Source organism: Hyaena hyaena, unplaced genomic scaffold, assembly GCF_003009895.1.
Source record: "Hyaena hyaena isolate Hyena2069 unplaced genomic scaffold, ASM300989v1 scaffold_76, whole genome shotgun sequence".
In the NCBI taxonomy this organism is placed as follows: Eukaryota; Metazoa; Chordata; class Mammalia; order Carnivora; family Hyaenidae; genus Hyaena; species Hyaena hyaena.
In genome coordinates, this window is record NW_024080709.1 from 3,549,697 (window position 1) to 3,619,735 (window position 70,039).

The 70,039-nt window shown below is 46.5% G+C and overlaps 2 protein-coding genes across 4 annotated transcripts; both read left to right on the top strand.

Annotated features, from left to right (window-relative positions):
* Window positions 1-5,023: 5,023 nt before the first annotated feature.
* GSPT1 (G1 to S phase transition 1) lies at window positions 5,024-42,295 on the top strand. Of its 3 annotated transcripts, none has more exons than XM_039233577.1 (15): window positions 5,024-5,044; window positions 18,380-18,424; window positions 18,533-18,574; window positions 19,277-19,504; window positions 20,497-20,530; window positions 23,454-23,531; window positions 25,892-26,072; window positions 26,949-27,103; window positions 27,472-27,612; window positions 28,668-28,761; window positions 29,779-29,859; window positions 33,665-33,838; window positions 34,684-34,773; window positions 34,959-35,127; window positions 37,913-42,295. In XM_039233577.1, the coding sequence occupies exons 3-15, from the start codon at window positions 18,553-18,555 to the stop codon at window positions 37,963-37,965; spliced, it is 1,500 nt and encodes a 499-aa protein (XP_039089508.1). In that variant the 5' UTR covers window positions 5,024-5,044; window positions 18,380-18,424; window positions 18,533-18,552; the 3' UTR covers window positions 37,966-42,295. The 3 variants fall into 3 exon arrangements, with proteins under 3 accessions (XP_039089508.1, XP_039089506.1, XP_039089507.1); XM_039233575.1 differs by lacking the exon at window positions 5,024-5,044 and adding an exon at window positions 5,095-5,729; XM_039233576.1 differs by lacking the exon at window positions 5,024-5,044 and adding an exon at window positions 5,095-5,705.
* A 5,914-nt stretch (window positions 42,296-48,209) lies between these two features.
* RSL1D1 (ribosomal L1 domain containing 1) lies at window positions 48,210-59,533 on the top strand. The gene is made up of 9 exons (XM_039233619.1): window positions 48,210-48,378; window positions 49,076-49,215; window positions 51,822-51,960; window positions 53,091-53,239; window positions 53,329-53,430; window positions 54,545-54,638; window positions 54,725-54,850; window positions 56,799-57,092; window positions 59,007-59,533. The coding sequence occupies exons 1-9, from the start codon at window positions 48,280-48,282 to the stop codon at window positions 59,331-59,333; spliced, it is 1,470 nt and encodes a 489-aa protein (XP_039089550.1). The 5' UTR covers window positions 48,210-48,279; the 3' UTR covers window positions 59,334-59,533.
* The last annotated feature ends 10,506 nt before the right edge of the window (window positions 59,534-70,039 follow it).

Here is a 70,039-nt window from a genome sequence, read left to right on the forward strand (position 1 = left end):
CTTTAAAAACTCTTATAATATATAAAGAGATACATATGTCTCTTTCTCAAATGTCTGCTGATTACTCTATCCATGCCAGGCATAGTTGTAGGTGATGGGAAGGCAATAGCAAATAAGACAGAGTCATGGAATTAGTTTTCCAGAAGGAGGACATGGGCAGGAAGCATGGGAACCAATAAAGAATTTCAGATTGTGCTAAGGCATCTGAAAAAAAGAAAGCGGGGTAAGAGGGTAGAGAGTGATGTGGGTTGGTGGAGTGCCAGGGTAGGTAGGAGAGGGCACATCGGAGCTGAACGACAATGAGCTGGAGAGGTGAAGGTCTAGGGAAAGAGCATTCCAGTCAGAGTACCATCACTCATTTAGTCATAATTTCCCCGTTGGAGGACAGTTAGGTTGTCTCTGCTTTGGAGCTACTGCAAAAATCGCAGAAAGGACAGGTTTTTACACTCGTGTTTGTATTTCTGCAAAAAGCATTTCTGGGAGTGCCCACATCCCCTCAAGTGTCCGTCTGTGTGCACACATTTTCTTTTTTAATTTTTTTAATTTTTTAATTTTAATTTTAATTTTTTAATTTATTTACAAATAGTTTATTGTCAAGTTGATTTCCATATAACACCCAGTGCTCATCTCCACAAGTGCCGTCCTCCATGCCCATTTCCCCCTCCCCCCCTGCACCCATGAGCCCTCAGTTTGTTCTCTGCATTCGAGTCTCTCATGGTTTGCCTCTCTCCCCTTCCCCCACTATTTCCCCCCTTCTTCTCCCCCACGGTCCTCCGTTAAGTTCCTCCTAATCCTCCTATACATGCAAACATATGTTATTTGTCCTTCTCTGCCTGACTTATGTCGCTCAGCATAACACCCTCAAGGTCCATCCACGTTGCTACACGAGGGCCAGATTTCATTCATTCTCATTGCCATGAGAATGGCATTCCATTGCATTGTATAGATAAACCACATCTTCTTGATCCATTCGTCCGTTGATGGACACTTAGGCTCTTTCCACGTTTTAGCTATTGTTGAGAGTGCTGCTATGAACATTGGGGTACATGTGCTCCTATGCCTCAGCATTTCTGTATCCCTTGGGTATGTGTGCACATATTTTCATCCGTTAAACCCTGGGATGGCCGTGAGTTTCCATATCAGCCCTGTGTCTGGAACCATAAAAAGATAAACTTTCAGATTAAAGAAACAAAGTGCCGTGTGGAAATCTAAAAGGTACAGGTGCTGAGATCCTGATTCGTTTCATTTGTTTTTATTTTTAAGTTTGTTTGTTTGTTTGTTTATTTATTTATTTATTTATTTATTTATAGAGTGAGGGAGAGGGACAGAGAGAGAGACGGAGAGAGGGAATCCTAAGCAGGCTCAATGCTTGAGGCAGAGCCCAAGGGGGTCTTGGTCTCACAACTGTGAGATCATGACCTCAGAGGAAATCAAGAGTCTGATGCTTAATGCACTGAGCCACCCAGGCGCCCCATTTTACTTTTTATTTTAGAGAAAGAGTGCGACCAGGGGAGTGGGGAAGGAGAAGAAGAAGAAAAAGAAGAAGAAGAAGAAGAAGAAGGNTTTATTTATTTATTTATTTATTTATAGAGTGAGGGAGAGGGACAGAGAGAGAGACGGAGAGAGGGAATCCTAAGCAGGCTCAATGCTTGAGGCAGAGCCCAAGGGGGTCTTGGTCTCACAACTGTGAGATCATGACCTCAGAGGAAATCAAGAGTCTGATGCTTAATGCACTGAGCCACCCAGGCGCCCCATTTTACTTTTTATTTTAGAGAAAGAGTGCGACCAGGGGAGTGGGGAAGGAGAAGCCATTTTACTTTTTATTTTAGAGAAAGAGTGCGACCAGGGGAGTGGGGAAGGAGAAGAAGAAGAAAAAGAAGAAGAAGAAGAAGAAGAAGAAGAAGGAGAAGGAGAAGGAGAAGGAGAAGGAGAAGGAGAAGGAGAAGGAGGAGAAGGAGAAGGAGAAGAAAGAAGAAGAAGAAGAAGAAGAAGAAGAAGAAGAAGAAGAAGAAGAAGAAGAAGAAAGAGAGAGAGAGAGGGAGAGGGAGAGAGAGGGAGAGAGAAGGAGAGAGAGGGAGAGAGAATCCCAAGCAGGCCCCATGCTCAGCTCCATCCCACATCCCTGGGATCATGATTGGAGCTGAGATCAAGAGTCAGATGCTTGACCAACCCTGATTCATTTTAAAGGCAGAATAACTAAAGGCGGAGAGGAAGAGAGCAGAGAACGAAAGAGCGAGAACACTTAGAAGTGCCAGCTGGTGGTGCTAGCTTTGGAAGATGAGAATTCTCCGTCCTGGAATGGCTCACACCTTGAACGAGCATGGCGTGAAGCAAAGGGCTTGTCAGGCTAACCCTGTGTGTGCATCACAGCAAAAAGCAGGAGGTTCTTGGGAAAACTTTCTCTTAAAGCTGAGAGTCGGTCTCAATAGCCCTAAATGAGCATAAAAAGGGCAGTATTGTCTGAAACTCCTCAGTGATGCACTGATTCGTTTATGAAACATTTGTTAAGCACGTTTTCTATGCCAGGCATCATACTGAGCATTGGGAATATAAAGAAAATGAAGACACTGACCTGAACTCGTTCAATCTTAGCACAAAAGCAATTCTCAAGAAAAGCCTCTCACTTTCCTTTTGGAGCCGTGCCTCAACCCTGGCGGGTCAAGGCTTCTGAAAACCAATGGAGTGGATTCTTTCCTGAATTTCCCATAATTGTCTTCTTCAGGGACTTGGCAGTTAATGAAATCAACTACTTTTATAAGCTGCGGTCTCAGCAGTTTTGTCTTTGTCTCTAGAAAAAGCCACAGGCACAAAGACAGCGCTAATTTAATTAGTGTGAAGGACTACCTAAGAGGGATCCATCCCCTGATGCCCTATGGTTGATCCATATTGAAGTATGGCATCCAGTGACAAAGCAGTTGAAAGTCAATTGGGTTCACTCTTTGAGTCAGATGCTTGTGCTGACATTTTTTAAGGAGTAGGTTAGGGAGTGCCAATCTCCAATGAGAAGGCACTTTATTTTGGACACACGGTATTTTCGTCTTGTTGTGAATAGAAAATAAAAATATTTATCTCACTCAATAGCAATGCAGGTCTCCCTTGTATGAAGGAAGGTCTGAGTTTTTATATCAGTTGTTAATAACGTCTTAGTAAACCTGAGGGCAAGCACTTAATAGCAACTTTAAAGTGGGACACTCCCTGTTTTTAAAGTTTATTCTGAGAGAGAGAGAAAGAGAGGGGGTAGAAAAGTGTGTGTATGAACCGGTGAGGGGCAGAGAGAGAGAGAGGGAGAAAGAGAATCCCAAACAGGCTCAGTGCTGTCAGTGCAAAGCCTGAGGTGGGGCTTGGTCTCAGGAACCAATTGTGAGATCAAGACCTGAGCGGAGATCAAGACACCTACACTTAACTGAATGAGCCACCTAGGAATCCCTAAAGTGGGACGCTCTTAAGAAAGATTCAAATAGGTCTTCAGAGAACTATATTTAGGCTGTAACCTGAACTTTGTATTAATCAGGGGAATATATCATCTGTCATGGAAAAAAATCAATGTCCCGAAGATTTCAGGGAGTATGGACCACATATCTAAAGATAAACTTAAAGCCAGCCTGGCTATCATGGAGGTCTCTGTTTTTTTGACATTTACAGTACTTTATATCCCGAGTGTTCTGAGTTAAAGAAAAAAACATTGATGAAAATTGCTAGTTTAATATTAAACACAATTTCAAACCACTTTAGCATAGGATTTGTTTTGAAAGGTACCTGACAGCTTTGTTTTCGAGCTGACTCATTAGGCGGGATTCTCTTTTATCTTTAAAGTACAGATATTTTAAAATTTCAATTCATACCTGGATCTAGATTTTGGACTTTAACATAAGGTTGTTAGGAAACATCTCTTCTCTGTGTGTCTGTGCCTTTACTCTGTAATTTTTGGCAGGTTAGTTGCATGCTGTCTAGACTCCTTGGAGAAAAATATCAGCAATAGGTGAATTACAGGAAATTAACAGGTACTCCGAAGAACGTTATTTTCCTACTTCATGTAATTGGGTCTAAGTATTTATTTTTTGCCTCCCCCCACCCCCATGTTTACCTCAACGCTCACAGTCAGCGTTGAGTGCGAGTCAGTTAATAAAGCACTACGGGAATACTTGAGCAAATCCCATCATTCAGAAGAAAACCACTTCACCTAACGGTGCATAAAGAAGCTGGACGCACCCCCCCCCCCACGCAAAAAAAAAAAAAAAAAAAAAACTCAAAACAAAAAACAACAACAAAAGAACCTTACTAGGTGACTACAGCTGGATACATCTTGGGATACAGGAATCCTCTGTCTGATTTTCAAAGCCCTTGGCCGGGAGGAGGGAGGGATGGAAAAGTTTGGGTGAAGGCTTTAAATGACTAGTCAAACAGACGGTGAGTCATTCCAAGTTTCCACTTAATAATCCCCTCTGCCCGGGCAGAGCCTGGGCCCGAGCGCTTTACGAGGCACACTGCAGTTTACGTTGGCCTGTCTCACGGTTTTATCCTCTTCCACCAAATGAAGACATAAAACGCAAGACGCGCTTGGAAATGTAGGGCAAATTCTGGCTGGGGGCGGGGAGGAGGAAGGTGGGAAGGAAGAGAAGTTAGGGGCCCTAGGGAGGCGGAGAACGCAGAAACTGGTGACACGCGAAGGAAGGAATTCCAGGAGCTGAGAGCCTTGTTTGGCGCGTTAGAACTGCTCTCCGTTTCTCCGCACCCTGTGCCCCACGGGGCGGCGTGGACCAAACCCGCGCCTGAAGAGTCACGCAAGGACTCGCCCTCATCCCTACCCCCACCCGGTGACAGGTGGGGCCGCCGAGCAGCTATCGGACCGCCGCCTCCCCGCGCTGCCTGCCGGGAGCCGGAGTCGCTTCCGGTTGCTCTGGAGCCCCGAACTCCCACTCCCGTCGGCCCATGGGAAAACCGCAGCGGGGTCGCGCGGGGGCTGCCGGAACTCGTAGTTCCGTCTGCCGCCGTGGTTCATAGCCAGAAACGGGGACGGACAGGGCGGAGAACTACCGAGGCGAAGGTACGGGTGGCGGGGAGGGGTCAATCCGCGCCGGCGTGGGGCTGGCGCTGAGGCGGTCCGAGGTGGTTGGGGTTGGGTGGGAGGAGATCCGCTCGCACACACGAGGAGGGTTGAGCTGGTGCCGCCGTTGTCGTCGCGAGTGCGGAGTTGGGACTGGAGCCTTCGCCGCGACGACCCCGGGGATTGTGTCGCTAGCCCCCGGTCCCCCTGCCTCGCCGCTTCGTCGGGTCAGCGCGGCCTGCTCCTGCCCGGCCCGTCGCCCCCGCCTCCATTTCCCGCCCTCTCTTCACCACACACACGGCCCCCCCGATCATGGATCCGGGCAGTGGCGGCGGCGGCGGCGGCGGCGGCGGCGGCGGGAGCAGCAGCAGCAGCGACTCGGCGCCCGACTGCTGGGACCAAGCGGACATGGAAGCCCCCGGGCCGGGCCCTTGCGGTGGCGCCGGCGGCCCGGCGGCGGCGGCGACCGAGGCCCAGCGTGAGCACCTCAGCGCGGCCTTCAGCCGGCAACTCAACGTCAACGCCAAGCCCTTCGTGCCCAACGTCCACGCTGCCGAGTTCGTGCCGTCCTTCCTGCGGGGCCCGGCCCAGCAGCCGCCGCCCCCAGCTGGCGCCGCCGCCCCCAACCACGGAGCCGGCAGCGGCGCTGGAGGTCCTCCGGGTAAAGGGCCGGGACGCGGGGCAGGTGCGGGGTGCAGCCGGGCTGCGGGGACGGGAGCGGCCGGCCTGAGTCCGGAGGCCTTCCCTCCCGCCCCCCGCCTCGGGGAAGGGGCCGGGTCCGGGTGGGGTGGGCTCGGGCGGCGCGCCCCGCTGGGCCCCGCGGCACGTGGGGCGCTGACAGCGACGCCGGGCGCGGGCAGCCCTGGGTGGGGCGACCCGGGGCCGGGGAGGCGGCCTGCGCGGGGAGGCCGCGGCGGAGGGCCGGGCGGGGCGGGGGCGGCGTGCGGGGGGACCCCCGCGGGGGGGGGCCGCTCCTCCCCCGGGGGGAGGGGACCGCGGCTCCCCGCTGGGACTGAGGAGCGTATGGGACGCAGAGGGGGCCGCGCGGCCGGTCAGTGCCACGAGGCCTAGAAGTGGGGACAGATGGAGCCCGGAGTGGGTCGGGGCGGCGCTGAGACCGCCGAGGAGCTGGGGAGGGCGAATGCTCGAGTTTCCCCTTCACCTTAGGGCGAGGCGAGAGCGCGTCTCTTGCTGCAATTTCTAGTATTGAGACTGTAATTACGTTTTAAGTATCTGTGACACGGAACCGTCCTGAAGGAATCCCAAGATGCATTGCAGGCGTGTGATCCGGCAGAAACTGTTGGCTATCAATACAAAGATCTTTTTCACCCGTAGCGTTTGTAAGCCTGTGAAGTTCACAGAGTGTCACAAAGTTAGAGTTCCTCACTTAGCATTCGTGTGTCGGGAAACCAGGATGACTCGTGTGGCCTTTTTCTCAAACCGGGGCTCGGGCTTTTCTCCTTAGTGACACGTTTCGAATTTTCGTTGTGTTACAATCGTTTGCCTTTATTCGGGTTGCTTGGTACAGAAGTCGCGCTTTCCCTCTGTTCCCGTGTCAGTAGTGAATCTCTTCATACACTTGAGCTTTTGTTAGAACGTGATAGTCGTCATGTGCCATTTTCGTCGTCGCCAGTAGGCATTCTTCCTGTGGTTTCAAGTTGAGTCGGGTCTTTACAATCTTCCTGTATATTCTGCGCCAGCGGTGGCATGCTTTCAGGAGCTGATTTAGAAGAACGTGGACTTTGTACGTCCCATATAAAGGCGCTTACTTTAGGAACCGTCAGTATCTAAAGAAAAAAAAAAAAAAAGGGAAAAGGTGCAGCGTCCTTCCCATTACTTAACCAGGACTGGGTCCTGGATGTTCCCGGCAATTTGCGAGTGACAGCAGATCGTTGACTTCTCTTTAAAGTTCTGTGTTGTGGCATGTCTAAGTGGACATCGTAAAAGTGCTCTGCGAGGTTAGTTTCTTCAGAAACTTTTACTGTATTTTCTCTTTGGAAGCAAAAAGAGAGTTTGGGGAAATACTTCTGCAAAGTATGTGTGTGAGCACAGAGTTTGGATTTGGGTGGCTTCATTGGCTGGTGTTTATTTGTATGAGTGGTTGATGTTTTCCTTTTGAGTAAGGAAATTCAACCATTATTACTTATTTAGTTAGTAAGGTAGGTAGGTAGGTAGCTTAGATCAAGCCATTTTGGCTGCTGAAACTAGGTCATTATTTCCCCATACTTCAGCATGCAGATTGCTTTTATCCAGCCATTTTCTCTTTTGAGCCTCCCTCCTCCCTCTGAAGCCGCCAGCACCACTTGGGCTACACCTAGCGCTCCTTTTCCAGCCTCTGAGGCCGGCAGCCATCAGCGGACAGCCATCCTTAGGCAATGGTCAGTAATGATGGTCATTGTGAGTGACCCCGTATGCTGGGGGACTGGCTCTTCTCTTCCTGATATTTGCCAGTTTCAGCCTTACTCTTGACCCTTTCTCTGTGGCACCGCCAGGAGTTGGAGATGTAAAAGACTGCGGGGAAGTTGTTGGTAAGAAAATCCCTACATTGTGGTCGGTTTTTTCTTTCTTTTTTTGTAAATCAGAAACCTATTTTGAAGTTATTGACCTTACCAGCTGCTTCTAGAAAACGCCTGTTACTGTTAAGGCATAACCCTCCATAGGATATCTATTTAGACAAAAATGGATTTTCTAAGCTGAGGTCTAGAGTTATGTGGGACTGTTGGATCACATGCTCCAGCCCATTCAGGTCCATAAAATAACCACCATCAGAGCAGGGAACAGGGCTTGGAAGAAGCAGGAGAAAAGTTGAAAATAGCACTTGGATTGAAATTTACAAAGTGGGACCCATAAAATTTGCACGTTTTTTCATAGTGAGGAAATAAGTCAGTAGGGCTAGCCTGTTTTCTTTTGTTGTTAAGCCGTAGCTGAAATTTGTGGTGGGTGTGTTTTTAAACTAAATACCAGGAGAGCTGTTGAAGGAGTCTAGGGGTAGAGCACTCGAATGAATGACTTATAAAATATATCTGTTATTTCTCCCCCCAAAACAGGCTAGATCACTTTTTTCTTCCTTTCTTTCTCTCTCTCTCTCTTTTTTTTTTTTGAAAATACTTTCAATGGTGCCTTGAGCAAGAGGAGGAAGATGCTTTTGCCCCAAGTGTCATTCACCTTTCTGGAAGGCTGCTACTTAGGCCTGTTTCTGACCATCACAAGGACCAGAACTTGGGATTCAGTGTTGACCTCAGATCTTTTTGAAAATTTAATACAGGTTTCCAAAGGAACGATTAAGTAGAACCCATTTAAGTGTAATTAAGTATAATTCATGTAAGTGTAATTCCCTACATATCCAAGTGCATTGGCTAAGCGATGCCCCTTAAAGTGGAGTCCCTGAAATGAATCAAAATGTATACGACAGGGGTTACTTGTATTAAAACTAATGTTTTCTCCCATTGAACGAACATATAGTTCCAGTTTGCATCTAGTTCAGTTTTTTCTTTGTGAAATGAGAAATCGATTTAGTGGCGGTGATCAGGGTTACTTGGTGTCTTGGGGCTGCTATGACAAAGCAATGCAGACTGGGTGGCTTTTAAACCACAGAAATTTGTTACTCGCAGGTCTGCAGGCTTGGAGTTTGAGGTCAGGGTTCCGGCCTAGACAGAGAGCCCTCTTCTGGGTCACCAACCGCGGACTTTTGTGGACGCAGCCCCAAGGGGCAAGAGAGCTCTCTGGGACTTCTTTTTTTCCCCCTTTAATGAAAGCATTAATCCCATTGTGAGGGCCCCACCTTCCTGACTTCGGGCATCCCAAAGACCACATAATTTTATCACATTGGGCATTAGGATTTCAACATAGGAGTGCAGGGGGTGGGGGGGAGGACACAGATATTCAGACCATACATAGCGCTTGGACTTTTAGAACGGAGAGAGCTTCTAAAATAGGGGTGTATCTAGCCCACCCTCAGCACCTCTCAAAACTCTGCCAGTAACAGCAGCCCGGAATAAAGCCAGCAGCCCTCAGTAGGCCCTCAGGAGGAGGAATTATCTCCCAGATGTTGTACTTTGTCTTGTGGAACTTGAATTTTAAAGAGAAATGTTCTGTTTTGTAGTGTTTGCATTTCACTGAGTATATTTTCGTAGGGGAAGGATTTTCTTTTTTTTAATGATTGAGCTCTAACTCATCATAAAATTTACCTTTTAATTTTTCCCAATGTTTATTTCTTTTTGAGAGGGAGAGGGTGTCTGAGCAGGGGAGGGGCACAGAGAGAGGGAGACACAGAATCCAAAGCAGGCTTCAGGCTCTTAGCTGTCCACACAGAGCCTGATGGGGATTCTCGAACCCATGAACCTTTAGGTCATGACCTGAGCCGAAGTCAGATGCTTAACTGACTGAGCCACCCAGTGGCCTAAAATTCACCACTTGGTGGATGCTTGTTAATCACTAGTCTCTCACAGGTGACCTGTTCTGAGCCACCAGCGTGAAGATGGAGAATCAAAGTAATAGTTGTTTTATCCAGAAGAGCTCTTACACTTTATTTACTAAACAATACCTGTTGAAACTGATAGATACGTTTCTATAGAAGATAGATAAGGTTCTTATGATGTATTTTTTCATTTTCTTTAAGACTGAAATGCCTGCAATAACAATTCTAATGTAAAGGGTTTTTCAGCTTTGATGGGCTAGTAAATGGAATAGAGTAAGCAGAGGAAATCAGGGAAGAATATTGTTAGGGGAGTGTGACTTCTTTTGCTACTGAGTTTTCTACCTGGATGTTACTCTTCTTACCTTGACTTACTGATTACTAGACTACTAGATTTGGACTCTTCTTTTATGATTTTACATGCTGGATTGGCTGGTGCGTGGGGATTAACGGAACAAGCAAGGCATCAACTAGTGCTGTGCCGTGCTGAGCAGCTTTTGAAACTGTTGAATGTTTGGGAAGAAACCTGCCTTCTTTGGGCAGGTTTTATTTAGTGTAGATAATACGTAACTTACTGCATTCTTCTGTCCTTTGCTTATTTTTCACCTTTTCTGGAAATGTACTCCATGAAAAGACAGCAGTTAAAATCTATCATGCGGGTTAGGGAAATGGAGAGGACAGATTTTTAAGCCTTAGTTTTGCTTGCTTTTGTTTACTGGGGAGGAAAATGGCTTAAAGTGTTAAAATAGTATTGTCTTTCTGGTTGAAAAAGAAAGGAATGAAAAAGAGATTTGATAACCTTTTGGGGTGAGTTAGCAGAATTAGAATGGAATGTTTGGAGCCAGGAATCTGGTTTTGCTTAGATATACAGCAGTTAAGGAACAAACGTTTGCCTGCCTGCAGAACACAGGATGCTCGACGAGGCACTTGAAGGGTTGTCACCAAGATGACTAAGTTGTGATTCCTTAAGGAGCCTAGAAAGTGATCAAATACCCATTTTACGCTCATGGGAGACACAAGGAAGTAAGAGGGCCCTTGCCACCTTGGAGGGCTTGGAGGGCTTTCAAGGCTCAGAGGGGGAGTTGTGCATAGATTTCCCTACGTAAGTGATTGCAGCCTTGTCATCCTAATCATAAAACTAAAGCTCTCTTTTCCGCCAAGTGTTTTTTTTGTGTGTGTGTATGTGAATACTTGGGTTATTTTTTTTTTTTTTTTAATGTTTTATTTCTGAGAGAGAGAGAGAGAGACAGCGTGAGCAGGGGAGGGGCAGAGAGAGAGGGAGTCACAGAATCTGAAGCAGGCTCTAGGCTCTGAGCTGAGCTGTCAGCACAGAGCCCCACACGGGGCTTGAACTCACGAACCGTGAGATCATGACCTGAGCTGAAGTCAGACGCTTAACAGACTGAGCCACCCAGGTGCCCCAACCTGGGGATTTTTTGGATTGAGATATAGTTCACATGTACAGTTCCCCTTGTGTTTCTGTATTTTGTTAAGTTTGTTAGGAATTTGCTAGAGTAGAGCATTGGTTATCTTTTATTAATTGAAGGATAGTTGATGCACCACGTTACACTAGTTTCAGGTGCACAGTGTGGTGGGCCCCTCAGCAGTCACCACACTGCCGTACCGTTGACTACGGTCCCGTGCTATGCCTGGCGTCCCCGTGAGCATCACTTTCCTTTTCACACCACTCGCTGTGGCTTTCGTATCAAGCAGCAGTGAGTCCGGCAGCTCTGGTGGCGTGTCTGTCGGGCCTGTTGATGTCGGATTGCGCCGTTCCGTGCACAGTTCTTAACAAATCCTTGGGAAGCAAGAATTTGGCTACTAGTTGAAGGTTCTTGATCGTTCTGAGGTCCTTAGCCTCCTTTTTTAACTGCAGTCATTGATTGGTACCAAAGCTGCTTACAAGTTGTGTCTTTGTTTTCAGTAGATTTTAACAAAGCATGGCTGGGCTGTAGATGTATTTGTTTTTTTCATAGATGGCTTTGTTTGTCTCGGTGCTCCCACTTGAACCAGATCCCCACCGTAATTCTACTTTCAAAGTGAGCAGAACACTTAGTAAGGATTTTCTGAGCGTCTTTCGCTAGCCTGGCCCAAGAGTGGTGACAACAAATTTCGAACCACACGCTGACTTGGTAAAGGTATGTCCCTTCACTTGAAACAAAGTGCATACCTTAAATGTCAGTGGGGTGTTTCCTGCTTGACTATTTCTGGAGAGGTCCAGCAGGTTGCCGTGCTAGTGGTCTGTGGCCATTGCCTTTGGGTAGTTGATTTGGGTTGCATCTAGGTGCTTTCCTCTTATCTTTGTACCTTATTGGGGCTGTCTGAAATGGTTTTACTGTATGTATTTTAAGTATACCTCAAGTTGTTTTTGAAGTAGGTGGGATACAACTCATAGGTGTGTGTTTGAGGGTTGTTTGAAAACCATAGTGGGATTTTACTCTCAGAGAGAGCCTGGTCTGGCCTTGCTTTAGGGACTAAATAAATAGGACCTTGGGATGTTAGGGCTGGACATGACCCGAGCAATAATACGGTTGCCTTTTGGGTAAAGTACTAAACTGTTGATGGATAAAGAAATGAAGCCTAGAGATGCTAAGTGAATGTAAAAGGTCTCTCACAGCTTTAATGATTGGTTGATTCTGGAATCCACATTTGCTAACTGCTAGTTCAGTGCTCTCTGCACACACCCCACTGTTTAATAATGGGGTAGAGGCTGTTCCTACAGGTGATAGTACAGCCAGCATGGGTCTGTCTTCTTACTTGGGAATTTGCCTTCTGTTTCATTGTTAAGTTTTTGTAATTATTATGGGGCTCTGAAATGATTGTTGTAATAGTAAATTTACTGAGCGGTTACCATTTGCTTAATGTGCCCTTACCTTCACTCTACTCTCTTGAGGTATAGGTACTGTTAAAGCATCTTACTGGTAAAAAAGGCTCAGAGAAGCTAAATAAATTAGCAAAGTGACATCCATGAATAAATGGAGGAACTAGGATTAGAATCTAGGTCTGATTTCAAAGTTTATTCTAGGGGCACCTGGGTGGGTGGCCCTGTCGGTTAAGCGTCAGGCTTTGGCTCAGATCATGATCTCACCGTTCGTGGGTTTGAACCCCACGTCAGGCTCTGTGCTGACAGCTTGGATCCTGGAGCCTGCTTTGGATTCTGTGTCTCCCTGTCTCTCTGCTCCTCCCCGCTCATGTGAGCGCACGCTCGCTCTCTCTCTCTCTCAAAAATAAACAAACCTTAAAAAAAAAGAAATAATACTTTGAAATTGCTTCTTTATACATTTTAAGAAATGATGACGTAACAGGATTTAATCAGCTCTGGTCACTGCTGTCTGGGACATCGTGGCTTGTCCAGAGTGCTCGATATCAAGGCAAAACCATGGACCTGTGCGTGTGTCCTGCGGGCTCTTGTGTCTGATGTCTGCCTTTCCTGGTTTCTGGCGCCTTCTCTGGGAGACCGTTTCCTCAGTGTGCAGTTTGGGTTAGACTGTGGTCGCCCGGGTGCTGGGGAATTTTGAGTTCCTTACTCAGACCGTACTTCAGCATCTCTTGAATATTGTTTCTCTGAGCCCCCGTTCAAAAGTGGACACAGAGAAGATGGGCTGTACCCGGGGCCTTCCTGGGAATGTGGGACCTCTGCGCAGACTGAGGTGACAGGGCACAGGAAACCGGCCCCGTGGAGACCAAAGGGAAGCTGAGGTTAACTCGGTAGGATCAGCTGTATCTGGTCCGTTCAGGACGTGTGCTGTCCAGCCTGCGGGGACTGCAGGGGCAGAGAACGGATGCTCCATGTTGCGGAACCGTCACTCCTGAAGTCTGCCCTGTCCTTGGGAACCAGATGGACACGTGCACGCACCTGCACTTGAAGGCAGGGTCCTAGCCTGGAAGGGCTTCACCAGGGATCATTAGCCTTCAGGTGGTGGGCTGGCCAGGGAGTGTGATAAAAGTGGGAGATCGGGGTGCCTGCGGGGCTCAGTCGGTTAAGCGTCCACTCTTGATCGTGGCTCAGGTCATGATCTCATGGTGCTGTGATCGAGCCCCACGTCGGGCTCTGCGCTGAGCTTGTGGAGCCCGCTCGGCATATTCTGTCTCTCTCCCCTCTCTCTGCCCCTCCCCTGCTCCCTCCCTTTCTCTCAAAAGTAAATATAAAAAAAATTTTTTTTAAAGAAAAAGAAAACACGTAGCTTGAGTTAAAACATGGCTTTCAATCTACCATCTATCTGGCCTTGACTGACTTGTGCTGTACGATGAGCTAGCAAAGTAGAAGTCTATGTGTCAAAGTCCTTTGATCCATGATCATAGCTTAGTTAGTTATTCAGTTATATTATTCTATTTATTTTATTGATTGATTGATGATTGATGAGTTCCATGCCCAATGTGGGCCTTGAACTCATGACCCTGAGAACAGAGTTTCACACTCTATTGACCAGGCCACCCAGGCTCCCTCCATGATCAGATCTTTTAAAAATATTTATATTCTCTTTAAAAATTAAGGCGAAATCTATGTAACATAAAATTAACCATTTTTTAAAAAAATGTTTATTGTTTTGAGAGAGAATGAGCAGGGGAGGGGCAGAGAGGGAGAGAGAATCCCAAGCAGGTTCCATGCTGTCAGTGAAGAGCCAGATGCAGGGTTTGAACTCAAAAGCTGTGGGATCATGACCTTAACTGAAATCAACAGTCAGACACTTAACCAACTGAGCCACCCAGGTGCCCGGAAATTAACCATTTTAGAATGAATAGTTCAGCCAGTGTTATACAGCCATCTTTTCTGTCTAGTTCCAAGGCATTTGTGCTACCCCGGAAGGAGACCTGTACCCATTAAGCAGTCACTTCCTGGTCCCCTCCCTTCCTCCCAGCTTCTGACAACCACTGGCCTGCTTTCTGTCTCTATGCATTTACCTATTCTGAACATTTTACGTAAGTGAAATTGTACAACAGGTGATGATCTGTGTCTGACTTATTTCCCCAAGGTCAAATTTTCTCTAGTGATTTTAAGATTCAGATTATCATCTGTGTTAAACTATAGGCAGTACTCTTGTGTGACAATATTCTGGTGAAATCTTTCATTTGTTTTCAAATTTGTGATAATATACCTAGTATCACAGCCAGTTCACTAATCTTCCTTTATCATAAATTATAGTATTACTTTTCCTTTTGATTTGGGGCATCGCAGTTTTACTCACTGATGCACTCTGATAACTTTCCCCCTTTGTTAGAATTGTTCCTCTTTCGAACACTTGACCAGGGTATATTTCTGAACATGGAAACACCATTGGAAAATCTGAAACCGTGATTTTACTCCTCACTCCTTGGGAGGTTTACTGTTCTTTCACTAGCAGATATGAAGTGTGCTGGACTTGAGAAATCACGGTCATGTTTGCTAACCGTGAACAAATGACTTTGGGCCCAGAAGTAGTCTAAGCCCAGGCTCCTTAGTAGCCAGTAATGTCAGGAGGTGATATGCAGTATGAACATGATCTGAGTAGAATGAGCTGGAAAAGGTTGCCTGTAAGTGTGTGTGCGTGAGAAGACTGGGTACAAGTATATTGAGAAGTTAAAGTGGTTTTTTATTTATTTGTTTATTTATTTATTTTTATTTTTGAGAATGAGAGAGAGAACGAGTTGGGGAGGGGCAGAGAAAGAGGGAAATAGGATCCGAAGCAGGATCATGACATGAGCCGCAGTTGGACACCAACCGACTGAGCCACCCAGGCGCCCCGAGAAGTTTAAATTTAAAAGAACATCTTGCTATATCTGATTATTCTGGTTCATTTTTCCAAAAATAATAGTTCACAAATGTCACTAGCATTGCCGTTATAATGTGATCCATATCTGAATGTGTGGAAAGCTTTTTTCCACCTTGGGAAAGTTGGGTCAACTTACATTGGGGGCCCTTTGATATCATCAGTGTACGTGTGAAGCACTGCATTGTTTTTGGTATGTGACTCTGTGCCCCGTAAGCTGTACAGACTTAAGGCACACATATGGCGAATGGAGGATGTAGTGAAAAGTAAAAGCAGGAGCACATTTTCAGGGTGCCGTGAGCTGCAGCCACGGAGGCCGTCCCGTGACTGGGCTCGCTGCCCCGAGACGCGCCTCACCCTCTTCTGCAGTGCTGTGGATGCGTTAGCCTGGGAGCCAGTGCGGGCCCGGGAAGTCAGGGGTGCGAAGTGTGTGATGTTGTAAAGGTCAGCCACAGTTGGGGTGTCTTATTGCCTGACAGCAGATCCCACCGTCCCTTTCCTGCCTTGCTGACTCAGTTTACTTGCACTGAGTGATTTTTCAGCAGGGGCTCTTTGACGAAGGCAAGTTGGTACTCGCCTAACTTGGAAAAGCCTAGTGGGATTTGTCTGAGTGTCAGACCGGAGTGATGGCAGTTGTCTGTTTCATGGCACTTGGGGCGGGGCGGGGTGGGGGGGGAGGGTCTGATGAGTCAGCACACGAGGGCTTGTTAGAAATCAGGCGGAGGTAATGTGGCCCCATCTCCAGCTGCCTGTGGATGCGTGAGCCTTTATGTCCAGTCTGGCCCACGTTTGATACTCAGTCACGCTGGCTGATAGGGTTGAGTTTGTTCTCGTGCATGTTCGGGGGTAGAGACTCACACGTTGAGTATCTGCTTGGTGCCAGGAGTTATTTAATAGACACCGGACAAATGTATTCCCTTGTTTATTCCTGTCAGGTGGGTGGCATGTCCTGTCCCTAATTCCAATGAAATAACTGCATCACACAGCTTCAGGTGACAAGCCAGCACAGGAAGCTGGGGTCGGCTCAGTGCTCGCCTCTCTGTCCCCTCCAGCGCTCGGGGGGCATAAGGATGTGATTCCCTTAGCACTGCCTGGCTTTCTCTCAAAATGGAGCAATTTGTCCTTTACCCTACCCATAAACTTTTCTTTGAAATGGGAAATGAAGAAAGGTCAATCTGTATTATATCTGAAGTATAATTCTTGTTCCCTTCAAATGATTTTTTTTTCTTATTTTCTGTTAATATGTTGCTAATCACGTAGGCTGGGGTCCCCGTAGACCTTTCACTCTTCCTCCTTCTGTTAGATGAAGCCTCTGTTATCTTTGCACTCACCCCTCCTCCCCAGTCGTACTCTCACTTGTTCACGTGACGTGCTTTCCTGAGGTGGTGGTGGTGGTCCTCCTGGCAGGGGTGTTCTTTCCCTCCCTTATCATCTCTTTGCTACCCTGATCTTCCCAGGTGACACTCAGCATGTCACTTCCTCCTCGGAAAAGGTTGGTTGCCCTTTACCTTTCAGGAACAGGAAATTACTTCCTTAAACACTTCATGTTACTGAAGATTGGGCCCAAAACTTTTTTTTTTTTAATTTTTTTAATGTTTTATTTATTTCCGAGAGAGAGAGAGACATTGTGAGCAGGGGAGAGTCAGAGAGAGAGGGAGACACAGAATCTGAAGCAGGCTCCAGGCTCTGAGCTAGCTGTCAGCACAGAGCCCGATGTGGGGCTCGAACCCACGGACCGTGAGATCATGACCTGAGCCGAAGTCGGATGCTTAGTCGACTGAGCCACCCAGGCGCCCCGGGCCCGAAATTTTCTTGGCTTATAGGTGTTCTGGCGGTGATTTTAACTATGAGCTTTGCAGTTTATGAACACCTTACTCTTTATTGATTGGTGTGCAGAATTCGGGTGGCTTCAAATTCTCTGATACCTTTGGTATCTTGGAGATTTTTTGAAGCAAGGGCACTTTGATACTAGGGTATCATTTAGATATAAAAAATAAACTTACAGATTTGGGTGTCAGTGTAGATTTCTCCTCCACCTCTTCCGCTGATGTCATAAGTAGATTTGTAGTGTGACAGCTGTAGAAACGGGATTGTGGTTTGATCTCAGAATTCTAATACAGGACAAAACTGGCATTGTAATCACCTTTTCTGAGGCGTTGTAAGGGATCATTTGCATTTCAAGGACTTTATGTTACTGTCCTTTTTATTTTATTGATATCAAATAGAATTGATTCAAAGACCTTGAGGAGAACACAGGTGATTATAGAATCTTAAATAGAGCTAATCATAGACTTCTTGGGCTGCAGCTTCCAGGAGAGTCTAGAGAAATAATGGATATTGGTTAGGCAAAATCTGATTAATTTGATCAGCACTGGGTTGCACATTGCTTTTATAATACCTTTGAAGGAAAAGTTGTATGAAACAAATTGAGAGAATAATTACGCCTTTAAGAATATGTTTCAGTTAATGAAAATGTTTTTAAATTGTCCACAATCAGATTTTTATTTTATTTTATTCTATTTATTTTTAAAAATTTTTTAATGTTTTATTTATTTTGAGAGAGAGAGAGAGAGACAGCGTGAGCAGGGGAGGGTCAGAGAGAGAGGGAGGTACAGAATCCGAAACAGGCTCCAGGCTCTGAGCTGGCTGTCAGCACAGAGCCCGACATGGGGCTCAAACCCACAAATCGTGAGATCATGACCTGAGCTGAAGTCAGACGCTTAACCTACTGAGCCACCCAGGCACCCCAATCAGTAGAAAAAGATTATTTATTTATTACTATTTGTTGTTTTATTTTTGTGAGAGAGACAGAGACAGAGACAGAGCACCAGCGGGGGAGGAGCAGAGAAAGAGGGAGACGCAGAATTCAAAGCAGACTCCAGGCTCTGAGCTGTCAGCACAGAGCCCGACGTGGGGCTCAAACTCATGAACGATGAGATCATGACCTGAGCTGATGTGATGTTGGCCGCTTAACAGACTGAGCCACCCAGGTGCCCCTTAAAGATTTTTTTTAAAAAGAGACTTCTAGTTTGAACACCTGAGATGGTGGCTGTTGGTTTACGTTATTGAGGTTTTTGTTGGGAACTGAAATTCTGTTTTTACTGTGTCTTGAAAGATAAACACAAATGGATGCATAGGGCTTAATTTTTAATAGAACTTGTTTCTATTAAACAGCACCCGCGGAACCTTTTCAAGAGGAACAGTCGTTGCTATGTGAAGGTAATTTTCTACGCTCGAGGCTTTGAATGTTTAACTGAGAAAACGTTAAGTTGTCTATGATGTGTACAATTGTTTTGTAAATGTGTTATATCTCAATTTCTTGTCTAGGTTCAAATTCAGCTGTTAGCATGGAACTTTCAGAACCTGTTGGTAAGAAAATTTTTGACTGTATTAATACAGCAATATGAAACCCTCTCACTCTCAAGATAGAAAGTACAAATGTAAGCGTTAGGGTTATTGCAATGCCTCCATTTAAACCTGACATTGAGTCTCTGCTGTTGGGATTTAGAGAGCCGGGCTAGCTGGACGGCAGCTGCCTGCAGACAGGCGCCTAAGAGCGGAGGGCAAGAGCGCACAAGTCAGGTTAAGGACTTGGGCTTGTTGCATTTCCTTTGTGAAGTTTCCTTCCCTTATGTAACTTTCTTACTGTTAAGGGTGTCCTGTTCCCAAGGAGATCAACCAAGTTGATGCTAAAGTTCTTGTGGAGGAAAAGGCAGAGCCCTCGTAAATCCTGTGTTCTGATTTTAAACTCTACTCCTTGCCCTCTGTCAGGGTCCTCTGACCCTGGGATGACATCTCCAGTTTGTGTCTTGTGTGTCCTTATTGAAATGAAGCTTCGTGAAGATCGCAGTCGCTCGTAGTCTCTGATGTCAGCTTTGGTGTCAGCAGTGGGACCAGGCTTGAAAGCCGTCATCCCTTTCTTTTGTGAAAGATTTCCTTCCTTACGTTTCACTAGGAATTAGGAAATGGAACTAAATATGCAAAGATCCTTTAGCTGTTTGAAGACATCTGTGTTTTAGAGTACAGGCTGTATGTCTTTTTCAGAGTACTAAGTTAACTGTCTCATTTCAGTAGAAAATGGGGAGACAGAGATGTCCCCAGAAGAATCATGGGAGCACAAAGAAGAAATCAGCGAAGCGGAGCCGGGGGATGGTTCCTTGGGAGATGGAAGACCCCCAGAGGAGACCACCCAAGAAATGATGGAGGAAGAGGAGGAAATACCCAAACCTAAATCTGTGGTTGCGCCCCCAGGGGCTCCCAAAAAAGAGCATGTGAACGTCGTGTTCATTGGGCACGTAGGTAAGTTGCCCTCGTAGCAGTGAAAGAAATGACTGGCCATTGGGTGCATCCAACAGCTACTTGGAGATGCTTAGTGAATCTGAACTGAGTTCATCTGAAACAGTTTTTAGTTTTAACTCATTAGGGTTTTGCTTTTTTTTTTAGCTGGCAACAAACTGCCGGCACTTTGTTTTTGAAGGTTGGGCAGAGAAATAATGTTGTAATTATGGAAGCAGGACGAAAATCAGCCTCCGTATATTTGTGTGTGATTCACACTGATGGCGGCCAAGTGTGCTGTGACACTTACACATTACTATACCCCAGAAAACTTGCTTACGGGTTTGGGCAACTTCGGTTAGTTTGTTTATTTTATGGGCTTCATCTAACCTCGATAGTTTAATTTTGTCTGACTAGGAAATTAATTTGAAGTGACTTCGAGATGCTTGTCAGGTTGCTGGTTTAGCACAAAACGAAACCCTGTTTAATTGGCTCAGACATTTCCTGACCGTCTGACTTGATCCCTCGAATTGTGAGAAAACACAGAACTATGTGTTTTTTGTTTCCCTTTATTTTTGCTTCCTCCTGAATATAATGCTACCCCATGCTATTTTCGTAGCAAGAACTCCTCTGAAATTTGTAAAGGAACACCTGTATTTGCTAAAATAAGCAAAAGGCAGGCTACCGAAATGTAGTGCACAACTCCTTGGCTACTTCTGCTCTCTCCTGAGGGTCCCTTGGGTAATTTATATTCTGTTGCTGCTGTGCTCTGAGCTGAAGGTCATAGAGCAGCCTGTTCAAATTCTTCTTTATCAGTAAAGTCGTTATACATTCTTTACCAGCAGTACATCGTTGTTGAGCTGGGAGGGGTCTTAGCTTCATTCGCAACTGAGATTATGTACATAGATGTGCTAAGTGGTACCCTTAGTTGTGTTAGTGTATATAGTAGGCTTCGTTTTATTTTATTTTTTTTTACACCGTGGTTTGCATATTATTCATGATATTGTTACTTTCAGATGCTGGCAAGTCCACCATTGGAGGACAGATAATGTAAGTCTACATTTGTTGTTAAATAATAGGGTTAACTTGATTGAAGGAATTTTGGGCATTGCGAACATACCAGTCAAGTGAGGGAGATCAAACAGGCCACCTGAAAAAGTTCGAAAGACATTACCTGTAAGGAAAGCTAATGTTAATTAAGATGAAATTTCTGCAATGTGATCATTGTTAGTATTTTCTACATTTTTTAAAATGTTTATATTTGAGATAGGCATATAAATATAAATAAATTTATATTTATATATGCTTGAGCAGGGGAGGGGCAGAGAGACGGAGACAGAATCTGAAGCAGGCTCCAGGTTCTGAGCTGCGAGCTGTCAGCACAGAGCCCCACACAGGACCCGAACCCACGAGCAGCAAGATCAAGACCTGAGCTGAAGTCAGACACTTAACTGACTGAGCCACTCAGGCGCCCCATTGTTAGGGATTTTAGGCCTTCCCTAGAATTCTTTTGTTATCACTGTCAGATTCTCATGGAACTTTAACTAAACGTATTTCTGAAAGCTGCGTTTTAGATTTTTTTAAAAATCAAAACTAAAATATACTCCTGGATTATAGGAAATCTTAGTTTGCTTTGAATATAATTTTCTTGGGAATAATCAAAACCAGCAATTGAATCTGGTATGTGGGGGGAACCCGTTTTTCCCATCAGCTCTTAAATCCAACGTGCATCACTCAGACATGTGTTCTGGGTAACATGCTAAGGTAACTTGTTATATATAGAAGCTATGTAAGGATGAGTGCACTGTGCTTGACCTTCACAATATATTCTAGTATCAACAGTTTTCTAAAGTTTATTTTGAGAGAGAGTGAGTGAGCATGAGTCGGGAGGGGCCAGACAGAAGGAGAGAGAGAATCCCAAGAAGGTTCTGTGCTGTCAGTGCTGAGCCTGACCTGGGGCTCTCTCTTACGAACCAGGGTATCATGACTGGGGCCGAAACCAAGAGTCAGACACTTAACTGATTGAGGCACCCAGGCACCCCTGAAAACATTTTTTTTTATTAAAAGGTCTTACAGTTTTGGGGGACCTGGCTGGTTCTGTTCGTGGAGCATGTGACTCCTTTTTTCTTTTCTTTTTCTTCCTTTTTGTTTTTAAATTTCTTAAGAGCATTCAACTCTTGCTCTCAGGGTCTGGAGATCGAGATTATTATTATCTTTTTAATCCCTTCTAAATTAGACCCCTTTTCTTTAAACTGTACCATCCATCAGAGGATCTTGGGGGCATATCTTCACTGTTAAGTAATCGTGTTGGTAGTCTTAGCCAACTACCAAAAATTTCTGCAGCAGACCTTGGAATAGGGTATTCAATAGAGATCCTTAAGGCTATCAGTAGATGGAAGTGTTGGGCCCATTTGATTTTGTGTTTTTGTTTTTAAAAATTTTTTTTAACGTTTATTTATTTTTGAAAGAGAGACAGAACATGAGCGGGGCGTGGGGGGCAGAGAGAGAGGGAGACACAGAACCTGAAGCAGGCTCCAGGCTCCAAGCTATCAGCACAGAGCCCCATGCGCGGCTCTAACTCACAAACTGCAGGATCATGACCGGAGCCGAAATTGTCCGCTTAGCCAACTGAGCCACCCAGGCACCCCTGATTTTGTGTTTTAGGAGAATGTATATTTTTTGCTTATGGGCTATCATTTTCACGGATAGGATTCTGTGCTCAACTGGTTAGGAGCGTGCACCATAGATGACTGCAGAGGACACAGAGATGAGAGAGCTCGAACAAGAAGCCTTGTTTGGATTGGGTCAAGGGAAGCAGTCCAGTGTTACTAAGGAATCGCTTAAAAATTATAATCTTACTTTGACAATATTAAGTATTAAATATTGACGTGGTTAATAAGACTGAACTGCCTGAGCAACACTGTTGGAATTATTTTCCTTTATGTAGTATTTCTGTTTGCCCTTTAGAAATTTATTCGGAAATAATTTTAGACTTAAAGAAAGGTTACAGGAACAGCATCGAGTTCCCATACCCCTTTCCTGCCGCCTACCCTATAGCGTTACCGTGTTCAGTAACCATAGTACAGTCATTAAACTGGGATGTTCACATTGGTTCAGTACTATAAACCGTGGCTCTTGAATTTTACCAGTTTCTCCACACGTGGCGTTTTTTGGTTCTAGAATTCTGCGCTGCATTTAGATGTCCCATCCTCCGGTTTTCCATCTTGGTCTTCTCCAGCTTGTGACATTGCCTCATTCTGGTCTTCCCTGACTTCCTCATTTGAAGGGTGCTACTTACGACCTTCTTCAGTTTGGGTTCAACTGATACTTTTTCACCTTTAGATCGCGGCTATGTATTTGGGCAAGACTATCACACGAGGATGTGTGTTTGCTCTTTTAAGAGCATCCTGTCCGGGGTACCTCATGTCAGTGTTCAATGGGTTTTCTTTTTTTTTTTTTTATTTTATTTATTTTTTGTTTTGCTTTTGTTTATTTTAGAGAGAGCATGAGCAGGGGGCGGGGGAAGGGCAGAGAGAGGGAGAAAATCCCAAGCGTACTCCTTCCTCAGTGTGGAGCCTGATGTGGGGCTGGATCCCACATCCCTGGGATTATGACCTGAGTGGAAAACACGAGGGGGACACTTAACCGACTGAGCCACCCAGGCACCTGTCAGTGTGTTTTCTTTACTACTGGTGGTATCAGCCAGGATTACAGGCTCTCGTGCTGTCTGTCTGGATTCTCTGCTGTGAAGTTATTATTTTTCCCCTTTATCTGTGGGGAGATAACTTGAGACTCTGTAAATACCTTTTCCTCTGAAACGTTCCAGGAGTTGAGCATCCATCAGTGGCTCCTTTATTTTAAAATAGCTGTTTTCTGGAGTCAAAATTCCCCTAAAGAGCTTCAGAGTTTCCCTAAAGTGCACCGAGTAGTTGGTGAGTGGTGAAGTGTTTACTTCTTGTTTCTCTGATTTCAGGTATTTGACTGGAATGGTTGACAAGAGGACACTTGAGAAATATGAAAGAGAAGCTAAAGAAAAGAACAGAGAAACCTGGTATAGTAAACTTTGACGGCACTATAAATTACTTCTAAGGAAACGCTGCCTACTCAGTGCCTCTGTCGTCTACTATGATACAAGCGCATGGGGTCTGAGCTGGTGTCCTGACAAAGGAGAGGTGTCCTGTCCCCTCGCACTGCACAGTAGATCAGCCCCTGACGACTCTGGCGCCGCACAGGGAATCTGGGAACACCCAAGTGTCAGTCACAGATGCAGGATAAATTCCAAGCCATCCATCTGGCGGGTCGTTACCTAACCGCCAAAACATTGCATTTATCAAATCTGTAATAACTCGAAGTAGAGCTTAGGTTACAGTGGGATTTGGGAGAAAAGCAGGTGACATGATAGTGGTTAGGATGTGATCAGTAACGATGTAAATAAACCCTGGAAAGAAAAAAGCGGACACAGTTATTGACAGTGGTTGCCTTTGAGAGATGAGAGAAAAGGTCAGGTTTTTTTTCCTAATCTTACCTTTCTTGTAAAAGTTCAGATTTATCTGGGACATTCATGGTTTTTGTTCTGTTTTTTTTTTTTTTTTTAATTGTTTTGCTCTGTATTAAGGGGAAAGATCCTTACCAATGTTTTTTTTTTTTTTTTTTTTAATTTTTTTTAATGTTTTATTTATTTCTAGGAGAGAGAGAGAGAGAGACAGCGTGAGCAGGGGAGGGTCAGAGAGAGAGGGAGTCACAGACTCTGAAACAGGCTCCAGGCTCTGAGCTGGCAGTCAGCACAGAGCCCGACGCGGGGCTCGAACCCATGAACCGCGAGATCATGACCTAAGCGAAAGTCGGACGCTTAACTGACTAAGCCACCCCAATGTTATACTAAAGCCCCAACTAAGCCCCAACCAATGTTATACTAAAAAATGGATGATATACTACAAAATATAGATGATGAGTTCATCTAAATTAACACCTATTACAAATGCTTTGAATTTACATAAATCGTTTTCACATGGCAAAGAGGTACCGAAATGATTTTTAGCAGGTAATCATTGCTCCCAGATGGTAGTTAGTGGCTTCTGCTTTTGAAAAATGTCCCTCAATAGCGTTTTTTTGTGTTATTCTTCGTGCCAGCTGATTGTAGAAACCCACAGTGATACTGGCATTGATCCTAAGTAGTCTTTCTGTGTAGTCAGCTTGTGTTCATAAATACTGTTTGCTTATAGAATATATATACTGGTTTTCCCCTGTATATCCAAGAGTAGAATGTTCCATTCAAATCTTTTGTAAGCCAATGGCCTAAAGCAAAGAAGCAGTTGTCATCAGTTTCCCTGGAAAACATTTGTTGAGCCTTCCCAGACCCAAAGAGGAACCTCTCTGGCTTTTCTGATACCTCGGGACAAAATAAATGGAGCCCCTGCGCAGATGCGCAGGCACAGGTCAAAGCTGTGACCGCCTGCCGCAGAGACGCCTGGGGAAGGAGCGTATGGCGCCGCGCCGCCTCCATCACAGTTCGCTGCAGAACGAACGCTGAACGCTGTTTTTGCCTTTCACCTTTTTTTGTAAAAAAAATTTTTTTAAATCCTCTTCGAATATCTTTCAGTTTGTAAACACAGGTACTAAATGTAGGTCTTTTGTGAAAGCGAAGTGGCCTAACAGGAACTTTCAAAAATCAGGGAATACCTGTAATTGACTAGATATTTGTAAAAGCTCAAAGTGTTTGAATCACAATAATACAAGTTTTAGTCTATTACTTTTCATTTCTACCCAGTCTTATTCATGTGGTTTTTTTTTTTTTTTTTTTTTTTTTTTTTTTCCAGTTTTTTTTTTTTTTTTTTTTTTTTTTTTTTTTTTTTTTTTTTTTTTTTTTTTTTTTTTTTTTTTTTTTTTTTTTTTTTTTTTTTTTTTTTTTNTTTTTTTTTTTTTTTTTTTTTTTTTTTTTTTCCAGAGCGGGGATGGGGGTACAAGTGAGCAAGGGGCAGAGAGAGAGAGAGAGAATCCCAGGAGGGGCAGAAGGAGAGACTGGGAGGAGAGCAGGAGGGAGAGGGAGAGAGAAGGGGAGCTCGAGCTCACCCTGTGTGGGACTCAGACTTAGAAACCAGGAGATTGTGACCTGAGCTGAAGTAGATGCGAGTGACTGAGCCACCCAGGCGCCCCATGAATTTTTCTCTAAGATTTTTAAAAAAGTTTTAAGTAATCTCAACACCCAGCCGTGGGGCTCCAACTCACAACCCCGAGATCAAGAATTGCACGACCCACCAGCCAAGCCAGCCGGACGCCCCTGCGCTGTTCACGATTCAAACGTTGTGTGCTGGACGTGAGGCGGATGTCCTTGTCACACCTTTAGCAGTAGGAGAATATTGTAGAAACTCCTACGTTCTTAGCAGTATTTCTCTTCTTGTAAAATTATTTCAGGTACTTGTCTTGGGCCTTAGACACAAATCAGGAAGAACGAGACAAGGGTAAAACAGTCGAAGTGGGCCGTGCCTATTTTGAAACGGAAAAGAAGCATTTCACGATTCTGGACGCCCCTGGCCACAAGAGTTTTGTCCCAAATATGATTGGTGGTGCTTCTCAAGCTGATTTGGCTGTTCTGGTAAGAAAGACCTTTCTGGTTCACCTGTGTATTTGTTGGTTTTGTTTTGTTTTGTTTTCTGATGGAAAGAAACTTTTTTAAAAATTTTAATGTTTATTTATTTTTGAGAGAAAGACACAGAGTGAGAGACAGATGTGTGAGCAGGGGAGGGGCAGAGAGAGGGAGACACAGAATCCGAAGCAGGTTCCAGGAGAGCCCATTGCGGGGCTCGAACCCACGAATCCCGGGATCATGACCTGAGCTGAAGTCAGACGCTTAACTGACTGAGCTGCCCAGGCGCCCCTCGCCTGTGTATTTGCTAGCAGCCCCACTGCAGTGCGAAGTGCTTGATTTTACCCTCTAACAGCTAGAACGCAGGTTGCAGCGAGCTGTAGCATACGGTGACAGGTGTCACTCTCCCGCTCTCAAGCAGTCTTTGTCATTGGGTTCACTTAGGCAAACACATTCCATCTTGTCTCTGCCGTCGCTGTTATCCATGACCGTGTCAGAACCTAGTGTCGGTTCAACGCCACGCCCGATCCGTTCTGTACATTCCCTGTGTGTGGCGGGTCTGCAACTCAGGAAGAAATGATCTGTTTCTTCAAGGCCTTCAGGCATTTTGCAGGGTTGTCCGCTTTGTCAGCGTGCTGGCCCGAAGTCACATGCAGGTGACTTTGCAAATTACAATGGCATGTGAGATTTTGGAAAATTGGAGGATCGGAAGAAACTTTAAGCCATTTAGATGTGCTGTTCAAAAGCACCCATGTTATATAGCTCATTCACTGTGATTTTCTTGCAAAAATCTTCTATAAAACTGAGAGGAAAGACTTTTCCGCTGCTCGGAGGGTACACCTGAATGGGAAAGGTAAGCGTAAACTATTGGATTTCTTGGAATAGGTCATCTCTGCTAGGAAAGGAGAGTTTGAAACTGGATTTGAAAAAGGCGGACAGACGAGAGAACACGCGATGTTGGCAAAGACGGCGGGTGTGAAACACTTGATCGTGCTTATTAACAAGATGGATGACCCCACGGTGAACTGGAGCAGCGAGAGGTGAGCTTCGCTGTTTTGCTGCTACGTGCTGTGTCCCCCTGCGGTTTTTCCAAAACCTTAATTTGTTGGGGGCTCCTGGGGGGCCCAGTTGGTTAAATGTCCAACTTCGGCTGAGGTCATGATCTCATGGTTTGTGAGTTCGAGCCCCGTATCGGGCTCTGTGCTGACAGCTCAGAGCCTGGAGCCAATTTTGGATTCTGTGTCCCCTCTCTCTGTTCCTCCCCTGCTCGTGTGCGCTCGCTCGCTTGCTCTCTTTCTCTCAAAACTATAAATAAAAATTGAAAATTTTTAAACCTTAATTTGTTTCATAATGAAACTAGAGTTCACTTGTTTTATATTATAATGGGGTTATTTATAAATGTTCACAGGTATGAAGAATGTAAAGAGAAGCTAGTGCCATTTTTGAAAAAAGTTGGCTTCAATCCCAAAAAGGACATTCACTTCATGCCCTGCTCAGGACTCACTGGAGCAAATCTTAAAGAGCAATCAGATTTCTGCCCTTGGTACATGTAAGTAACCTTTCCTTCTTTTCAGAAAAAGTTTATATCTTCATAAGTAATTTCAGAAAATACTTTCTCTAACTGTGGCTTTAAAAATACTATGACCTTCGCTGAATTTGTCATCGTGTTGTCTTCTTCTAAGTGAGTTGGGAGGGTTCCTTCCGTACTGGGTAGAAGTCCTTTATCAGGTAAATGATGTGCACATATTTTCTCCTCTGTCTTGTCTTTTCACTTTCCTGATGGTGTCCTTTGAAGCAAAAATATTTGAATTTTTATGAAATCCAGTCTGTTTTCTCTTCTGGTTGTGCTTTTGGGGACACCCTTAGGACACCCTTGCCTCACAGGCACGGACACTGCGCCCCTCTTTTCTTCGAAGCCTGCCTCAGTTTTTGCTATTTCAGTTACACGTCTGTCTGCTGCGTTTTGGGTTAATTTTTTCGTTACGTAAAGTCTTGATTACTGAGCTTTTGTAAGTTTTCAAATTGGGAAGTGTGATTCTTTGAATTTTATTATTTTTTTTTTCCCCCAAGATGGTTTTGACTATTCTGGGTCCCTTGAATTTCTATATGAACATTAAGATCAGATTGTCATCTTATCCCAGAAGGCAGCTGGGATGTTCAGGGGGAATTGCACTGAATCTGTAGATCAGTCTGGGGACCATTGCTATCTTGGCAGTATTAAGCCTCCCAGTTGATACACTGTAGTGTTAAAGGGGAAATGATTTTATGGAATCCTAATTTCAGAGCTGGAGAAGTCCATAAAAATTAAGTAGCAGAAAGAAAGCCAATTATTACAAAATGTAGGCCATTTGCTATAAAATATTTTCTAAGTCTTAAGTTTATGATGAAGCTTTTTTTATTATATCTCTAGAGCTATTTGTTATATTTTTATTTTTCTGAGGAATGGAGGAGATGGACTAGATAATAAATTGGTTGAATGAGAGAGTACGTGGGTAGAATGGAAGTATTATTAGAACTGTTTTGTAGAAGGTTACAGTCTTGTAACTTCTTAAAATTCTTGGTACTTATGTTGATTCTTTTTACTGGATGTTACTCTGTTTTCAGTGGTTTGCCATTTATTCCGTATCTGGATAATTTGCCAAACTTCAATAGATCAGTTGATGGACCAATCAGGCTGCCAATTGTGGATAAGTACAAGGTACCCCGAATGTTCAAGAAATTGGGTTTTATGGGAGGTGAAGTCATCGTTTTGTGTTTTAAGTTACAAAATAACCATGATAATAAAAAACATAGCATAGTTGTCTCTTTTTTTAGTTTTTTAACATTTGTTTATTTTTTGAGAGAGCGAGTGAGTGCGCATGAGTGGGGGAGGGGCAGAGAGCGGGAGACAACAGAATCCGAAGCAGGCTCCAGGCTCTGAGCTGTCAGCACAGAGCCCGATGTGGGGCTCAAACCCACGAGCTGTGAGATCATGACCTGAGCCGAAGTCGGGGGCTTAACCATCTGAGCCACCCAGGCACCCCTAGGTGTCTTCCTTAATGGCCATATGTTGTTCAGTGATCTAGATGGGTCGCAGTTTAATCAGCCAGCCTAGTTTATTTAAGCAGTTCCCCAGTGAGCCAGTAATCATTTTGTAGAGAGAAAGTCATACAAGTAAAACCTGCTGGAGCCAGAGGACTTACACATTACCGTTGATGGACACGGGCCAGTAGCCTTCAGAACGCCAGCAGCAGTATGGGAATGCGGGTCGCACCGCAGCCTCACCAACACGCTCTTCACCATTTCTCAGTATGTGATGCTTTGCCCTCCTCAAATACTTGATTCTTCCACTAGCTCCATGCTATGTTTTTTGAACGAGTATTTTTCTAATTTTACACACGAGGGAGCAGGCTCAAGAGTTGTGAGAGAATCTGAATGAATTTCAGCAAAATAATTCATATCTTCAGATGTATAATTCGGTGCTGTTTCCATTACCACGCTTTTTTTAGCTGGCAGGCGTACTTACTAGTATTCTGATCGTACATGTGCCGATGACAAACAATATGGAGTATTTGTTACATGTGCTGTGTTTAAGGTTAATCCTAAGCCTTCTGCCACTTGAGCTGAAGGTTTCTTGTATGAGTAAGCCCCATAAGATTTCACTTTGGGTTGTTGAATTGTCGTAGAGTAGTAATAAAAGTTTGCATCTCAATTTTCTGATTTCAAATCGAAACAGGACATGGGCACCGTGGTCCTGGGAAAGCTGGAATCAGGGTCTATCTGTAAAGGCCAGCAGCTTGTGATGATGCCGAACAAGGTAAGAATTAGTAATGCTCTTACTTGCGTTTTGTCCTGAAAATGTTAGCAAGGCGCTAGAACTTTTAAAAACAATGTAGGGATTTCTGTTAACAGAAAACTTTTAAAATCCAGGATTACATTTTATTAATGTCAAGTACACAATTTACTCCAGGGTAAGTGGTGTGTGTCACAGGGACGCAGTGACAAATGGGGAGGGCCAGCATTAGCCCCGTGTTAGAGCCGAAAGGTGTATCAAGAGAGTGTTGCCTTCTATCTTTCACAAGAGCCACGTAGAGGCCTGCAGTGGATAAGTGACCTGTTGCTGTTACCATGTGACCTCAGCGAGCGGGCCAGGGATGAAAAGTCAAGTTTAATCGTGGTTTCATTGGCCTTTTTTTTTTCTTGTATGTAGTTATGTTGGATACTGTAAAATAACGTGTCCAATCTGTGCTCCTCACCTATTTTAGAGAAGAGGATTTGCCTTTACCATAAATGAGTCTTGTCAGAATTCTTTCTTCCTACCTTTTTGTAATCTGTTTACTGTTGGAGAGGGTTTCATTAAAACACGCAGAATCCCCGTGAACTCTTCCTTTGTGTGATTTCTGACTGCTTGGTTGCTGATGACGACACACACGTAACTAAGGAACTCTCTTACCTGCTTCCCAGAGCGGCCTTCTCCCAGCTCCAAAGGCGCTGTGTAGGAAGGTAGACTTTAGCCATCAGAACCTCCAAATAGGGGTTTTGTTAGTCTAAGGGAGAATTTCTTCATGCTCATTTTAGGCTCAGTGAATTAGGGAAAGGATCCCTTGTCACTGTAATGTTTAGGTATAATTGGCACCTTATACACTGTACTTTGAGGTTTCTTGAGACCTTATGCATTGGAGACTGGAGTAGCCTATCCTGGTCTCTTGTTATTTTACTAAGGTATTTATCACCGCAATTGAATGCTGGTGACAGTGAATGAAAATGGAGCTCATTGTGGATCTACAGAGCAGTCACAGAAGTAGTTTGGTCGTGGTGATGGAAGGCAGATTGATTGGTGGTTCCAAGAGGCAAGGGGACAGAGAATGGGGAGTGACTGTTTAATGAAGGGCACAGTTTCCTTTTGGAGTGATGAAGATGTTCCGGAACTAGATGCTGGTGATGGGTGTACAATATTGCGAAATGCCGACTGGCCGCCACCGAATTGTACAATGTCAAATGGTTGAAAGAGGTAAATTTCATGAGTTTTGTACCACAACAGGAAGAGAAGTACAATCCACTGTCCTCACGTGAATTAGTGCCCGGCCGTGGCTGTAGGTGAGGGGTCCTGGTGGACTCGTTAGAGCCGCGCTGATGACCGGGCGGGTCTCTGTAGCAGAGCCTGTGAGTTAGGCAAGCCTCAAAAACTCACTTCACTTTAGTACTGCTGAGTCTCCGTGGAACAGAGTTAGATATTTTAAAGGACACAGATGCCTGACTATCTTACATTAAAAAATTAATGGGCAGGTAACCTACAAAACGGGAGAAAGTAATTGTATATCATAAATCTGATAAGGGGTTAAATCCAGAATATTCAAGAACTCCAGGGGTGCCTGGCTGGCTCAGTTGGTTGAGCGTCCAGCTCTTGATTTTGGCTCAGGTTGTGATCCCAGGGTCATGGGATCCAGCCCCAGGTCGGGTTCTGCACTGAGTTTGGAGCCTGCTTAAGATTCTCTCTCTCTCTTCCTCTGCTCCCTCCCTTGTTCACACCCTGTCTCTCAAAATTAAAAAACAACTCAACAACAACAAAATAAAATAACCCAAGTCAAAAATGAGCAAGGAACTTAAGCATGTCTGAAGAAGATGGTCAGCAAGCACATGAAAGAGATCTCCAGGTCTCTAATCGTTAGGGGAAGGCACGTCAGGACCACAGCAAGATGGCACCTCATCCCCGTCAGGGTGGCTGCTGTCAAAGCCCAAACTAGCAGATTTTGGGGAGGATGTGGAGAAACTGGAGAACCTTTGTATGCTGTTGGTAAGAACAGAAAAGTGCACAGCAGCTGTGGAAAAACATGTTTCCTCAGAATTTTAAAGATCGATTAATTGTATGATCCAGCAGCTTTTCTGACGCATGCTTACAACATGGCTGAACCTCAGGGGTGTTGTGTGAAGTGAACAGAGCCTGTCACAAAGAGATAAATAATGTAAAGTTCCACTTATGCGGGGTCCTTAGAGCAGGCAAAAAAAAGGCAAATCCTTTTTTTTTTTTACTTTTTTGTGAGAGTGAGCACAAGTGGGGGAGGGGCCGAGAGAGGCACAGAGGGGCCTCTGCAGGGACAGGCTGACAGCAGCAAGGCCAGCATGGGGCCGAGATCATGACTCTACCTGAAGTCAGGTACGTGACTGACTGAGCTACCCAGGCGCCCCTTACTACCTTTTGTAAGCCAGGTGAATTTGTTGGCATCTGTCTTCATTTTTTTTTTTTTAATGTTTTATTTATTTCTGAGAGAGAGAGACAGCGTGAGCAGGGGAGGGTCAGAGAGAGAGGGAGACACAGAATCCGAAGCAGGCTCCAGGCTTTGAGCTGTCATCACAGAGCCCAACGTGGGGCTCGAACCCACGAACCATGAGATCATGACCTGAGCCAAACCAGACGCTTAACTGACTGAGCCACCCAGGTGCCCCATTTTTGACGCTGTGGATCGATTTAAAGACGAGATGGGCTCCATCGCGTTGAGCCATAGGAGGCCGTGTTTGGGAGACGGATTGTTGTGCTGGCTTGTTGGACGGGAGGTAGCGAGCAGCACTTGTTAGTGTGCCTTCGCTGGGCCTGCTGGTCTCTGCCCCTTTGTCCTGGTACCGGCAAGAATGTAGCTAATCAGTCTGGCGCTGTTTCACTTCTTGGAGTGAATTCAGATGGCTATCGAAACGGTATAAGCTGCCTTTTGGGAAAGGAGGGCGCTCTGGGTTGAGGGAGGGGAGAGACCGCGGGAGTCGCCCAGGCAGCGGTCTGGAGGGTTCGCCGCTGTCATGAGGCTGTCTGGTCCTGAGGCCTGTTATTTCGTTCTGTGGTACGTGTTTTAAAAATACGAATTCTTTCCAAGGGCAGAAACGGAGTACAATAAGGCAGTGTTCTTGGGTATTGCTTTTCACACTTTCTCCCATCTGTATGCTGTTTTAGAATAACTGGTAAAAGCTATAAATTTTACCATTCGTGACATTTGGTATGTCCACAGCTGTCCCCACTCTTAAGTTCCAGCATGTTCAGCATCCCAGAAGGAACCCTGTACCCATTAGTCAATATATAAGTGTGTATATGTGTGTGTGCATATGTGTGTGTGTGTGTGTGTGTGTGTATTTAATGTTTATTTTTTTTTGAGAGAGAGCTGGGGAGGGGCACAGAGAGAGGGAGGCCGAGGATTCTAACAGGCTCCGCATTGATAGCATAGAGCCCGAGGAGAGTTCGAACTCATGAATCATGAGATCGTGACCTGAGCCGAAGTCAGATGCCCAACTGAGCCACCCAGGTGCCCCTAGTCAATATTCTTTTAAAGCTTAATTGTTCAAGAAACTTTGGAGAAGTACAGTCTTCAGATGTTCAGGGTTGAGAGTTAGTAGAAGCGGTGTCCATTGAAATCCTAGAGTTTAAGCATCATCATAAAAATGACATTCGTAAAATTAAAATCCAGATGTTAGATTTAATGTTAATAAGCGTCTTGGCTAATCTGCAACCGCAGAAAAATGTGACTTGCGGGGCTTAGAGTGACTGGTCAGATCGTGTTACATTCTGCCGTGCAGTGGATGTGTCCAAAAACCTCCTCCCATTTTGGGTTTATATGTATGTGTGTGTGTTTTTTTTTAAGCACAACGTGGAAGTTCTTGGAATCCTTTCCGATGACGTAGAAACTGACTCTGTAGCCCCAGGTGAAAACCTCAAAATCCGACTGAAAGGCATTGAAGAGGAGGAGATTCTTCCGGGATTCATACTTTGTGATCCTAATAATCTTTGTCATTCTGGACGCACGTTTGATGCCCAGGTAGACTAGTTATTGGGATTGTCTTCGCAGCTTCTACGCTCCGTATGAAATTAGAATGTAAACACCCTTTGTCCTGATGGTTGGTAACATGCCGTTGCGTGTAGGAGGGGGGCTGAAATAGAGGAGGGCCTACATACGGGTCAAAGCGACTGTGATGTCTGTCACACACACCAGGTCTTCCAAGAGGTGGCCCTCGGAAGTTCCTGTTTACTTTTTGATCTCCTGTTGACAATAAGTATTGGTACTCACATTCTGCTCAGAGTGTCTTTCCCCGTAAGGGGAGCACAGTTGCCTTGGCGATGAGGCTGTGTCTGTTTGTTCAGAGTAAGTAACTTTCCAGACAGGAAAACACAGTTTCTCCATGTTATTAGCCACCTGACTTCCCCTCAAGGATGACAGAGTATGATTGGGGTAGCCCACCGAATTTTCGAGTTCCGTCACAAGCTCTGATCACTAGTCAGGTTAGGTTTGGTTGCCGGAGACCAGGTTGTCTACCTTTACTGGGCCTGAGTCTTTGAGAAGTGGGTACAACTATGGGATGTTCACAGCTGGAATGAAACAAAAGAGAACTAGCTGTCAGTGGCAGTGATTTCCTTCCTTCCTTGGGGAGAATGGAGGGCAGGCTTCTTAGAAGGGAGAACTTGCCTGTGGGCTTCTCAGGTCAGGGTTTGGCCTAGATCGGTAGGGGAAGGATCTCCTGACCCAGCACTTCTGACTCAAAAATAAGTCAAGTCGGTGTCCTGCTGAGGCGCTGATTTCCACATTCCCGTGGTACGAGGTGGCTCTGTAGAATGTTCAGCTCCTTTTCACCCCAGGGATAAAGATGTGGGTTGTTCTGTTTGCAGATAGTGATCATAGAGCACAAGTCCATCATCTGCCCGGGCTATAACGCGGTGCTGCACATTCACACCTGTATCGAGGAAGTCGAAATCACAGTGAGTCGTCATCCCCCGGTCACTATGAGAACGGGGGGGCGGGGGGGGGTTGTTGGTGTGTGTGTTGGAAGACTGTCTCCTCTTGATCATTTCTGATCGGCAACAGCGAGGCACATGTATCTGTACTCCTTGTCTTAAAGGTTCTTTTATTCGGCATTATTGTGACCTCCTCTCTTCTTGGACAGGCCTTAATTTGCTTGGTAGACAAAAAATCAGGAGAAAAAAGTAAGACCCGACCCCGTTTTGTGAAACAAGATCAAGTTTGCATTGCTCGCTTGAGGACAGCGGGAACCATCTGCCTGGAGACCTTCAAAGACTTCCCTCAGATGGGGCGCTTCACCTTACGAGATGAGGGTAAGCCTGCACGCGGGGTCTGGTCGTGCCCCCGGGATGCGCAGCTTTTCCGTCTGAGTGCCGCGCGCATCAGGAGGTCCCAGAAACCTTGGGTGCGTGATTTGTAATATATTCCGATGACAGATGTATTATGGGGTGAGTGACTTGAACGGCAGAGAGTCAGCCGTGCATTTTAGTGGCGTGCTGTAGGTGTAAGAATCTTAATTTTGAGATTTTGCAAGGAGTAGGCTGTGAGAGTGATTTTATTCACGAAATAAGATGTTCTGTGACAAAATCCTTTGTACTGTGAGTGATTGAAGCCCATCCTGGAGGGCTCGACCCCGGAAGGCAAGTTTTTGCCATACAGGCCTCTGGGGTAACACCTAGTCCTTTCTGTGCTCAGGACACATTTTACAATCAAGTATGATAAGCATTCACTACACTGATGGCGGGGAGGGAGGAGAATAAAAGGGATACAGAAATTGGTGGCCTCTTAGCACCAAATTTTTGCCGCAGTTTATTAATTTTTTAAATTGTTTTTCATATAGTTTATTTATTTTTATTTATTTAAATATATTTATTTATTTATTTATTAAACAGAGCATGAGTGGGGGAGGGGCAGAGAGAGGGGGAGACAGAGAATCTAAAACAGGCTCCAGGCTCTGAGCTGTCACCACAGAGCCCGATGTGGGGCTCAAACCCACGAACAGTGAGATCTGACCTGAGCCAAAGTTGGGCGCTTATATGACTGAGCCACTCAGGCGCCCCCTTTATCTTATTTTTTTTTTTAATGTTTTATTTTTTTCTGAGAGAGAGAGGCAGCGTGAGTAGGGGAGAGTCAGAGAAGGAAATACAGAATCCAAAGCAGGTTCCAGGCTCTGAGCTAGCTGTCAGCACAGGGCCTGATGCGAGACTCAAACCCATCAACTGTGAGATCACGACCTGAGCTGAAGTCGGATGCTTAACCCACTGAGCCACCCAGGCGCCCCTTTTACCACAGTTTAATAGTGTTTTTTATGTGACAGTGCATATCCATTTCTGCCTACTTCTGAGCGCATCCGAATAGCTGTGCTTTTCCGGTCTGTGGCCCTGCAAGTCTTTGGTAGCATGAAAACACAGTGACTCTTAGTAAATGTCTCCCTGTGGCTTACTAATACTTCTAACTTACGTACTAAGTTTAAGACAGCGGAAAACTTTACCTAAAGCATGTGGCGCAGCTAAAACGTAGAATCGGCAGCCAGTCGGTCCCAGTTCTGTTGGACAGAAGGCCGTGTGTCCGCTGCGGGTCAGCAGCTGCAAGGGGCCCGGAGAACATGCCGGCGATCAGTTCCTGAACCTTCCTTCAGAGGAATCTGTATGGAGAGTGTCTCCATTTTATTTTATTTTATTTTATTTATTTTATTTTATTTTTTTAAAATGTTTTATTTATTTCTAGGAGAGAGAGAGAGAGAGAGAGCGCGTGAGCAGGGGAGGGTCAGAGAGAGAGGGAATCACAGACTGAAACAGGCTCCAGGCTCTGAGCTGGCAGTCAGCACAGAGCCCGACGCGGGGCTCGAACCCACGAACCGCGAGTACATGACCTAAGCGAAAGTCGGACGCTTAACCGACTAAGCCACCCAGGCGCCCCTTTTTATTTTTATTTTAAAGTCTGTATCTAGGAATTCGTGAAACCCGTCACACTGGGTTTGTCCTGTTCGCGTAACAAAATGAGAATCTTAGTTGCTGATTAGAACCTGATAAAAACCAGTGGCCAGAAGAAATTAATCTAGCAAAAATGTTTAACCCCAGGCTTATTTGTTTTCCTAAGGAGGTGCTTGGCTTTTAGGATTTTCACATGACCTGATGGCATTTGTACCTCTTAAAATAGGACTGAGAACCCCTTTTAACAGCTTTATTGAGAGAATTTATATACCTTGAAATTGACTTGTTTTCAGTGTACAACTTGATGAGGTTTTGTAGGTTTACAAGGTGTATAGTCATCACCCCATTCTCATTTTAGAGTATTTACAGCATGTTAAAAACAAAAAACCCTTATACCTGCTTACAGCCACTTGCTATTCCTATCCCACGCCACCCACAATTCTTTCTCCCTTTGCCTTATTAGGACATGCCATGTAAATAGAATCATACAGTTTGTGGTCTTTAGTGTCTAGTTTATATCACTTGGCATGTTTTTTTTTTTTGTTTGTTTTTTTTAAAAAAAATTTTTTTTTAATGTTTTATTTACTTCTAGGAGAGAGAGAGAGAGAGACAGCGTGAGCAGGGAGGGTCAGAGAGAGAGGGAGTCACAGACTCTGAAACAGGCTCCAGGTTCTGAGCTGGCAGTCAGCACAGAGCCCGACGCGGGGCTCGAACCCACCAACCGCGAGATTATGACCTAAGCGAAAGTCGGACACTTAACCAACTAAGCCACCCAGGCGCCCCTCACTTGGCATGTTTTTGAGGTTCAACTGTGTTACAACATGGATTCTATGTAATTCTTTGCTTTCTATTGCCAAATAGCATTCCGTGGTATAAGCCCTCCACATTTTTCTTGTCCGAGCTTGGGTTTGTGATACAGGAAGTGTCGTTTCTTTTCAGCTTCCCCGCCCTCTTTCCAAAGACCCACTTACGAAGACAACCTCGTCAGAAATCACACCTTTGATGGGAAAGCTGGTCCATTAGTAATTTGCATTGTGAAAAATCATTGTATGGTTTAAAATAATAAGCTTTAATACCTTATATAGCTCTGCTGTTAACTACTGAAAAGGGTTTTTGTTTCTGTTTTTTTTTTTGTTTTTTTGTTTTTTTTTAATTTCATTTCTAGGTAAAACCATTGCAATTGGAAAAGTTCTGAAACTGGTTCCAGAGAAAGACTAAGCATTTTCTTGATGACCCTGCACAAGTACTGTGAGGAAAATTGACTGCAAAAGCCTACTTCACACCGCCTTCTCTTATTTTCTGCCCATTGACAAACTTCTCCCCATATTTTGCAAAGACGAAATTCACAGCAAAGTCCACATAATGTCAGCTTTCTCATATTGAGAGCTCTGCTATGCCACTGTTGAATTTTCCCCCAGACTTTTTTCCTTCCCCTCCCAAACTCTGCTTCCTTGGACAGACTTGGCAATAGCTTTGTAAGTGATGTGGACATAATTGCCTACAATAATGACAACTTACAGAAATTTTTTTATTTTTCATCTCCCCCTTAGATCTACTTAGGCTTTTTTCCCCAGGCAGATCATTCTGAGTGTGCGAGTGTGTGTGCACATGTTACAGAGACAACTACCATGTTAATAAAATATTCAATTTGAAATCCTTTTCGGTATTTGAATTGCTTTTGAATAATGTTTTATATCTGGATGTAACATTGTTGCATTAGCTTTTTAACTTACCAAGTAATTGAGTACCTTTTATTACTTGGACTTTTCTAAACGCCTTCCCTTATCCACTACTCTAAACGAGGCATTTACAGACAACAATGTTCATGTTTGTATCAAAGGAAAGAACTCGCCGGACCACTCCTTTTGATGGTTCATGCAGACCTACAGTGAAATACCTTTATGCAGCCGTGACCCGGCTTTTGTAGGTCTGTCCGTTTCGTTCCACCCGTTGGTATTTTAACACGATTTCTTTAGACACAGTATGTTGTTTTAAAGTAAAAGAACAGCATACTGTCGTTTTTATACGGAAAGCATACTGAAATTGTACCCCTACGGAAAATTCCATTCACTCGTTAAATTAGTGGAATTTGCAATAAAGACCGCATGTTGAGACCTGGCGAAAATGCCTCCTTTAGTATTTATAAGAGCTGCATGCGTCCAGTATGAAAACCTGTATCAATTGCAAGTGCCAGTACTACAAATTACTCCGTTCACGATTTGTATCAGTACTTTAAAGGCTGGATGCTCCTTGCTGATTAAAGAGGTGTGTCTCATCCAGCAACTAAACGAACACATACTTAGAACCATCCGAATCTGCACAGACAGAAGTTAACAGTAATAAGTGGAATCAAGCACAGTATCGACGTTTTTCTGTTATTTGAAATGGACTGTTTTCTTAAATACAAAGCTGAAATTTGCTAAGCTGTTATTTGGAAGCATCACAATGGAGCATTGTGGTGGTTTTTAGATTGAGGGCTGACTTTCTACTACAGCCATCATGACTTTGACATTTTTAATGAGAGTAAGTGGGAAATGGAAGAGCCACTTTCTGCTTTACTGGTAAGCCCCCCTTGATTTTGAGTGTTGCCATTTATCAAAGACCTGACCTCTTTTAGATTGTGGTTTACCTCTAAATAAGATACTTTGTAATTGCGTATTTAACGATACATCCCTTCCCTGAAATCTTCCTCAGAAAAGAAAAGCCTAGTCAGACTATATTTCCAGTCACAAAATATAAAACTTAATCTAATCCTGTTCTCTTAACTCTAGAATTACCATTCATTTCATGAACGAGGCTGTATCTTAGGGACGGAGCCAAGTTCTTCCCTATGGCTCCCTAGAACTATATACTCGTGGCTATTAAATTGCATGAAGTTTAGCTAAATTTTACTATGTCTGCAAATCTCTGGGCTTTTATTTTTCGGGGAAATCGGGGAGGTTTAATCCGTACATAATGACCGTTTTTGTACTTCCAAGGTAATAGGAACAAAATAGCAGTCGCTTGGATTTTAATGAATCTTTAAAAGCTCAAGAGTTGTTAAAATTCTTTCCAAAGATAGATTCTCATTTTTAAACCGAACATATTTTTAAAAACCAGTCCTGTTTGCTATTACATTACACTTTTAGAAGATTAGGTGCATGTTGCCAAGACTCTTCCGCTAAACGACACGGACACCAACTGTGAAGGGCCTCCTCTCAAAAAGAACAGACCATGAATATAAATATAATGGCGAAAGATGTCATCGGACTCTTTAGACATTTGTGCGAGTCATCAGATGATTTAAAACAAACCTCGCTGTTTAGTTTAACCAACCCCTTAACGTTCTGTGGGCTTTGACCTTTTTTGGGAAGTGTGCTCGCATCAAAGAAAGCCGGTACATTTTAAATCCCCTGGCTGGTGACCCGGATGAGGAAGTTCAGTGTGTGAAGTGAGCAGGCGGTGGGGGTGTTGGGCCCTTGAGAAGCAGTTGAGATTCCTGTGCTGCCCTGTTCTCTGCAAGCACACATGTGCTGCCGTGGGTGACAGTGCAGACGGGTGCTAACTGCAGATCAGGATAATACAGACCGAAACATTTCGTTCTCTGGCTTTGGCGTAGATCTCTTAGAATCCCAGCTTTCCTGGCGTCTTTTTGCGTTCATGTTCTGTATTCAACTTCCATGCTCAATTTATTTATAGCTTTTTAAAGTAACGAATTTCGGAGAAGCAAGCTAGCCTTGAAATGAGCATCCTAAGTAATTGCCATTTCCAACCCTTGACTGTGGGAGAGGGGAAAGTCTAGCACCTATTTCTTGTTTTCAATTTGCAAAAACGACTCGTCCGGTGAAAATCTATGTAAAACCGAACCCAAAGAGTCGGACTGAGAGGTATTGTCATGAAATTAAGTGACAGAGAGTAACGTGTTCTTGAATAATGAAGCCCGTGCGTCTTTCTCCTTGTGGAACTGAAAGTCTTGGCATAGGTGATGCCTGGATGTCAAACGTCTGTAAGTTGTGGAAGTACGGGCGGTTGGCTGTGACAAGCGCTAAGTCACACTGGCTCCGAGAACGGCCTGTGCGGTACGGGCTGGACTCTGGAGGGGCTGCTGTGCTCGAACGGTGACGGAGACGCTGCGGAAAACCTGGGGTCACCCTTCCCATCCGATGCGGTTCTACGACCCAAGAACAAGGCGAACCTGTGGCCAAAAACTGACAAAACTCCGCTAGCCTCCCGCCGTCTTCGGGAACCCTGGCCACGGCTGTCCCTGCTCCGCGGCCCACCCCTGCGTCGCTAGTGGCTTTGCTGCCTTGGGGAGGGGCTTCAGGTAGTGGAGGGGCAAATGGTTCCTAGGGCCGCTCTGAACATCTGGCAACTTTGATGCCTTGAAAGCCCTTTGTGACCATTCCGGTTTGTTCCTGCACGAGGGCAGACTGTTAACGGATCCGATGTCCTGGACAGTGCTGGCCTCCCTTCTCAGAAGAAACTGCTAGTAATCCTGTCGCAGACTTCCTCGGGGCACACGGCACTCAGCAGGATTCAGGGGACGGTTTTCTGTCTCCAGACGCCGTGGCTTCTGTCTCCTCAAGCTCCGTTCTCCATGATCCTAGCATGACGCCCTTGGATACAGCCAAGCTTTGTTTCTTCGGAGATCTTGCCATGGCAGCAGCTTGTTAAATAAACCAGTGTAATTACACATGCATCGCTCAGCACACTGCTGACTAGGTTTAAATTTAGCAGTCAGTTGGTTAGATTAGATTTCCTAGTGAGTGGAATAGGAACTGTTTCTATTTTCCTGTGATAGTTCCCTGGATTCCAGTCGAACCAATTTACTGCCAGGATTCAGATCGGGTAGGTTTGGTTCAGCCTGTGATGGGTTTTGGCTCTAGGTTACTGGTGACTTGCAGTAGCCTAGAACATACTGAGTCTTCCCTTCAATAAATATGCTTTTTCACATACCTCTAATCCGATACTTCCTTGAAACAGTAATATGCTAGCCGAGCCATTTACTAAGGAATGTTCTAAGCACCCGGAGGTGGGGAAGTGGACCGGAGAGCTTGTGTGTTCTCCAGCATAAGGGACAAGCAATAGGCACCACGTCCGACTGGGCAGAAAACTAGGATTTTTAAGCAACCCTCGGAAGGGACACTGGCTTTTCTGCCTTGCCACACCTGCCACTGTGCCCTTTAAAACCTCCCATTGGAAACCTCAGGTCTGTGGCCAGCAAAGGCACCAGGACATTTTGTGCTTCCCGAGGCTCCCCTCTGCCAGGCACGCCAGCTGAGCGCCCGCACGCCCACCTAGTCCCTGCTGCCCTGGGAGAGGGTGCCCGGGGCGGGGTCCCGCGCTCCTCAGGGGACCATCCACCTGCTCCAGGTGAACCTGCGCTCTGAGCCCGACCCTGCGTTCTAAGGACTCCCACTGGGCTCTCAAATGGACTCCCCTCTGAGTTGACCGGTTTCTTCTGTTCCAAAGGAAATGCGGATCTCTCTCAGGCCAGGATTTAGTGACTAGGTTTTACTAGACAGCATAGGTCAATACATACCTAGCTCGCGTTTTTTGTTTTTTTTTTAAACCAGAGAATTAATTCAAGGAAATGGGAGTAGGTCTGCTGGGGTTTTTAACCTAATTCCAAAGTGTGGCAGAATTCTCTAGGTAGGAACTGTGGGAATCCAAGGTAAAGAAACCTTTTTCTTATGATTTGTAGCTACCTACTGTGCCTGACTTGGTGCCTGTGTGAGGATTAAGCCCCTAGTCGCTCTTGCAATTATCCAAATGACTGAAGTTAAAAAAAAAATTGCTTTTGTAATAATAAAAATTGTCATCTTCCCTTTTGAAGGATTTGTCTGTCTGTTTACAGTTGCCTATACTGTGTCACACCCTGCGTGTTTCTGTCCTTTACTACGTCCTTCCTGCCTCAGGGCCTGGAACGGCCTTCCAGCAGATGCGGGTGGGTCCCACAAGCTCTCTCACAGGAGGAGATGCAGATACGGGGTCTGTTGGCACATGGTGAGCAAAGGCCTCTGTACGGCCCATGGGACGGAGTTAACAAGTCATATAGGAAGTTGGAGGCGCCTAAGCGTAAATACCGCCGCATGTGGTTTTACGTGAACAGAGCTGGGGAGCCACCAGCGATGCCGTCCCAAGTACGAACCTCTGTGTTCAGGATTTTTGGTAACGGTCAAGAAACGAAGGGCCCGGGCAAGAAGAACTTAATGATAAAGAGACAGTAAACCCAGTGGATCGTGGGATGGCAATAGTGTGTTCACGTATATTCCTGTGATTCTGTGAGGCCGGATGAGTTCTTGCTTAAACCGTCTGAGGTGACGGGTTTTGGGGATCAGCCTGCAGTACAGGTGTTTGGCATTCAGTGAGTCTTAGCTTAAAACTTGGGAGCAAGCAAGCTTTTATTTATTTTAATTTAAAAATGTTTTTAGTGTTTTATTTTTGGGGGAGACAGAGTGTGAGCAGGGGAGGGGCCAAGAGGGAGACACAGAACCTGAAGCAGGCTCCAGGCTCTGAGCTGTCAGAGCCCAACACGGGGCTTGAACCCACGAGCCATGAGATCATGACCTGAGCTGAGGTCAGGTGCTTAACCGACTGAGCCACCCAGGCGACCCGGGGGAGCAAGTATCAAAGCAGGGGTTCATATTATGAAAGTTCTTTTTTTTTTTTAATTTTTTTTTAATGTTTTATTTATTTCTAGGAGAGAGAGAGAGAGACAGCATGAGCGGGTCAGAGAGAGAGGGAGTCACAGACTCTGAAACAGGCTCCAGGCTCTGAGCTGGCTGTCAGCAGAGAGCCCGACGCGGGGCTCGAACCCACGAACCACGAGATCATGACCTAAGTGAAAGTCGGACGCTTAACCAACTAAGCCACCCAGGCGCCCCCATATTATGAAAGTTCTAAATAAGTGGCTTGTGATTAACCACAGTGATCAACACTTTTCTACTCTTCAGTGACGAGGTCTCCAACCCCGTGCGTCAAACCCCGCATTCTAACAGTGTTTGGGCATCCGTCCCAACCACGCGTGCACCGTGCTGCGGTGGGTAAAAGGCTGGCCACAGAAATGTGGCCCATGGAAGCGGTTTCAGAGACACCGTTTCCATCGATGGATCTTAAAGCGGGAAAAGAGCACCGATGCCTGAGACTCCGTAGCTTTGTAGTGAAGAACGCCAGAGCTCCTAGAATAAATGGTGGCCAGGTTACAATAACATACGTTTGAAGTTCTCCAAATTTAAAAAGACCTTTAAAGGGGCGCCTGGGTGGCTTAGTCGGTGAGGCGTCCGACTTTCGCTTAGGTCATGATCTCGCAGTTCATGGGTTCGAGCCCCACGTCGGGCTCTGTGCTGACTGCCGGCTCAGGGCCTGGAGCCTGTTTCAGTCTGTGACTCCCTCTCTCTCTGACCCTCCCCTGCTCACGCTGTCTCTCTCTCTCTCCTAGAAATAAATAAAAAATATAAAAAAAAAATAAAAATAAAAAGACCTTTAAAAATCCCACAGAACACTAGTCTCTTTGACCATGGGAAAACCCAGGTTCTGGAAAGTTTTTTTTCTTTAACCTCTTTAGTGACAAGCGCATCTATTTTAAGTCTCTGGCCATTTATGGCCATTTTGATGATACATGAAGAATTGGAAAGTCACGTACTGCAACGGCAAATGTTTTTGTTTCCTTACATTTGTCCTCTAAATCCAGTCTTGAAAGTGAAACTTTTGTTACCATGGATATGTATTTCCGTTCAATTCTTTCTGAAGGCTCTGTACCCAGATTCCTTGCATGAAATATTTTCCTATGTTTTCTGCTAGAAATAGTTAAAACAAGGAAACGAAAACCTCTGAGCTGACAAGTGTGCTTTTTGTTATTCAATTACTTTATTTTTTTAAATATTTGTATTTATTTCTAGGAGAGAGAGAGAGAGAGAGAGAGAGACAGCGTGAGCAGGGGAGGGTCAGAGAGAGAGGGAGTCACAGACTGAAACAGGCTCCAGGCTCTGAGCCGGCAGTCAGCACAGAGCCCGATGCGGGGCTCGAACCCACGAACCATGAGATCATGACCTAAGCGGAAGTTGCACGCTTAACCAACTAAACCACCCAGGCGCCCCATTCAATTACTGTTTTTAAAAAAATTTTTATAAGACTATATATATTTTTTTTAAATCTTATTTATTTTGAGAGAGTGAGAGAGCAGGGGAGGGGCAGAGAGAGAGAGAGAATCCCAAGCAGGCTCCTCACTGGCAGCATGGAGCCCATCGTGGGTCTCAAACCCATGAACTGTGACATCATGACCTGAGCCGAAATCATCACGAGTCAGATGCTTAACGAACTGAGCCACTCAGGCTCCCCAAGACCTATATATATATATAATATATAAATAAAAATATTGGGCTCTGTGCAGAGCATGTAGACTCCTTGGGATTCTCTCCCCCTCCCCCGCTCCTTTCCCCCCACTCCTGCTCTGTCTCTAAAATTAAAAAAAAATAGGCAAAACCTTTTCCCCTCTCAGTGTGCACTGGGTCCCATTTAATGTTAGCTGCATTTTTTTTTTTTTACTGTTTTTATTTATTTCTGAGACAGTGTGAGCAGGGGAGGGTCAGAGAGAGAGGGAGACACAGAATCTGAAACAAGGTCCAGGCTCTGAGCTAGCTGTCAGCACCGATCCCGACGTGGGGCTCAAACCCACAAACGGTGAGATCATGACCTGAGCCAGAGTCGGACGCTTAACCGACCGAGCCACCCAGGTGCCCCCATTAATGTCCTTCTGTTTCAGTACTTTGTCAAGTAACTTCCCAGAGCCTCAGTTCCCTCAGGGTAAAATGGGCAAATAACACCTCGTGAGGTGTCATAATTCAAGACTTGAGCCCAAAGTCACACCCAGGCGCCCCTTAGCTGCATATTTTCTGAACCCATCCCACTTCTGATCTCTTTAAACATTTCACTTCAGTGGAAATGATCATGCCCAAATACATAAAGAAGCAGCAGTAAAAGTAGTTAAAACTTAGTGATTTATTGAGTTTTAATTTTAAACCATTTTTACAAAAATTCTCTGGTTTAAGAGACGGGCTACTGGTCATCTAAGTACTGGTAAAAAGTTTAGCTAGAGAGGGAATAATGGGAAAAATTACATATTTGACCTATTGTCATTATATTTAGATGGAAATTCAATATGGTGAGTTAACCCCGTTTAATTGAAGTACTCAAGTATTTTGTGTTTGCTTGTAGATTTCACAAAGTACTTAAAATAAAAGCAATCTTTCCATTACCAGCTTTATTATTTCCCTGGCAAAGACACTAAATTTTCGGAAAAAGAAAATTTGAAAGAATTAGATTCTTAGGAGTTATTTACTGTTCGTAAAGAAGTTCCAGCAGAGCTTGTGTATGTAGAAGAGGAATTTTTTATTAAGGTGAAATTTGTATACAGTGAAATGCATAGAACTTTACAATGAGTTTGTCCAGTGTATACAATTATGTAGACACCCACATCAACACAAGGAATGTGTCCATCGCAAAAGTTCCTTCCTGCCCCTTTCGAGTTCCTTCCTTCCTTCTGCCAAGGGGACCATTGTTCTGTCACAGGTTAGTGTTGCCTGGTTTTGAACTCCACATAAAAGGAAATCACTATAGGCACTCAACTGTCTTCTTTAACGCAACATCATGTTTTATAATCGTATTGTGTCCATCAATAGTTTATTCCCTACTGCCAAGTAACTTTCTATGTTATGAATATCCCGGAATTTTTTTTATCCCTCCTTGAAGGGAGATTTAATTTTTTTTTCCCAATTAAGATTCTGTCATGTTGGTTGCAAATACAAACAGCCTTCTCTGAATTATCAATAGAAATGCAAATAAGTAAATAAGCCAGAGAAGTTTCATCTTTTCTGTCTATCTGCTTTTATTAAAGCTATTATCAAACACAGACCATTTAGTACTCCTAAAAGGTGGCAAAATAACATGAGCTTCCTTCTGATCTCCCGTCAATCTTTTGAAATGTTTACTTTTGACGGGGAGAGGGGCAGAGAAAGACGGAAACACAAAATCCCAAGCAGGCTCCAGGCTCTGAGCTGTCAGCACAGAGCCCAATGTGGGGCTCGAACTCACAAATTGTAAAATCATGACCTGACCAGAAGTTTGACGCTTAATGGGCTGAGCCACCCAGGTGCTCTTGTAAGTCATTTTTTCAGTCACACACAATACCATAGCCAGATTTTCTAACGCATAGTGATGATTCACACTACCTCCTCTTCTTTCCAACCACTTGCTCAAAAACCTAGCTATAGATTTCTCCAAATACAGAGAAGCCCTCGGCCTTGTAATGCATTAATTCTAGCCTCATCTCCGTCCCTCCCTTCCTCGTGTCCCTGCTCCAGCCTCCTACTACTTGCAAACACCACCGTGCCCGTGAACCTGAATTCATGCCTTTCCTTCGGTCTGGAAGTCTTGATTCTCAAACTTGAATTCAAATGACACATGTGACCTCCCTACCGCTCCTCTCATAATACCAGGAAACGTGACACACGAGGCCTAACCTAACAGCTCCTAATACTGTGCTATAAGGAATTCCATCCTACAGACATTCTAGAATGGACAAATAAGAGTGGGTATCAAAGATTTAAGAACATTTCTTCTACAAGCTGATTACGGACAAAGTCACTATCAGAAACCAGCAGCAAAACATGCCTCCTCCCAGCTTTGACAATAGGGAAGGAGCGTTTTTTGGAGAAACAAGAGACATGGAAAGCCTCCTACTCCCATTCTTCCGTCTCTCAAAACTGCCCGTGGCTGGTTGCAAAGACTGGACAACCTCCAAGAAATAGGCATTCGGGGGGCGAGGGGGAGCCAACGCGCAGAACAAGGGGTTTACGAGGCTAAAAGATTAAGTTTAAGCCCATCATCCATAAAGAAAAAAAAGGAACAGTCGTTTGTAAACGTGCCTAGAACATCCCTGGAAAGCTCCAGGAGAACAGGAAACAGCGGTCACCTCTGGGGACGCGGGGACGCGGGGACGCGGGGACGCGGGGACGCGGGGACTCTACCTCTTCCGGCCGCGGGGTGTCCAGCCTGCACGCTTCCGCGTACCTGCGCTGACCTCCCGCCTTGTGAGGCCCGAGGCCCAAGGGGGACGGGCGCCGGCTCAGGCTCGCGTCCCCACCACGCCGGAGGGGCGGCGCGGGTGGGGGGCGGGCCGGGCCAGGCGCTCTCCCCGCGCCCCTCGCGGAGGGGTTCCCGGAGAGTCGGCGACCCCACCGGCTGGGCGGACAGGCCTCCCCGGGTTCCAGGCGCTCGCTCGACTTGCTCGCTGCAGGAGAGCCATTTGTCGCCGAGGCTGCTCCCGCGCCTGCCGACGGAGACCCGGGCAGCGGGCGCAGCCGCCCACTCGGCTCGCTCGCGCCTGCCGAACCCGGCTGGGGTGACATCCCGAGGCCAGACCCCGCGCTCCCGGACGTGACGTAAGGGACCGGTCCCGCCCCCCAACTTCCGCCTGCGGGCCCGGGCTCGCGCGTGCGCACCGGGAATCCTGCCCTGGGTACCGCGCGCACGTCTGCACGAGGTGAGAACGAAATGGAGGGCTCGGCTTCCTCCCCACCCTCCTCCTCAACCGCAGCCTCGGCCTCCGCCCCAGAGACCCCGGCCTCCCTGGATCAGCTGGACGAAGGGCAGGTGAGTGGTTCCGTGGGGTCGGGGGGCTGGGGGGCCGGGTGGCCACAGGCGCGGGGTGTCGGTGCCGGCTCCCCGCCCCCGCGGACGGCCCCGGAGCTTCGGGAGGAGGGTCCCTGGGTCGCGCGGCCTCCGCCTGCCCGCCCCTCGCGCCCTCGGGGGGACGCCCGCCGCCGCCAGCCCTGCGGCCTGGCCCTCCAGGTGGAAGGAAGCAGGTACAGCCTGGGGTTCCGGGGTGGGTTCCACCCGGCTTTGCTCCCCTACCCTTTGACTTTGGCAGGTCGGGTAATTTTGCAAGCCTCCGTGACCTGGGGTTTAAAAAGAAAAGGGGTCTCTGCTGGTGTCGGCTCCCCGGGATCGGAGGACGCAAGGCCCGTGAAGCGCGGTAGCCAGGGGCCTGGCCCAGAGCGCTCAGCACACGCCAGTTGTGTGTCGCGCGTTTCCTGGGGTTGCCGCCTTCACCGTCCGGTTCCCGGGAAGCCGGGTCCCGGCTGGCGCGATCGTCGCCTTAACGTGGAAGAGGCTGTTTTCTGTAGACGGGTGCTGAGCGGATCCTTGGGCGCTTTCCGCCAAACTGATCCCAAACCGGAGGCTCCTGATAGAGGTGGTTATGGAGGTTGCGCATGAAAATAGGCGGGAGGAGGGAGCAAATGCTAACTCAGATGGAGCTTTAATTTGTTCGTGTATCTCCACGTTGCAGATTAGAAAGGCAGTGGAGGCTCTGTTGGCACATTCCAAGTCCAGGAAAAACGCGAATGGATTGCTCCTCAATGAGAATGAGAATTTCTTTCTAATGGTGGTGTTATGGAAAATCCCAAGTAAAGAACTGAGGGTCCGATTGTAAGTTCTGATTTTCTGCCTTTCCCTTCTTATCGTCGTGCTCGTTCTGTGTAGCTTTAACAGTTGCCCTTATGTTTCTAGTGGACACTTTGCAAATTCAAAATAAAAATATGAGTTGGAATATATAATTGTGCCTTTAAAAAAAAAAAAAATTCAGGGGCGCCTGGGTGGCTTAGTCGGTTAAGCGTCCGACTTTCGCTTAGGTCATGATCTCGAGGTTCGTGGGTTCGAGCCCCGCGTCGGGCTCTGTGCTGACTGCCAGCTCAGAGCCTGGAGCCTGTTTCAGTCTGTGACTCCCTCTCTCTCTGACCCTCCCCTGCTCACGCTGTCTCCCTCTCTCTCTCTCTCTCTCTCTCTCTCTCTCTCTCCTAGAAATAAATAAAACATTAAAAAATAATAATAAAAAAAAATTCAGACATGCTTAAATTACCTAAAAACGTCACCAGTGTTCTGGGGACTGATGGACAGCTCTGTTGAATCTGAAACCTGGGCTTCGAATAAATTAGGACAGCTTTTGTATTTGTACAGAGTCTGTCATCTTTCGGTGTTATGCTAGTTACAAGCTAACCTCCTGAGGTCCCTGACTCGCTCCTTCATACACAGATGATTACAGACTTGGCAGTGAGCTCCTTCTGAAAAACAAATCCATGGCGATCACATCTTCTTATTGCTCTAGGACTCTTAGGTCAGAGATGCCTTCTCTGCAAAGTTGCCAGACTTAGCAAATAAAAATACAAGTAATTTTTTAGTATAAGTAGGTCCCATGTAATATTTGGGACATAATTATACTTGAAAAACAAAATGAACACGCGCTGTATTCTTTTTTTTTTTTTTTCTAGGAGAGAGAGAGAGACAGCATGAGCAGGGGAGGGTCAGAGAGAGAGGGAGCCACAGACTGAAACAGGCTCCAGGCTCTGAGCTGGCAGTCAGCACAGAGCCCGATGCGGGGCTCGAACCCACGAACCGCGAAATCATGACCTCAGCGAAAGTCGGACGCTTAACGACCCAGCCACCCAGGCGTCCCAAACGCGCTGTATTCTGTCTGACACTCCTGCCTCTGTGGAATTCTTTTATCTCCTGGGTGTCCAGAAAAGCTGACTGAGCTGGGCACCTGGGTGGCGCTGTCGGTTAAGTGTCCAACTCTTGATCTCAGCTCAGGTCATGATCTCACAGTTCGTGGGTTTGAGCCCCACATCGGGCTCAGTGCTGATGTTACAGAGCTTGCTTGGGATTCTCTCTCCTCTCTGCTCCGACCGTGTTTTTTCTCTTTTTCTCTCTCTCAAAATAAATAAATAATTTTTTTAAAAAGCCACGTGTGTTAAAGAAAGTGTGTAGGATAGCTGGTTTCTTTTATGTTGCACCCCTCTTCCCAAGGAGGTGGCAAGAACGATTACAGATTGGAAAGACTTCTGAGTCCTCATACGCTCTATTACCTGGTGATCCCAAACCTGGCCCAGCCAGCCTGCCTTGGTCACTGTGTTAGATATCCTGCCTGCATTCTGTATTTCACATGTCTGCCCAGGTGGTTTCTTCTTTCTGGAAAGCCCTGTTGCCTTCTCTAGGATATTTTCCCAACTACTCACCTCATGATGATTTCTGCTCCTTACCAGCTTTGGATCACTTCCCATCTTGTTTGACAAGCCCCTCAGGATCGCCGTCTTTTTTTTTTTTTTTTTTTTAATTGAGAGAGCAGGAGTGAGGGAGGGGCAGAGAGAGAGGGAGACACAAAATCTGAAGCTGTCAGCACAGAGCCTGATGCGGGGCTTGAACCCACGAGCCGCGAGATCATGACCTGAGCCTAAGTCGGACACTTAACCGACTGAGCCACCCAGGCGCCCCTTGTGATCACCTCTTAAACTAAGGAAACATTTCCTCCAAACACATAGGCTGAGGAAATGAGCTAAACCCTTTTCTTGTCTTAAGAGTCAACTATAACAACATTTGTTTGCTGGTCCCTGTTTCTTTGCTGCACGCGTTTTCTATTCAGCTTTTCTTTTTAAGCTTATTTATTTTGAAAGAGAGAGAACAGGGGAAGGGCAGAGAGAGAGGGAGAGAGATAATCCCAAGCAGGCTCGGTACTGAAATCGACAAGGGGTTCAATCTCACAAATCATGAGATCAGACCTGACCTGAGAGACGAGTCAGTTGCTCAACCAACGGAGCCACCCAGGCGCCCCTTCTGTTCAGCTCTTAAGAGTTACTTTGCTTTTAGAGCCCAGGGTTTTATGCAGGGGACAGTTCCGAACCCAACTATCCTCCTGAAACCAGGGTGGTCACGGATAGTTCATAGGCACATAGAGCAGCATATAAAGTAATTGTAGCTGCATGTGGACTCTTCAGGGTATCATTGATTATAGTTAAGTCTAGTTCTATCCCAAATATTAATTGAGAGTCCAACTCTCAATATGATGATTTACTTGAATCTTAAAATCTGTCCATACCATTGAACACTAGATGTATTTTTAAATGTTCTTGGTAGAGTATTTGCCTACGTAGCATGAATGAGGTTTGTTGAAGTGACTGAATTTATTGTGTTATTGGAGTAGAAACATAGATTTTGTCTGTTTTAATGCTTGACTTCTCAATTCCTTCTCCTGTGTTTTGCAGGTCCTTGCCTCATGGTATTCGATCAGATTTAACAGATATTTGCTTACTTACCAAGGATGAACCCAATTTAACTCCTGAAAAGACAGAGCAGTTTTACAAGAAGCTTTTGAACAAACATGGAATTAAAACGATTTCTCAGGTCAGGAGCGGGTGATATTTACAGGACACTTAAAAGACCTGATTTACTCTTTTTTTTTTTTTTTTTTTAATGTTTTTTTTTTTTTTAATGTTTTATTTTTTTTCTGGAGAGAGAGAGAGCTGGCAGTCAGCACAGAGCCCGACGCGGGGCTCGAACCCACGAACCGCGAGATCATGACCTAAGCGAAAGTCGGACGCTTAACCGACTAACCAGGCGCTTAACCAGGCGCCCCCTGATTTACTCTTTTGACCAAAGTGATAGATAATACATTCCTGTACTACCTTGTAATAGTAGTTCTTTCCTAGGGATTTTTTTTTTTTTTTTTTTTTTTTTTTTTTTTTTTTTTTTTTTTTTTTTTTTTTTTTTTTTTTTTAAGGATTTGGTCTTAAGTAATTTGTGTACCCAACCTGAGGCTTGAACCTGTAACCCCGAGATCAGGAGTGGCCTGCTCCACTGATGGAGCCAGCCAGGCGCCCCTAGGAATTTAAATTTTAATTTAATTTTTTTTTTTTTAATTCTCATTGGCTTTAGTAGAGCATATCCTATCTTCTCTATGATGGATGGGCTGTTAAAGTTTCTTGACCCCAGAAGCCAGCATGTACAGCAGTACCTTTTTTCTTTTTTTTTTTTGAGAGAGAGAGAGGCAGACTGCAAGTGGGGGAGGGGCAGAGAGAGAGGGAGACACAGAATCCAAAGCAGGCTCTGGGCTCCAAGCAGCCAGCACAGAGCCCATAGGGCTCGAACCCACGAACCAGGAGATTATGACCTGAGCCGGTCAGACGCTCAACCGACTGAGCCGCCCAGGCGTCCCCAGCAGGACCTTTTATATCTTGAAGACGTCACAGAAGATTGCCCCATTAGGTCGTCGTCTGCCCTTCGGGAACGTCCCGGGTTTGCCTCGGACTTGGCGCTTCCAGGCATGGTTTACAATCCTCGGTGCCCTTGCTTGAGCTGGGTCCCTGGCTCCCTCCAGCGGCGGGCACGGCGCCCGGCACACCGCAGGCTCCCTGCGTGGCTGCTGCCCTGTGGCCCTACGGCAATGAAAGACTCAGACGCACGGTCTTGCTCGAGGGTTTCTTCCTGTTCGAGTTCTTAACTTGCCATGTTTTTCGTTCTCCTCGTGTTTCTAGATCATCCCTCTCCGAACTTTAAAGACAGAATACAAGGCCTATGAAGCCAAGCTTCGCCTCTTGGGCAGCTTCGACTTCTTCCTCACCGACGCGCGGATCCGGCGGCTCTTACCGTCCCACCTGGGGAGGCACTTCTACCACAGAAAGAAGTAGGTTTCCTCGCAGCCACCGAAGCTGAGCCCCGGGAGCGCCCTGGGTGCATGGACATTGTGCTCTGAGCGCCTGTGTGTCGTTACAGAGTTCCGGTACCGGTGAACCTTCTGGCCAAGAATTTGTCCAGGGAGATCAATAACTGTATAGGCGGAACTATCTTGAACATCTCGAAAAGCGGTTCTTGCAGGTAGGGAGAAGGTGTTCGCGTGTGCCTGTGTTTAGTCTGTGTTCAGTCGATGATAGTCCTGTAAGCTCTTCTTTACGAGATTGTGTGAAGGAAAACTACAGCCTTCTATCGAAAGTTAAGTCCATCCCTCAGAAGTATTTAAGTCTTTAGAAGCGCCCGCCCCATAGAGCTTTCCAGTGATGCAAATGGTCTATATCAGTGTTCTCTATGTAGGAGTGAGAGTGTTCAGAATAGAGAGAGAATCACAAGCAGGCTTCGCGCTGTCGGTGCAGAGCCTGACCCAGGGCTCAGAGTCCTGAACTGTGAGCTCATGAGCCCAAATGCAGAGTCAAACGCTTAACTGAGCCACCCAGGTGCCCCCCACCCCGCTTTTAAAAAGTTTCACTTTTATTTTAAAAATTACTTATGTAATATTTTTGGAAAGAGCGTGCGCACCCACATGCACAAGCCAGAGAGGAAGAGAGAAGTGGCAAGGAGGCTCTGGGCTGTCAGTGCAGGGCCTGACACAGGGTTCAAACTCACCAACTATGAGATCTTGACCTGAGCCTAAACCAAGAGTCAGACGCTTAACTAACTGAGCCCCCCAGGTAACCTTAAATTAATTTCTGTTTATTTATTTTGAGAGAGAGCATGCACATGTGCACACAAGCACGGGCGGGGGCAGAGAGAGAGAGATCAAGAGAGAATAAAAAAATCTGTTGAAACACTAAAGATTTTCATGTTTCTAAATTTTTTAATGTTTCTTAATTTTTTTTAGGATTGTGTATTTAGATTTCTCACATACCTGCTTGTGCTGCATTTTGAAAAACAAAGTTTTTAAATATTTTTTTTAATGTTTATTTTTGAGAGAGAGACAGAGTGCATGTGGGGGAGGACGGAGAGAGGGAGACACAGAATCCAAAGCAGGCTCAAGGCTCTGAGCTGTCAGCACAGAGCCCAACACGGGGCTTGAACCCACGAACAGTGAGATCATGACCTGAGCCGAAGTCGGATGCTTAACCGAATGAGCCACCCAGATGCCCCAAAACACAAATCATTATTATTATTATTATTATTATTATTTTGACCAATTTTTCCTAAAAGTTGTCTTGTCTGACGCTGTGTTACATTTCAGCACGATCCGCGTCGGTCACACTGGGATGGAGGTTCAGCACATCATTGACAATATCATCACCGTCACCAAGAGGCTTTCACAGAAGCTGCCAGAGGTGCGGGCTCCCAGCTGCAGCAGCCGGTGGTTGGCGCGGGGGACACGGACCGGGGACCGATCGTGTCGCTCTTGTCTCTGTTGCAGAAGTGGGAGAGCGTGAAGCTCCTGTATGTGAAGACCGAGCGCTCGGCTTCCCTTCCCATCTTCTCCTCGTTCGTCAGCTGTCAGGGTGAGGCCAGAGGCGTCCGCACCCCCGGCCAGAAGAAGAAGGTGAGTCAAACTGTAAACACCAAGTGGGCTTAATCACGCGGATCCGCGGCCCCAGGAGAGGAGCGGGTTCCGTTCCCGCCCGGCCTTCAGCGGTGCCCGCTGCTTGTGCTTTAGGCGCCTTGTCTCCGCTCTACCCACGACATGAGTTCGTGGCGTGAACGAAGTGCGCTCAGGTCTAATGTAAATGGCTGGTGTCCATCGATCGTTTTTGATTTCTCTGAGGCGGGCTGAGGAGGTTCGGTGGCGGCCTGCGCGGCGGCAGGAGGAGCTGAAAGAAAACCCAGGTCGCGCGGGTTAGCCTTTCTGTGGGCGGCGTTTGCGATTGTGCGGGGCGAACAGTTACCTCTCCGTTTGGGTTCGTAGGCTCTGCGTGCTGTAGGTAGGACGAGGGAAAATTCAGGTTATTCTGCTGTTTCTTAGCACAGTCTCCTAGGTTGGTGACGCTTTTTTTTTTTTTAGCCACGTTAATCGTGGTCAGTGGGTTTTTCATTTTGGTCTTTTGATTTTCTCCCCCCGCTTCTAGAAGTTGCATGTTCTTTTCCGCACCGGCTCTCCTTTCTCCAGTTCCGTGTTACTGGTGAGCCTCCCGTTCGCCTTAGTTCTTGGAGCACGTTAGGCGCGCTTGCTTCGCGGCCTCCCCGTCCGAGCACCGGACGGCCTGTGCCCCAGCCCGTTCTGTGTGCCCGCTGGTTCCGTTTCAGTCTGCTGGGCGCCTCGGGGCCCCTGGCCCGGGACTCCCCAAAAGCAGATCAAAGGCTTGAGATTCCCTGAGTGATTCAGAGCAAAGCGTGCCGAGAATCTGCACACCTCCAGTCCTGTTCATCTTCACCCCGAGAGCGTGACTCTGGGGTCCCAGCTTAGGGGGGTGCAGTTCCTCTTAGGACCCCTGCCTGGTGTGGACTCTGGACTTTGATTTCTCTCCAGCCATCCCACCCCCTGTTAAAGCAGAAGTTAGCCATCAGCAAATACTCGGGGCAGAATTTGCTTCTGGGCTCGCTCACCCACGGTCCGTGTGTCTTACAGGTAGTCGGCTCAGTGATGCCTTTAAGGAAAAAAGTTGTTTTAATATTTCACCCCACTCTTACTTGTTTTCATTGGGAGGATGGTCCGAAATAACAGACTACCATTATCAGTAGTGAGAAATCTGAATTTTTTTGCCATCTGTTGGAATGTGCATTTGAAGATTTTGTGAAAATGTTGGAATTGTTGGCTAAGACAGAATTTACACATTATTATGGGTGTCATTTAACACATCCGGACAGTGGTGAGGACAGTGGACCTCCCGGTCTGTAAACTTCTTAATCTTCTAACTGCAGCCACCGTCTGAAGGAGGGGAAATTGCCAGGTTTTTTTTTTTTCTTAAACTGTTCTGAGATGTATTTACATCAGAATACTCTACAGTTTAGGGTAATTCTTTTTTTTTTTCTTTTTAGCTATTTTATTTTTTTAATTTTTATTTGCAAGAGAGAAAAGGGGTATGTGTGTACAGAAGCTGGGGGGGGGCGCGGATGAGGAGGAGTTGAGCAGAGCCCAACACAGGGCTGGACCCCACGCCCCTGGCATCACGACCTGAGCCAAAATCGAGTTGGACACTCGACACTCAGCTGCCTGAGCCACCCAGGCGCCCCTAGGGTAATTCTTACTCACCTACAACTTTCAGAAGCTGAGACTGCAGCCTTGCAGAACCCTCCGGGGTTCACCACACCGCGTGCCTCTTTGCCTGAGTCAGAACCACAGTGGAGTTGAGGTCCAGGTGCTGGCAGTGGTGTGGTTTGTTTGCTTAGAATTGGTACAGACCAAGGCACTTTCCAGAAGCTTGCGAATAATCGGAAATGCACGTGCTAAATCTGTGCCAGTTATTTACCTGCAAGTGTATTCCCAACTAAAGGTATGCTTGGGGCTTTGTGTGGCTTTTTTGTTTTGAATTTTTTGTTTTGTTTTTTGGTAGGAATTAAGGAAAAAACAAAAGCAGAAAGAGTATCGTGAAAAACAGAAAGGGAAGAAAAGAAACAAAAGGCTTACGAAGCGGGCCAGGAAGGCTGCATCGGCCCCGAAGGAGGAAGCGAGCCCCGGCACTAGTGCGCCCGCGAAGGACCCCGCGCCCCGGAGGGAGGAGACCCAAGCGTGTGGGAAGAAGGAGAGCAGACGAGCAAAGGCCCGGAGCAGAGTGCAGGACGAATTGGAAGAGGAGATCCCTGTGCTGGTGCCAATAGAGGAGAGTCCAGCGAAAGAAAACGGAGAGGTATCCTTACTGTGCTCGGGATGGGTGGCCTCGGCGTCCCTGTGTGTCAGGCAGGCCCTGCTGAGTGGCGCGGGGACGGAGGCGTTGTTTGTCCCGAGTGCATTTCAGGCAGAATCTGTCGTAGCAAAGATCCCAAAGTAAGAGATGGAAACTACCGGCTAGACCCAGAAGCCCTGAGGTACCTCCTTTGCCTAGATCGGGGTGATGTGGGGTGATGTGTGGCCCCGTAGTGCGTCTTACAGTCAGGGGCTGTGGTCACGCTAGCAGTCCTAGGACACCTCACCTGTGGCTGTAAAATGCAAGCCCGGGCACACCTGGGGGCAGTGGTTCAGTTTCTGCCAGTGAGTCCCGGGTCCGCACGTAGTCAGGCCTAGGAAATGTACCAGGGCAGGCGTGGGTGCTGGGTCCTGCCCGTAAAACCTTTCAGACACCCCGCCCCCTGGGCTCCTGCAGTCCGACTTCGTGGGTGTCACAGGAGATCATGGAAAGGAACTGAGTTTTTGGTTTGTTTGTTTGTTTATTTTTTAATGTTTTTTATTTACTTTTTTGAGAGATGGAGACAGACAGTGAACAGGGGAGGATCAGAGAGAGGGAGACACAGTCAAGCAGGCTCCAGGCTCTGAGCTGTCAGCACAGAGCCCGACACGGGGCTTGAACCCACGAACTGTAAGATCATGACCTGAGCCGAAGTCTGACGCTTAACTGATTGAGCCACCCAGGCACCCTGGAACTGAGTTCTTTAACACTGGTTCTTGGGTGAAGCTTTTTCTCGTACTCACAGCGTCCATCCAGCTGCTAGGAGAGGGGGCAGACCGTGAGGGGGGGAGACTGGAGGGCACAGAAAAGACGCTGGGGGCCTCTGGGCTCAGCCTGTCCGTACCTTGCGCCCGTGCGGTCCTCTACAGGGGAGGCAGTGCCCAGGGCTGGCTCTGCACTGGCCTGTTCTTCAGTGGGGTTAGGATCCCCTTTCCCGGGGAGTGCATCCCTCTGTGTCCCCAGCTGCTACGGAGTTTGCCTCTGGGTTTTTGAATCTGCTCTAAGTCAATGTGAGTGATCGCTACGTGAGCTGTAAACGTGTCGTTGTTTTTAGAAAAAGCACACTCTTTTCGTCCTGACGGGATAGCAGTCGGTCGTGGTGCGTGGGAAACAAGGGCTCCGCGTAGCCTGCTGGGCGGTGTGTTCGCCACAAGTGTCTCTGCCCTTTGACCCCATCTAGGAAAGGGTCGGGGTGACGAGCTGTAAGCGTTTCCTGTTGTTCACTGCAGACACGAATGGGGAAACGTCCTGTTCCCCCTCCAGCAGTCTCTGTAAAGTCGTCCGGAATCTCGGGCAGTAAGGACGCGTTCGCGGCGCCCTGGCAAGAGTCACGACGTAATGGGGAAAGCGCGAGGCGGCTGCTTTGCGGTGCACGCACCGCACACTCGTCCGGGGCGGGGAGCGAACAGGTCGTCACTGCCGTGGCTGCGGCTCCCGGAGAATCTGTTTCTTACCGTCTTTCTGCTTTCCACGTCTCCCAGAATAGTCCTATCGGTTTATATTTACTGACAGGAAAGGCGTGCCTCCTGGCGCGCACCCCCTCCCCTGCCGAGCCCCTCCGCCTGCCTCGGGAAGCAGGCGTCCCTGACGCACCCAGTTTGGGAGCGTCCCGTTGACCCCCAGCGAGAAAGGTGGGGCAGAGTCCCCGCCTCGGCCAGAGTGAGAGTCAGAGTCTCCTGTGGGCCAGGGAGAGCAGCGGGGTCCTGGCCACTGTCCGTAACGACCGAGCACGCTTGCCCTTCAGCATGGCCGAGCGGCGGGAGGCAAAGCCCCGGCGCTCGTCTCGGCTTCCCCAGGGCCAGCGGTCAAGACGGTGCCTCTCGGCGTTAGGTGGCCGGGGCTGCCTCTCCTTGGACCTGACGCTCCTCTTTTCCTCAGGTGCAGAAACTCGCCACAGGAGAGAAGCCTCCGAAGAAGAGCCGCGGTCCTAGCGCGCCTCGCGGGAAGAAGAGAAAGGCCTCGCCCGGCTTGGAGACCCCACAGGCCGCAGGGCCCAAGGCCCCGGGAAAGAGCCCGGGCAAGAAGCCGAGACTCAGAGGAGAGGCGGGAAAGGAACGAAGCTCTTCGCTGGGGAAAAAAGACCCAAGACAGATGACCAAAAAGCCAGGGGCCAAGGTCTTTGCTACTCCCAGTAAATCCGCGAAGAAAGCCCCCCACACCCCCAAACAGTGTCCCAAAAAGCCCCGAGTGCCCCAGTCGACCTAAAAGATCAGAGACTCTAGCAGAAGGAGTCATCCAGACTCCTAAAACGTGGTCGGCTCCCGGCCCTACCCAGGACGGCCCCTCCGGAGCGAGGCCCAGGCTTCAACACCGGATTAATCCTCCAGTCCTCTGCAGGCAATTCTGACGAGTGTCTGTGGGCGTCAGAACCAGTCGTTGTGAAGTAAAGCCGTTTTTTAAGTTGCTTTTCCGTGTGTGTGCTGACGTAACGGGGAAAATACAGTGCTTCTCTGTGGACGTTGTTAAAGCGGAGCGTTGGCTTCTGCGTACACCCTGGACGTTCCCTGTCCTGATGGTTTCACGTGAATCCCTACAATGTGACCCCTATCCCCAGCCACTGTCACCGTCCGTGTCACCTAGGCTCCGTTACCCTGGTTTGTGCAAACCTTCCTGGAGCTTGTCTGCGGGCCAGGGATGGGCTTGCTGCCTGGCACTCCCCTGTGGAACATACGAGAGGCCCTCGGTGGGTTTTGGAATCAAATCGTTGATTTTGGTGGTGGTCAGCCCAGGCTGTGGGCCGCTGAGGGGCGTGTGTTGGGTGAAGTTGGGCACGTTCTGAGACAGTCGGTGACTTTTCAGGTGCTTGGCCCTTTCCCCGCGATGTGAGTGGGGGTCCCCGTCCCTAGCGGTAGGCGATGGAGTCACCATCCTACAGGAAAGGCCAAAGTGAGGTGTGCGGTCAGAGATCACGTGGTTCAGAAACCAGTCTGCTTCCAGACGGACGGCCGTCCATCAAGTTAGAGGAGCAAGAGCATTTGCTTTTTAGTGCCCCAGATCAAGTCGTAACCTTAACTTTTTACATCCTGAAATCGGGGCGCCTGGGTGGCTCAGTCGGTTAAGCGTCCGACTTCAGCCCAGGTCCTGATCTCACAGTTTGAGGGTTCGAGCCCGGAGTCAGACTCTGTGCTGACAGCTCAGAGCCCGGAGCCTGCTTCAGATTCTGTGTCTCCCTCTCTGACCCTCCCCTGCTCACGCAGTCTCTCTCTCTCAAAAATAAATAAAAAACTTAAAAAATTTTTAATAAAAATAAAGTAAAATACTAAAATCCTCTAAAGTGACAGAATTTTGTCATCCCGCTATCCTTGTAGGTTATCAAGTACACCTTTCACAGAAAGGATTAGCAGAATTGATTTGAACTTTCCACAGAAACGACGTGCCGTGGGAACACGGCCAGCCTTGCATCACACGCAGAAGAAGGTGAAGTACGTCTGCAGTACGTAATCACGTGCGCCACCCCGCTCGTGTCTACCTGACGTGATGGGGGAGGGGGTCGTGTCCGGGTTTTTAATCCCACCCTCCAGCCACTGAAGAGGCTGTGACACCAAGCGATTTCTCTGGTCTGTGGCTGCGTCGTGATGGGAAGGAGTCACTCGGGAGTTAGGTTGAAAACGGCAGATTTATTTAAACTTCTTAAGCAGGGTGCCCATTTTTGGACAACGGAAAGCTGCGGCTGGGGAATGGGTGGAAATGCTGAATTGCAACAAGGCGCGAGTCACGCTACTAGGTCTCCGAGGCTTGGGCGCGGTCCCAGCTGGCCGGTGGGGCTGCGACCTGGGGCCGAGAGGAGTATGGGAAGCCGCTGCCATAGTGAGTCACGCTCTTGGGGTTAAGAGGGTGGGTGTGTGGCTCGTGTTTTACTGGAAGTCCGTGCTGGGTGTTCTGGACCCGTCCTCCATGCCATGGAGATTCAAGGGTTAAAACCAGGTCTGGTGGCGGAAACTTCATGCAACCTTTCTGAAGAAATATTTGAATTTTGGTTAAATTTTTTTTTTTTAGGAACTGTAATAGGCATTTAAGTTTATTTATTTTTAGAGATAAAATCCCAAGCAGGCTCTGTGCTATCAGCCCCGGAGTGGGGCTCAAACTCACAAACTGTGAGATCATGACCTGAGCCAAAATCAAGAGTCAGATGCTTAAACGACTGAGCCACCCAGGCACCACCACCACCCCCAAACCCCCGCCAAAATTAAATGTTTTGAATGTATTTAAGACGGTCTAGGTGTTTAGTAAAGATCACGTATTTCATAGTCCCCTTGAGAAATATTAAAAATGAGGGACCAGGGGCGCCTGGGTGGCTTAGTCGGTTAAGCGTCCGACTTTCGCTCAGGTCATGATCTCGCGGTTCGTGGGTTCGAGCCCTGCGTCGGGCTCTGTGCTGACTGCCAGCTCAGAGCCTGGAGCCTGTTTCAGTCTGTGACTCCCTCTCTCTCGGACCCTCCCCTGCTCACGCTGTCTCTCTCTCTCTCCCTCTCCAAAAAAAAAATAAAAAAAAAAAAAAAAATGAGGGACCAAAGGAATTGGCAGAGGCCTGCTGTCTCATTACCAGACCGCAGGCCCTCGCTCTAGCTCCAATTCACAGGTGTTTCAAGGTTTAAACAGCCAGGAAAGATTTGACCATTTTACTAAATATTTGAAGGTTCTGCACCACCCACATTTCTTTCTCCTTAAATTGCTGCTGTTTGCCCGCGTTCCTGTGAACAGCACCAAGGTCCTCACTAGAAGTTTATAAACCCTAAGAGCCCTCATCAGGCCTTGGTCTTGAAGGAATTAATATATGTGATGAAGGAGCGCAAATACGATTCAGGTTATAGTGGTGGCTTCAGGATGACAGTCTTGGAGAGAAAATGACAAACTAGGTGGTTATATTTAACCACAGATTCTACGTTTTTGTCCAAAACTGTCTTAAAAGGATTAACATCTGGGGGCGCCTGGGTGGCTCAGCTGGTTAAGCAACTGATTCTTGGTTTTGGCTCAGGTCATGATCTCCTGGTTTCATGAGTTCAAGCCCCACGTCGGGCTCTGTGCTGATGGTGCCAAATAAGCTTGAAATTCCTCTCTCTCCCTCTCTCTCTGTCCCTCCCCTGAGTGGTCTCTGTATCTCTCTCAAAATAAATAAAAACAGGATTAACGTCTGTTTAACTCAATTGGGGGCATTTTCTATACTTGAAATATATAGGAAGTAATCGGCATATGTATACTTTTGAGTCCCCTAAAAACCTGGCTCTTAAGCCTTTCACAAGAAACTAGCTGATAATGTGAATTCAATCTCCACCTTTTAGGTGCAGATCTCCCATAAAATCTGTTTCTCCAGTGTACCCAAGCTCATGATGGCAGAGTCAGAAACTCCACTGAACTTGGCCATTTAACTGCCAAGTTACATTGGTGTTCATTTCCCTCATTGAGCCACTCGCTCATCTACCTGTCCTTTAACCAGTAAGTTCCTACAACCTGCTGGCTGTGGGGCTGGGCTTGAGAAACCAATGCGTAAAGAAAGCACAGCTTTAAACTTCCAGGAGAGCCCTAGCCTAGTTTGTGATGGCCCCAGAATTTAGGAATAGGGGTAGTTCGTCTGCAAGGAGGCGGTTCCAGAGGCTCGGGAACCTGCAATCTGCCCATAGCTGTGTTTTAAGCTTAGAATATGTGTGTTTGGAGGGAGATGTTAATGGAGACCTCAGGAGGGAGCTAGGAGACTACACAGAGAGACCAGTGGCACAGAATAGAGAGTCCAGAAAATAACCCCTTACTTGTATGCTCAACTGATTGACAAGGCCGTCGGGACAATTCAATGGGGAAAAGACTAATGGCAACTAACGGCACTGGGGCATCTGGGCATCTAGATGTAAAAGAAGGATCCTTATCCAACACTATACACAAATAATTCAAAATGGACCGTAGAATTAAATACAAGAGCTTAAATGCCTGGAAGCGAACACAGGAATAAATCTTGATGACCTGGGAAAAGGCCACATTTTCTTAGCTATGACACCTTAACACAAGTGACCCAAAAAGTGGAGAAATGAGTTCATCCGTATTTCAATCTTTGTGTAGGGGCACCTGGCTGGCTCGGTTGGTTAGGCATCTGACTTAATCAGGTCATGATCTCGCCGTTTGTGAGTCCGAGCCCCATGTCGGGCTGTGCGCTGACAGCTCAGAGCCCGGAGCCTGCTTCAGATTCTGTGCGTCTTTCTCTCTGCCCCTCCCCTGCTCACACTCTGTATCTTTCTCTCTCAAAAATAAATGGAAACATTAAAAATTTTTAAAAACACGAAACTTTGTGCTTCACAAAAAAGTGAAAAACAACCTACAGAATGGGGGGATATTCACCAATCTCATGCCTGATGGGGAACTTGTATTAAGAAAGTATGAAGAATTCTTAACAAGGGGCACCTGGCTGGCTCAGTGGGTAGAGCATGTGACTCCTGATCTTGGGGTCATGAGTTCAAGCTCCACTTTGGGTGTAGAGCTTACAAAAACAACAACAAAAAACCCAAATGAACAATACTCTTAAAACTCCATAATAAAAAGACAACTCAGTTTTTAAAATGAACAAACTGGGGGTGCTGGGTGGCTGAATGGTTAAACGTCTGACCCTTGATTTTGGCTCAGGTCATGATCTCACAGTGTGTGGGATCAAGTCCCACATCGGGCTCCACACTGACAGTGGGGAGCCTGCTTGCGATTCTCTCTCCCTTTCTCTCTCTCTGCCCTTCCCCCACTCATGCTCCCTCCTTTCTCTCTCTAAATAAATAAACTTAAAAAAACACAAAAGACATTAACAAGATGGATGTAGAAAAACTCGGGGTGGGGGACAGGGAAATGGGCAAAATAGGTGAAGGAGGATTAAGAGATAGGAACCTCCAGCTGTGACATAAATCAATCAGGGGTATGAAAAGTACGGTGTAGCGAATAGAGTCAGGAACCCTGTAATAATGGTGTCTGGTGGCAGGTGGGAGCTACAGTTACCATCACGGTCCTAGCTTCCGTAGAGAAGTGTCAGATCACACCCGAAGCTAACACAACGTTGTCAGCTACAATTTCTTTTATTTTATTTTTTTACATTTATTTATTTCTGAGAGAGCATGAGTGGAGGAGAGGCAGAGAGAGAAGGAGACAGAATTGGAAGCAGGCTTCAGGCTCTGAGCAAACATTCAGCACAGAGCCTGACGCGGGGCTCGAACTCACGAACCGTGAGGTCATGACCTGAGCCAAAGTCGGACACTTAACCGACTGATTAAGGCCCCTGCAATTTCTTTTAAAATTACTTAATCCACGCTTGTTAGAGCAGCGCCTGATGCCTACAAAATGCCCAATAAACACAGGTCAATTCACTGAAAAACTACACAGTTATTACAAATGATACAGAGAAACACAGGAGTAAATGAACATGGAAATGAATCAACATGGTGGGATGTTTGCTATGGATTATCAGTGGGGCCAAGAAAGTACAGTACACACGGTCTCCTTCAAATTCTCTTAAAGTCTCTGTGAGCATCCAAAGGCGGGAAGATACCCACAAAATGCTAATAATGGTTATCTCTGGCTGGGGAATTCAGATTGTTTTTATTTTTTTAAGATGTTTATTTTTAGGGACGCTGGGTGGCTCAGTCCATTATGCGTCCAACTTTGGCTCAGGTCATAATCTCCTGGTTTGTGAGTTGGAGCCCCGCAGTGGGCTCTGTGCTGATGGTGTAGAGCTGCTTGGGATTCTCTCTCTCACTCACTCACTCTGCCCCTCCCCATTTGCACATGCTCTCTCTCTCTCTCTCTCTCTCTCTCTCGCTTTCTCTCTCTCTCAAAAATAAATAAAGATTTTAAAAAGGGGCCAATTTAAAAAAAATTTTTTTAGGTAATCTCTACCCTCAACATGGGGCTGGAACTCACAATCCTAAAGTCAGGAGTTGCACACTCTACCGACGGAGCCAGCCAGGTGCCTCCCTGGAATTATTTTTAAAAAGTGATTTAAAAATCAGGGCACCTGAGTGGCTCAGTTGGTTAAGCGTCTGACTCTTGATTTCAACTCAGGTCACGATCTCACAGTTCATGGGATCGAGCCCTGCGTCAGGCTCTGAGCTGACAGCCTGAAGCCTGCGTGGGATTCTCTGTCTTCCTTTCTCTCTGCTCCTCCCCTACTTGCTCACTCTCTCTCAAAAATTAATAAATAAACAATAATAAAAAGTGATTAAAAATAAAAATGATCATTTGGGGCGCCTGGGTGGCTTAGTCGGTTAAGTGTCTGAGTTTTGCTTAGGTCATGATCCCGCGGTTTGTGGATTCGAGCCCTGCGTCGGGCTCTGTGCTGACTGCCAGCTCAGAGCCTGGAGCCTGTTTCGGTCTGTGACTCCCTCTCTCTCTCTGACCCTCCCCTGCTCACGCTGTCTCTCTCTCTCTCTCCTAAAAATAAATAAAAATATTTAATAAAAAAATAAAAATAAAATAAAAAATAAATAAAAATGATCAAGTTTCTCTCTTTATCCTCACGCCTTGCTGAAAGTTCCCAAGAAATGAAACTAGATTCTCACCTTGTCAAAGGGCACTGGTAAGCCCCGCATGGCACAGCACTAGCTGAAGATCAGCAGAGCAAAGACACCCGGGTTTCCTCTGTCATTGTCCCTCCTTTCTCATCTTACATGCAGGTGTTTCGCTGTTTTCTAAGATGTCATTTTATTTTATTTTAAAAAAAATGTAATGTTTTATTTATTTTTGAGAGAGAGGGAGACAGAGTGAGCAGGGGAGGGTCAGAGAGAGAGAGGGAGATACAGATTCTGAAACAGGCTCCAGGCTCTGAGCTAGCTGTCAGCACAGAGCCCGACACGGGGCTCGAACCCATGAACTGTGAGATCATGACCTGAGCCAAAGTCGGAGGCTGAACCGACTGAGCCACCCTGGTGCCCCTTTTTTTAATTTTATTTTACTAAAATTTTTAAAAAATGTTTTATTTATTTTTGAGAGAGAGAGAGAGACAGAGCATGAGCAGGGGAAAGGGCAGAGAGAGGGAGACACAGAATCCGAAGCAGGCCCCAGGTTCTGAGCTGTCAGCACAGAGCCTGATGAGGGGCTCAGACTCATGGAACATGAGATCATGACCTGAGCCAAAGTCAGATGCTTAACAAGCCACCCAGGCGCCCCAGACCTACTTGATTAGAATAACACGTGGCGGCGTGAGGAATTTATATATTTTTTATTTTATTTTTTATGTCTTATTTATTTCTGAGAGAGAGACAGAGTGAGCAGGGGAGAGTCAGAGAGAGGGAGATACAGAATCAGAAGCAGGCTCCAGACTCTGAGCTGTCAGCCCAGAGCCTGATGTGGAACCCACGAACTGTGAGATCATGACCTGAGCCAAAGTTGGACGCTTAACCGACTGAGCCAGCCAGGTGCCCCTATATTTTTAACAAGAGTACAGTTGACTCCTTTTTTTAATATAATGAAATAGCCAAGTAGGACAGCCTGAGTAAAACAGATCTTCTGTTTCCTTTTTCTATTACTAACTTTGTCTCAGGACATTCAAGTGAGCTGCTAAGCAGATGCATGTGGCCCCAGTCTCTCGTCAGGAATTTCTTCCAAATCTATAGGATCGAGGCATGTATGTGATTGAGTTAAATAAGAAAAAACCTGATCCAATGCATGAGAATTGCTCTCCGTGAGAACCCATGTTATTTCAATGATTTAATCAAGAGCCTAATTAATATAGAAGAAATACAGAGACAGGTGTGCTCTCCTTTCATTTCATCTTCAATGTTATCTGACCTGTTGGAGGAAATTACTTCTAAATTTTTCAAAATGATTTTATTTATTTTTGGAGGAGAGACAGAGCATGAGGGCAGGAGGGGCCACGAGAGAGGGGGACACAGAACCTGAAACTGGCTCCGGGCTCTGGGCTGTCAGCACAGAGCCCGGCGTGGGGCTCAAACCCACGAACCATGAGATCGTGACCTAAGCGGAAGTCAGACGCTCAACCGACTGAGCCCCCAGGCGCCCCGTATATTATGTATTTTGACCAGATTTCATTTTTCATGATTTGTCGTTATTAGCAGCGCCTGTCTCACTGAGCTGCGCCTTTCCCCTTGTGCACGTTTCCAGGAACGACTATTTCTTACGGTTACAAGGAGGCACAGTTCGGCCTCCTGGTGCCCAAACTTTGATTTTAAGTCTTGGAAGCATTGGATTTTACATACAAAGAAAATTTAGCCTTTTAAAATCTTGTTTCCTGGCTCTTGTTCTCCACTGCATGGAAGAGTTCTCCATGCCGGAGTCCCTGTGTTCTCAAGGTCAAGTCCTCTGGCCAACCACTTTGCTTCAAGGTGCTGCATCCCCCAGACTTCCTGCTGACTTCCTACCGTCACTCAAGGTCCACCTGGTGCCCCTCAGTCTGGCTCTTGACGTCACCTCCTACAGACCTCAGCGTGCAAGGAGGTGAGCCCCCCCAAGCCCACGGACGCCCAGGTCACGGCCCTCCTCACCTGCACTGTCCTGATCTTATCTCTAACGTCTGTTCCCCATGTCCATGGGCATGTCCTATGCCTTCGCCACGGCTCCCGTGATGCCCTGCAACCTCCCTCGCACAAGCTCTTCCATCACCACGCACTCCCTACCATCCTCATTACCGTTCTTCTGTACCCTATCTGACCCCCCTCCAATGTGCTGGGGTTCTCCAGCCCTTTGATGCCACAGCGTCCTTACTTTCCCGTGGTGCCTTGCCTTCTTCTTGCCCTTCCCAGAGTTGGAAATACCCCCGACTTTTGCTTCCTTCTTTTTTCAAAATGTTCGTTTTTGAGGGGAGGGGGGAGAGCAAGTGGAGGAGGGGCAGAGAGAGAGAGGGGGACAGAGGATCCGAAGCAGGCTCTGCTCCGACAGCTCAAACCCACCGACCGTGAGATCATGACCCAAGCCGAAGTCGGACGCTGAACCGACTGAGCCACCCAGGCGCCCCATGCATAGAGTTTTTCATGTCCCTTCTTTTTCACTAGTTATATTTTCAAGTTTTTGTGAACGAAATATCCTTTCTTTTCTTTTTTTTAATGTTTATTTATTTTTTAGAAAGAGACAGTGTGAGTGGGGAAGGGGCAGAGAGAGAGGGAGGCACAGAACACAACACAGACTCCATCATTATGTGGAAACTAATTCGACAATAAACTATTTGTGAAAAAAAAAAAAATAAAGATGGGCATGGACCCCCCCCCCAAAAAAAAAAAAAACAGGCTCCATCCAGACTCTGAGCTGTCAGCACAGAACCCAACATGGGGCTCGAACCCACGGACCATGAGATCATGACCTGAGCCGAAGTCAGATGCTTAACCAACCGAGCCACCCAGGTGCCCCTCTTTTTTTTTCTTTTTAAAAGTTTATTCATTTAAGTAAGCTCTATACCCAATGTGGGGCTCAAACTCACAACTCCAAGATCAAGGGTCACATGCTCCCCTGACTGAGCCAGCCAGATGCCCCATGAAATTTCTTCTCTAATGAAAAAAAGAAAAGCTATTGCTCCTTAACTGTATCTCTTAAGGATCTACAATTACTTGTAATGGTCCCAACATGAAAACCTACACATCCATCCATGAGGAAATAAACTAATATACTATATCCAATATTGGGACACTATATAAAAGGGAACAAAGTATTGATATTCAAAACAAATGAAAGAATATAAACATAATGGTCCTCAAAGAAAGAAGGGACAGAATGCAGTACTACATGAGGCCATAGAGAAAGAAATAGCAGATGTACTCCGGAAAACATCATTACACTATGTGTTAACTAACTGGGATTTAAATAAAATTTAAAAAATAAGTAAATTCATTTCTTTATTAATCTGCAAAAACCAGATTAGGGATTGCCTGGATCAAGGAGAGAAAGGCGTGAATTACCAAGAGGCACAAGAAAACTCCCGAGGACAGTGGATGTGTTTTCTTATCTTAGGTTTGCACTGATGTCTCACTGGCATATATATACATATATATGCCCAAAGTCATTGACTGCACATTTTTAAAATAAATTTATTTATTTATTTATTTATAAGTAGGCTCTGTGCCCAGTGTGGAGCCCAATGCGGGGCTTGAGCTCAGGACCCTGAGATCAAGACCTGAGCTTAGATCAAGGGTCAGATGCTCAAAGGACAGAGCCACCCAGACGCCCCTCGATTGGCTACTTTAACTGTGCAGTTCCCCCCCTCATTACAACCTCCGTGAAGCTGTGAATCAAGAAGCAGAGAGTGAACGATTCCAAGCAGTGCCCCTCAGTCTTTGTGGATGTTAGGAAGCCCTGGGTGCTGCGGAAAGTCTACTTCCCTGGGTCCCCCGCGAAGCACCAGGTGAACTGTGAGGTCAAACAAGGGGCGTGGGAGTTCTCAAGCTCAGGGACGATGGGGAACACGGGCATGACGCGGGTGGGAGCCAAGAAGGAGGCCTCCCTCATCTTGACCAAACCATCATCAGGTGAAACCACATGAGACCACCTCCGTCAACCGCCGGGGAGACAAACCATGATTTCCTGGGTTTTCTCTCAGAGCTGTCCCCACGCGTCGCACCAGCCTCTCCTGGAAGGAGGTCTCAGCCCTCGGCATGGTCCGTGATTGGATGGATGGGGAGGAGGCACAGCTGAGGGGTGAAGTGGCTCCCGTGAGAATCCACATCACTCCAGTTACCCAGTCCGGACCCTGTAAGAGACACACCAAGAGCTGCGTTTGACGTTTCACTGGAAGCGCCTTGGCTGTCTGTTGTTAAGGAGAGTCAGTGAATCAGGTAAAGGGAACTGCGTGTTTAAAAAGTATGAGCTGTGGTGCGTTTGCAAGTCATTCAGGGTTTTTAAAAAAAAATTTTTTTATGTTTTATTTATTTCTGAGAGAGACAGAGTGTGAGCAGGGGAGGGTCAGAGAGAGAGAGGGAGACACAGAGTCTGAAACAGGCTCCAGGCTC

Coding starts and splice junctions, on each gene's coding strand:
- RSL1D1 (XM_039233619.1), top strand. CDS start 48,280: ATGGAGGGCTCGGCTTCCTCCCCACCCTCCTCCTCAACCGCAGCCTCG. Junction 48,379..49,075: donor ATCAGCTGGACGAAGGGCAG/GTGAGTGGTTCC, acceptor TCCACGTTGCAG/ATTAGAAAGGCAGTGGAGGC. Junction 53,431..54,544: donor TCGAAAAGCGGTTCTTGCAG/GTAGGGAGAAGG, acceptor GTTACATTTCAG/CACGATCCGCGTCGGTCACA.
- GSPT1 (XM_039233575.1), top strand. CDS start 5,357: ATGGATCCGGGCAGTGGCGGCGGCGGCGGCGGCGGCGGCGGCGGCGGG. Junction 18,425..18,532: donor ACAGTCGTTGCTATGTGAAG/GTAATTTTCTAC, acceptor TTTCTTGTCTAG/GTTCAAATTCAGCTGTTAGC. Junction 34,774..34,958: donor TCGAGGAAGTCGAAATCACA/GTGAGTCGTCAT, acceptor CTTCTTGGACAG/GCCTTAATTTGCTTGGTAGA.